The 70,048-nt window shown below is 40.3% G+C and overlaps 6 protein-coding genes and 2 long non-coding RNA genes across 11 annotated transcripts; 5 read left to right on the top strand and 3 right to left on the bottom strand.

The window, feature by feature from the left end:
* The first annotated feature begins 6,731 nt into the window (after positions 1-6,731).
* LOC135584909 (squamosa promoter-binding-like protein 12) lies at positions 6,732-11,797 on the top strand. 3 transcript variants are annotated; one of them, XM_065083856.1, is made up of 6 exons: positions 6,732-7,112; positions 7,403-8,007; positions 8,173-8,309; positions 9,240-9,503; positions 11,149-11,492; positions 11,595-11,797. In XM_065083856.1, the coding sequence occupies exons 2-5, from the start codon at positions 7,406-7,408 to the stop codon at positions 11,469-11,471; spliced, it is 1,326 nt and encodes a 441-aa protein (XP_064939928.1). In that variant the 5' UTR covers positions 6,732-7,112; positions 7,403-7,405; the 3' UTR covers positions 11,472-11,492; positions 11,595-11,797. The 3 variants fall into 3 exon arrangements, with proteins under 3 accessions (XP_064939928.1, XP_064939926.1, XP_064939927.1); XM_065083854.1 differs by lacking the exon at positions 6,732-7,112 and adding an exon at positions 7,119-7,262; XM_065083855.1 differs by lacking the exon at positions 6,732-7,112 and adding an exon at positions 7,126-7,297.
* Positions 11,798-13,095: 1,298 nt separating this feature from the next.
* Positions 13,096-18,960, bottom strand: LOC135593654 (TORTIFOLIA1-like protein 2). Its single transcript, XM_065083853.1, has 7 exons — positions 18,044-18,960; positions 17,157-17,351; positions 16,978-17,080; positions 15,773-16,440; positions 14,512-15,195; positions 14,178-14,359; positions 13,096-13,548 (listed from the first exon to the last, which is right to left on the bottom strand). Exons 1-7 carry the CDS (start codon positions 18,704-18,706, stop codon positions 13,497-13,499), a joined length of 2,547 nt encoding a protein of 848 aa, XP_064939925.1. The 5' UTR covers positions 18,707-18,960; the 3' UTR covers positions 13,096-13,496.
* Positions 18,961-19,969: 1,009 nt separating this feature from the next.
* On the top strand, positions 19,970-22,109 carry LOC135594369 (pollen receptor-like kinase 4). The gene is made up of 3 exons (XM_065084752.1): positions 19,970-20,628; positions 20,699-21,304; positions 21,394-22,109. Exons 1-3 carry the CDS (start codon positions 20,034-20,036, stop codon positions 21,966-21,968), a joined length of 1,776 nt encoding a protein of 591 aa, XP_064940824.1. The 5' UTR covers positions 19,970-20,033; the 3' UTR covers positions 21,969-22,109.
* A 1,930-nt stretch (positions 22,110-24,039) lies between these two features.
* Positions 24,040-30,252, bottom strand: LOC135593653 (uncharacterized). The gene is made up of 8 exons (XR_010479754.1): positions 30,139-30,252; positions 29,944-30,020; positions 28,775-29,859; positions 26,942-28,028; positions 26,510-26,703; positions 25,329-26,059; positions 24,860-25,071; positions 24,040-24,687 (listed from the first exon to the last, which is right to left on the bottom strand). It is a non-coding gene; the product is annotated as an uncharacterized LOC135593653 (long non-coding RNA).
* LOC135593651 (U-box domain-containing protein 35-like) lies at positions 24,084-28,882 on the top strand. 2 transcript variants are annotated; one of them, XM_065083851.1, is made up of 12 exons: positions 24,084-24,296; positions 24,386-24,545; positions 24,642-24,706; positions 25,494-25,618; positions 25,718-25,926; positions 26,013-26,085; positions 26,169-26,379; positions 26,524-26,625; positions 26,687-27,076; positions 27,243-27,998; positions 28,551-28,665; positions 28,744-28,882. In XM_065083851.1, exons 1-11 carry the CDS (start codon positions 24,099-24,101, stop codon positions 28,638-28,640), a joined length of 2,379 nt encoding a protein of 792 aa, XP_064939923.1. In that variant the 5' UTR covers positions 24,084-24,098; the 3' UTR covers positions 28,641-28,665; positions 28,744-28,882. The 2 variants fall into 2 exon arrangements, with proteins under 2 accessions (XP_064939923.1, XP_064939924.1); XM_065083852.1 differs by lacking the exon at positions 24,084-24,296 and having other exon boundaries at positions 24,305-24,545.
* Positions 30,253-31,093: 841 nt separating the features above from the next.
* On the top strand, positions 31,094-50,844 carry LOC103998737 (galacturonokinase). Its single transcript, XM_009420300.3, has 14 exons — positions 31,094-31,253; positions 31,399-31,512; positions 37,835-37,906; positions 39,139-39,182; positions 40,609-40,717; positions 43,107-43,169; positions 44,729-44,808; positions 45,439-45,538; positions 46,000-46,175; positions 47,958-47,998; positions 48,091-48,119; positions 49,331-49,400; positions 49,707-49,796; positions 50,417-50,844. Exons 1-14 carry the CDS (start codon positions 31,221-31,223, stop codon positions 50,659-50,661), a joined length of 1,266 nt encoding a protein of 421 aa, XP_009418575.2. The 5' UTR covers positions 31,094-31,220; the 3' UTR covers positions 50,662-50,844.
* A 4,594-nt stretch (positions 50,845-55,438) lies between these two features.
* Positions 55,439-59,586, top strand: LOC135593649 (disease resistance protein RGA2-like). The gene is made up of 2 exons (XM_065083850.1): positions 55,439-59,077; positions 59,183-59,586. The coding sequence occupies exons 1-2, from the start codon at positions 55,865-55,867 to the stop codon at positions 59,252-59,254; spliced, it is 3,285 nt and encodes a 1,094-aa protein (XP_064939922.1). The 5' UTR covers positions 55,439-55,864; the 3' UTR covers positions 59,255-59,586.
* Positions 59,354-69,814, bottom strand: LOC135593650 (uncharacterized). Its single transcript, XR_010479753.1, has 4 exons — positions 69,679-69,814; positions 60,859-61,026; positions 60,644-60,770; positions 59,354-59,482 (listed from the first exon to the last, which is right to left on the bottom strand). It is a non-coding gene; the product is annotated as an uncharacterized LOC135593650 (long non-coding RNA).
* Positions 69,815-70,048: the final 234 nt, after the last annotated feature.

Below are 70,048 nucleotides of genomic sequence, written 5' to 3'. Positions count from 1 at the left end.
TCATGATAATGAGACTAATTCACCTTTAAACACAAACCCTAAATAATCCTGGTCATACGTTACTCAAAAGGGATATCGAGATAACCGGACAAACTAGTATACTGTGTATACTTATCCATATGATATAGGCAACTAGCCTCATAGCTGCTCGTGTGGAGACACTATGGCTACAGTGCAAATCCTCATTAAAAAATGAGTTTACTAATTGATCCACTCATGGAATGTTGGATGGTTAATGATAATTCATTGTCAGACAACGATTCTATTATCCCCGTGGTGTACTTGGTCCTTAGACTTGAGACACCAATGATATCATATATGAGTACTCTACTCTTTGATACCAGACTTATAAGTTTGGAAGTTTCAGATCTAGCATAGTTAGTCATCGGTAGTGGTAGCCAACCTTATGAGAACTATTGAGTGTCGATAGAGGATCGTTCACTCTTGATATTATGAGAGGAATATTACATGTGTTCTTACTCAAATAAATCCCTGGTCAGGGTTATTTAGATTGAGAGAGAAAGAGTTCTCCAGGAGAATCCAATTAGAGTGAGACTCGAGTAGAAACCGTATGGGTCTGACAACACCATACCCAGTGTACAGTCTCTAGGATATTGGATAGATGTGAGATTATAGATATATAGTAACTGAGGATAAATAGGTCCAAAAAATTGGATTCCCCTTATCGTCTAGGGACTACAACGTAGTAGCCTAGTACGTCTGCAGTCGATGAGTCGAGTAAATTATTATGGAGATAATAATTCACTGAACCAGAAGGAGTTCTGACAGACATAAGTCATGACCAGCTTAATATTGGGCCTAGAGGGTTACACATATATGGTAGGCATTATGACGAGTAAAAGTTCGAATATGAGATATCCGTCGGAGCCCCTATCTTATAGGATATCCAATAAGTTCCTGAATTATTGGATCCTATGGATGAGATCTAATAAGTACCAATGAGAGATTATTGGATAGAGATCCACTAATCTAATAGGCTTGAGTAGTTGGATGGATAACCAATACCCAATAAGGCAGGATCCATTAAAGTTAAGTTGATAAGGGATCTTTATAAATAAGAGGGAACTAAACACCAATAGGCTAGAGGTTTCTTGGTTCCCACCTCCTATTCTCCTCTCCCCTTCTCCTCCTCAAATAGCAGGTGTGGAGTTTTAGGCAGTGATTGGAGGAGCGTTGTTGTAGTTCTGTTGTGTGGATTACCGTTAGAGAGGATGACACTTGACCTCCTTTATCCTCTCCTACAGATCTATAGAGATTTAAGGATGTATGATCTCCCTAGATAAAACATAATCTTTCATATATGTAGTTTTCAATTTTACGAATTTTATGTATAAATCTTCGCACGATGATGAATACATCATTAGGAAATCTAGGGATTTTTATTTTTTGTTCTTCCGCTGTGCATATGATGTCGCCCTAGACTTCCCTACAACACTTTGGGTTATTTCAGCTATGCTCTTTTCAAGGGGAGCACTTTGGATCGTTTTGATCGTTCTATCACTAAAGGGGGCATTTTGCATCATTTTGATCGTATTTTCATCGAAAGAAACACTTTATGTTGTTTGATTGCACTTCCATCGAAGGGAGCATTTTGGGCCGTATGGATTGTATTATTGTTGAATAGAGTGCTTTGGGTTGTTTCGATTATATTATCATTGAAGAGAGCACTTTTGACCATTTTTGGGCTGTATTATTATCGAAAGGAGTGTTTTGGCTTATTCATCCATGCTATCATCAAAGAACACTTTGAGCCATTTCGATCATGCTATAATCGAAAGGAGCAATTTATTATCTTTTTGAATGCACTATCATTGAATGGAGTATTTTGAGCTATTTTCAAGCATGATATCATTGAAGGGAGTACTTTGGGTTATTTCAGTCATGTTATTGTTGAAGTGATCCATTGGATCGATTTGACTGCACTATCATCGAAGGAGCGATTTAGGCCATTTTGATCGCGACGATAGTGATCCTCTGTCATCGATGAATATTTTTAGACTAAATTTAGTTGCATTATTGCATGATGCTTCTTAGTCAGATTTGATTGTATTGTCTTCATGAGACGTCTTATGGTCGAGTAGAAGGATTTATCTCTACAATTTTAACAAATTCGATCAGGGACGATTCATGGTTGGACTTAGCTGCATCATTGTTAAAAATTATCTCTTCAAGTGGTTTGGCCATTTTGGTGTTGAGAGCTATCTTTTTGAATGGTTTCAACATTGTTTGGTATTCACCTCTTAGGCAATTTGACTATGTTGGTGTTAGTAAACTCCTCTTCAAAGGGTTTAACTATGTTAATGTTGGGAGCTATCTCTTTATGTAATTGGACTATATTAGTGTTGGAGTTATATCATGAGGGGGTTTGACCATATTAATATCGGGAGCCAGAAATCATCTCTATAGGATTTGGTTTATTATTGTTACTCAATTATGTTAACTACCGCTTTATTCCATCAAAGGATAGTAAAATGCTGCTCAACCCCAAATGTAACTCACAGCTTATGACATTATTTCGTTAGGCTTGTTAGATGATGCTAGAAAGAGGTCAATTTTTGTCATTTCAGTCAGCTTTTGAATGGCACCATGTTGCACCAAATCATGAGGCACAAAAGGAAAGGATGGCCACTGGAAGCAACAGAATTGGCCTCTTTTAAGGCAATTAATTGTCAAAGGATCTCATCTTGAGAGTTGCTTCTATTAATGATTTCCACTTCACACTCATGTGTTTCATGCACAAAATAATCTAGCAGAAAGCACCCAGGTGTGTTCAAAGAATCAGATTTATATATACACTCATGGTTAAACTTCTGAATCCAGCTTGATTATTTTCAGAGGCAAAAGCAACATGGTCTTGACACCTAAAGATGCAGCTGAAGGCATCCATGTCTTGAACTGAGCCATACATTTCTTTCTTGTTTCGTCATTGATTTCTGAAGGAAGGAATGGCTGCTGCTGTCCCCTGTCCCCTGTCCCCTGTCCCCTTTAATATGAGAGTGGTGCCTGTATTTATTAAAATGTTAATATGTTACAACTCATGGGCTAACTAGCCTACCAACTTTATTTGGTCTAAATCACTGACCAAAATACTTAAGCTGAAGTTGATAGTAGTATACTCATCAGACCCTTATAAGTCAATCTTAATCTTGTCCACTTTCGACGTGGGACTAATCAGGGGTGTTACAATCACCCCTGCTCAAAGGTTTGACGTCCTCGTCAAATCCTAACATAACCTAGATCAGATCCTAGCATAGTGCATCTGAGGCGTAGCCCAGTGGTGGCTCCACGTCGTGACGAGTCCTCTGACTCCGTCTACGGGTAGCCCTTTCCTACTCGAGCCCTCTCACCGGACCCAAATGTTAGGTCGGCTCTCGTATAATCAGTCTTACTCTGTATTTTCCAGAAATATAATTGTTCCTCTGATTGCAAAACCAGAGCAAATGAATTGGCAAGGCAAATTCTATGCCTTTTTCGTTTTCTATTTTCTGAATTCTTGGGAAAATGGATCAACTTCCAACTTTTAGTACTGAGGTTGTCAATTCACTAAATAGAATATTACTTAGAGATGCAGCATGGGTTTTGTTGGAGTAAACAGTTTGATCTGTATGTAGTTATACATATATATATATATATATATATATATATATATATATATATATTTTTTTTTTTTTTTTTTTTTTTTTTTCTGATCTCCCTTGATGAATGGTGATTGCACAAGAGGAAATGATACTGTGGCAATTGGATCTCAAAAATGAAGCCTCCCTTTCAACAGTTTTCCTTTGATTTGGATCCATGCATGATGCATTGCCTAAAAGGAATGGGTGGTCAGAAGATGCAGACAAGTCTCCTCAACATTAAATCACAGTTTTCATGCTTCTGCTGCTGTCAAATTCAAGATGGATCTCCTCCCACTGCTGAGGAACACCACAACTGCTGAAGTTGAGGCCAGATCTGTGGGAACTCAGAACTATGCCCATAGTCTTTCCTTCTTAAAACCACTGCCTGTGATTTTGATGTTAAGAGTCACACATGCTGCACATCTCTCTCTCTCTCTCTCTCTCTCTCTCTCTCTCTCATTTTCAAGTTGACAGAAGATCCTGTAAGCAAGAAAGTCCATTTAGGCTTGTCACATTGTTATGAAATGTGCAGCTTGGAAATGACAAATCAGGTTACTGCTATGCACAGATAAGAAATGTTCCCTTTCATTCAGTACAGAGCTGAATCCAATAGTTTGTAGAAAGAAAAGAAATGAACCTAAAAATCCACATCAAGCTGCAACTGAGATCATTTTGAGCTAACATTATCTTTAGCCAAACCATTGTTCCTCCCTAAAACATCTACTTTGATAATAAGCTTCTATCTCCAGGGTGAAGGTATCGAATATGAACCTTCACTCTTCTTACGGCATCTGCTTTGCAATTAAGAACCTTTTCTGGGATGATGCTATCTCTTTTAGACTTGATTTTGGTGGAATTCACATGAGTTCCACATTTTAGATCTGTGAGAGGCAAACATAAGTTTCAGGGACGACCTAGTCCAGTTAAACAGTGATCTTTACCAAAGAGCAGGTCCTTTTCTTCTGCATCTAATCTACTTGCAGGATCCTGCCAAAATAATTGAACTGAGAGACTGACTGAACAAGAGAAAAGGAAGAAGCTGGGCGCCTAAAAATCTGCAATTGACACCAAAGGACAGAGTGGCTTTTATTGTTTTTGGACATTGAGATAGTGGCATTTCTACTGCCACAGAGATGTTTCCTACCTTCACCTCAAACAAGAATTGTGTAGCTCCTTACCTGGATGCTACTTTTCATTTTGCTTTTAATCTGTAAGTTTAATGCAGAATGGTCCTTGTACCAATTTAGCTCAGGACCACTTACACCTAATAACAATTCCTTTTTAATCTTTTGCAGTGATAGACACCAATATAAATGGTTAATGAAAAGACTAACATTATGACTTTGATTACACCTAACATATTAGTCTCATCATCATGATGTACTAAATCTACTTATTAGAGATTATGGTTTAAAACCTCATTTGATAATTTTTGAAGACATCAATTATTTTGATTGGTAAAAATTTTTTTACCATTATTAACAGTAGTATGATTCTGAGATTAAATTTCATCTTTATCATTTATTTTTTTGAAGGAAAAAAAAAAGGTCAGTTCAGCTACTGGTTTGCATACAAAAAAAACAGATATGATGAACATTTGCCATCATAGCAGACTGTTTACAACAAGCTGTATATTTTGGCTCCTACAATAAATAATGGGTAGCAATCATTACTGTCTCACTAATTTTGGCTGCATTTCCTCCATGATTGAGTATGATCATTGTAGTGGCAATATACAACTGCAGGTCATTTCAAGCCATGCATGGTTCAGCTGCATTAGGGTGGGGCAGGTGACCTTCGAGGAGGAACTTAATGAGAGGCAAACAAAAAGGTTAAAAGGTGCAACAAAAGGATTCACTTTCCCACAAAGTTTGCTGAGGAAAAGCACCAGAATTCCAGGGGGCTCTTGCTCAAAAGCTTCCTTTGCTTCAGTGGCTGTTCTAGTCTGTGTTGTTGTTGTTCATCATCATCATCATCAACAATATCATGACTCTATCTCTATTGCCAAAATGATTCTTCCCTCTTGAACTGTGAGTTCAGTATTAGATTTTTTTTCTCACTCATCTTTTGTACCTCCCTTTCTGAGGGAAAAAGTAAAGTCATGAAGCTCCAAGATACTACCCAGTTCAGTTCTTCACCAAGTACTAATTGAAAAGGCCATTTTGGGATTTCAAGTCAGTGCCAGCAACTTAATATTGTTACTTATATTGAGTCAAATCCAACTGAAGATGGCTGTTGTAAATATTTTACACAAATTTTCTGGTTCTCTTGTTTCTCTTATGTGTTTGAATGGATCAAAATTATTTTCTCATCATGCATTCATGATGGTTAATATTTCTTTTCAACCCTGAAGTCCAAAACACTGGGACCAACATCACATGAGTATCATTGTCATTCATCTCCATTCCAGTCACTTTATCTTTGCTAGTATTTTGTTATGTTTTTTGTGCTTATAGAATTATTGTTTACTTGGGTTGAATACAGGGGTTGGGGGCTGCTTGTACTTTCTCAGGTGGTTCATTAAGAGGGTCAGGCTTAAAAACTAAGTATATTTACATATATAAATATACATTAAAAATCAGAAACTTGGTTAAAATATAACACAGTTGGCCAAAAAAGACTCCCATGTTTTCAAGATAGTTCATACTTAGAAATTGTAATTTTTCTTTTGAACCAATTCTTTATCCATATATAGGTAATCATGATGCTCATGACTCAGCACATGCTTGTAGATATAGGTAATCATGTCATATCAACATTGTATTGAGCTCAAAATATTGTTGATATGGTATGCCTTAGCAAAAGGCAATCCTAGAGAGTGAAAGGTGAGAATTCCAAAAACTTTGGCTTGGTTTTTCTGGACAAGTGCCCTGAGATGGATGCAACAGAGCAGTCACTTCATGAAGCTTTGCCACTGTCTGTGTCAGGAATGCATGTGGTTTGGCTGCTACACCCAGGAGGGGGGGGGAGAGACACATTTTTAACCATGTACTATGCTTTGATTAGATTCAGCAAACCAATGCCACCTCCAACTCTCTCTACCCAGTCACCTTCACACTGTTTCCTGACCTGTCTACAGATCAACACAGTGTAGTAAAAGCAGTGAAAATTGTTCATGTAAGGATGAGACATGAAGGGTGACAAATGTTGGTGATTACTGTTGCACAGTGTTACAGTGCAGAGGTAACAGGGACATATAAAGCGAGGGGCAATCAATAGAGATAGCAATGGCTCACTTGTCATTGAATGGATAGCAACATCCCACTTGCTTCATGGCTGGCTCCTGCTGTGACCATGGGTTGGATGAGTAGGAGGAGGTGTGGGTGTTGAGAGGGATGGAGGTGGGATGTGCTTGAGCCTGCCACTGTCCCTGCTGCAATAGTTTACTCCCCCACCATGGATTGAAGTCCCCCCAAGCCCTCCCCTTGGCCTTTTGACCTGGGAGTTTGGCTCTGATTGGCATCAATAATACAGGTATCCTGACTGACTACCTTTCCTTCTTGTAGGTTATCATCTCTTGGTTTCTATCGCACCCGCTTTAGGTCCGTGAGATCTTGATGCTCGATAGCCCTACTGGGGAATAGTACACGAAATCTTGATTCTTGGTTTCCTGTGGGGAGGGCGGTACATGAAATCTCTTGGTTCTTGATTACTTTTGGGTGATGATAGTACATGAAAATCTGATTTTTTTTTTTTTTTTGGGTATCAGTGCATGAAAAATCTGATTTTTACCACTTGATTTTTTGATCTCCGTTGGTCAAAAGCGCATGCGATCTTTGATGATGGACTGGAACGCGAACGCTTCCTTGCTGTGGGATTGGGACAACCACGCGCCATTTGGAGGGAACTGCAAGCTGTCCGCCGGCGGCGGCGGCGGCGGCGTTTCCTCTGGCTCAGAACTGGGGAATGGTTCCTCATCCAAGAGCACCATCTCTGCTTCCTTTGATTCCTCATCCAAAGCGGGAAAGGAACCGGAGTTTGTCGCGAATCCAAGGAATCATGACAAGAACAGATTTTTACAGGAGTCTGATTGTCCCCCAGTTGCGGTGCTGGCCGCTGGATTGGAGGAATCGCAGATAGGGCTAAAGCTTGGGAAGAGGACCTACTTTGAGGATGTTTCAGCTGAGAGTAATGCGAAGAATCCTTTTTCGTCGTTGGATTCTGCATCGGCGGCGACTGCTCTGGCTAAGAAGTCGAGAGTGACTCATCAGAGTGCACAGAGTACCTTCTGCCAAGTTGAAGGTTGTAATGTTGATCTCAGTGAAGCCAAGGACTATCACCGGAAACACAGGGTCTGTGTAACCCATTCCAAATGCCCCAAGGTTATCGTCGCCGGCCAGGAGCGCAGGTTTTGCCAGCAATGTAGCAGGTTACTTGGGAGTAAACAATTTATTATGCTTTTCCAAGAAATAGAGTTATTTCTATACGTGTCATCCTTGCTAATATTACTTACATCTGAATTGTTGAATATTTAACCAATCATTATGCTGCAGTCATCCCTTATCTTGCATGGTCTGGTTTGTTCATGTTTAAGGTTCCATGAGTTGTCCGAGTTTGATCAGAAAAAGCGAAGCTGCCGTAGACGTTTGTCTGATCATAATGCACGACGTCGCAAGCCACGGCCTAACTTAATCACATTCAATTCAACAGATTTTTCATCTTCATTTTATGGTATAAATGAATTCTAACTTCACTTTTTTTTGCTTTTGATCTTTTGTTATCCATATGGAATAAGTGAAGAAGCGCAGTTCGGGCTATGCTGTTTACAGACATTGTTTTCTCACATAAAATGGGATCGTAATGTACCTGTTACCTATCTTTATCATCCTGAGTAAACTCCACTGCTATAACCTAAATGGAGCACTACATATGCTTTTATGAGATTGATTATGATATCCCTGCTACTTCATGTGTCTCCCTTAGCAAGTTAACCTTGCAAGACAATCTTGATGTTGCATTGCTGCTTTTTTTTTTTTTTTTTGTAGCAGTGGCTTACAAAACTATCCTTAATGTTCCTCTTTGCTGCTCCTGAAATGGTGATGGTCCACTATAACCGGAAAACATATATTTGAAACACAATCTTGTCCTTCGCCTTTTCCTTTTCTGAGTTGATCTTGTAGTGTTTATATGACTGTTGACAGCACTCGGTTGTACATCCTCGTCCTTAGCCCTTTTAAAAGATTAAGAAAACTTAATTATGAAAGTGATCAAAATGGAAGCATAAGTTGCAATCAAAAGGTGCCCTAAGAATATGACTATGCAGATTTCCACTGTGCCACTTTACCTCAGGTGACTAAAAGCCTAAAAGCAATACTTATATTTTTACACAGATTGTTCAATCTTTTCATTTTATGGTTCACTTCTAGCTATGATAAATGAGATACCATATCCAAAGAACTATACTCTAGCAATACTTATCTTGCTTAAACTTCATTCTGCTGTTGTTAATTTTTCGTATACTATATCCAAAGAACAATGAGATACTTGTTAAGACTTGCTGCTTTGTTGATGTTGTAATGAGATACTTGATAATTTTATGACATGATTTTTTTTTTATAATATTGCATTTCTCACTGCTGAAAGTTAACCGGCCTTTTGCAGATGATAGACATCATATGAACTTGCTATGGAATAAAACTCTGTTTGGTCACATGAGATCCATGGCAAGCACCACAATTGAAGGCTCACAAAATGACAAGCAAACACAAATGAGAGGCCCATGGGTGAAATCAACAAAAGAACTCGGCATTGATGAGCAGTTGCCTTTGCCAAACACCCAGCTATCAAATGGATTTTTCACACTTTATCATGATGTGGACAAGCTCTTACCACTCAAAGGCACTGCTGCCGAAGTACTCAATCAAGGTAAGTGATGTATTCATGCAAGCTATTAGTTCGAGAGCTCCATTTATTTGTTGCTTTTGCCCAGTGGTATATGGATGGTTCTCTATGTTTTGAATTGTTCTTCTCAAAATTGAAATCCATATCTCCCAAATGTGGCTGTTCAATACTTGTTTCCATTTTCACTATTGCCAAACTTATGGATAGATGAAAATACATAAATGCAGAAGAAACATTACATGTGTCTTTGTTCTTGAGTTTTTCTTTTTTGAAAAATCTAGACATCTTAATAGTGTCTGGGTAAGACTTTGCAGCAATGTGATGCATGATACACTGTATACTGTGTAACCCTTCTGCCTCTAACTTCTTCAAAAACCAAGTTGACATGAAATAGTATACCTCTTGTGACACTTTTAAGATTTTTCAGCTTTGGATATGTTTTGATTTAGTAGGATCTTCAGAAATATATCACCATGATTTGTTGGTTTTTTTCTGTCTTGATTTGGTCATATCAATTTGATTGTCTGTGGTGACTTGTTCTGCATGAGGTCAGCTAGTTTTCATAAACTGACCATTTTGTTAGGAGATCAAGTCTTTTCCCTTTTAAAATAAACAGAATATGGTGCATTTTAATTGCTCTCTTTTCTTATTAATGTTCCTTTTAATTGAATGTTTGTTGGATAGATAATTTTTCAAGCATCGCAAATTCATGTCATAGTGGGAGATGTTACCTAACTAAGTTTAAAAGTATGTAGTTATTCTAGTAGTCATGTCTGTTTATAAATCAACAACGAAGACCCTAACAAGCCTGTCATTGTCCTTGGCATCACCTTGGAATTGCTAGGCGACGAGCATCCGGTGTCTATATCATGGAAACAGTATTACCTCTGCTATTTGATTATTTTGGCTGCATCTATTTGAGGATCACTCCATCAAAAAAGAATCACAATTTTTTTCTTTCTTAAATTCACTAGGATAAGACGATACACTTGAATCACAACTATCTTATAAATAGAGTAGGATAATTTCGCTAGCTTTTTCTCAGTAAGTTATTGATCATCTTTTCTTGAAGACTTGAGCATTGTTCTATGAGATTTCATGACCCATGGAATGGGTGTAGTCGTGGTGTCCAGAATGAATCAAGTGCAGGAACCTTTAAAACATGTACATGGGGACAAACCTGCTCCATCTAGTTTCATTTGCATATCTGTTTGCTATGTGCTAAGCCTGTCAGATGACTGTTTCATGGTTCATTAAAGTTGACATGAAGTATGCGTAATGTTATTCTAGATTTTATGGTTTACACGAGCGTCAAAGTTCTCGATATAATGGTAACAGGACCACGATTTATTAGAAATTACGTATCAAGGAATGTCTTGAAGTTTCTGGTAATCCATGTAATTTCAAGCCTAAAAAACATTACATTTAGATGGTCCAGATAATACTGGTTCTATATCTGGCACATGTTTAGCTGTCATCGTGATCTTCCTTCAGGCAGCTGCTACCTATTTTCATTGGCCAATCACAGATGGAAAACTCATGCTTCTGGCTGCAGTTACTGAACAACAACAAAAATCATCTCTCTACAAAATAACGAACACCATTGAGAATGCAGCCATCCTTTATGTTATCAATAGTTTTGGTAACATATGTATGTTCTCTTTTCCAGGTTCAGAGGCATCTGCCGGAGCTTCGAACTTCGACGGAGCACCAGATCTTCGGCGTGCTCTCTCTCTTCTGTCAACCAACGCATGGGGTTCTCCTGACCCTGGACAACCATCGTCCATCGTCGAGTTTCTTGACACTAACCACCACAGCACAGCGGAGCCCATGATGCCTACATTGAACTCCTCAGGTCAATTTTTTCCCGGACAGTCTCTGGCTCAGCAAGCTCAACTGCTTCCATTTACCATGCATAGAGATGACAACCATCCCCAGGGGGTTCAGCTGCAAAACAGGGACACTCTTTTCGATCCCCGTCAGATCCATTGATGCTGAGAAGTCAGATGGCTGGTACATTGACTTGGATCGATTGCTTGGAGTTTCTATTCCTACTTAGGATTCTGTCAGGAGATTAAGTTTCTTCTAACAATTGAATTTACTGCTGCTTTATAGATTTTGGCTGCTGCTACTGCTACTGCTACTGCTGCTATCCCACCTATATTGGTTGGTTCTCAACTGTTGCTTGTCCACAGTAGGCACTGCCAGGTAATGGTGAATTCATGAACATGATCTGTGTTATGATTCTGAGACTGGCCTCTTTTGTGCCTTCCCAAAATGTGGTTCTGTGGAATACTGCAAGGTTCGAGTGTTTCTTATGAGTGTTTCTTATGCATCGCGGTTCATAGTCAGAGGACAACTAAAACATGCATTGCTGCCCTAAATCATCATAATCAAACTAATAATGCATTGATTTCCATTGATAACAAAGTTATGCTACAACTCACAGAACATGATCAAAATTCTCAAAATAATAAAGACAATTAAAAGAATATTTCCCTTCTTGACTGTTTTCATATTTGTATCTCTGAATTTTTGGTAAAGAAATTTACCCTTACAGAATTCAAAAACTTGCATATACTTGCATCTCGACTGATGGTTACACATAGATTAGTTTTAATACCCTTTATGTGTTCATTATGATACTAAGAATATTAACGAGTACTTTAGATAACTAATTACTGCTAGAATTGGTTGGCCAGAGCTTTTTTGAATGGATATGTATATATATATATATATATATATATATATATATATATATATATATATATATATGTATATATATGTATATATATGTATATATATGTATATATATGTATATATATGTATATGTATATGTATATATATGTATATGTATGTATATGTGTATGTATGTGTATGTATATGTATGTATGTATATGTATGTATGTGTATGTATATGTATATATGTATATATGTATTTGTATATGTATACTCTATGTAAAAGTATATATATATATATATATATATATATATATATATATATATATATATATATATATCTTCCTGTTTTATCATGGATGTTTGAACATCTTCTCTTCTTCCTCTGTCAAAACTTCTTCTGCATATATACCTTTACAGTCAAGTGTTCAAATGGGAAGCAGATTTCTTCCATGTCCTCATCAACTATGCCTACATCAACTCTATCTCCTTAGAAGGCCCTCCTCATCCATAGTCAATCACCAATCAAAACAAAAAAAGGTTGCAATCTGACATTTAAAAGATTACCATATAGCTGCACACTCTGCCTTTATGTGAAGCTGCATACATGAACAGATCAACATAGAAGTTGAAGACCATATGTTTGTGCCATTTGCTAAAGGAAACCTTTTGTATTTGTAAAATCTAATCTTTAAATATATGGGAGAATAACAATATTTAAGTCACACATGAAAGTTCTGATGGAAAATTACAACTAGTTGAACTATCCTGTTGTTCTAAGCCTTGCATATATTTTACAATGGCATTGCAGAAATCACCAATAAGATGGACATTGTGAGCTACAGGAATTTCACAACGTTGTGATTCTCAATAAATTACAACAAACTGCAGTTTGTCTTGTTTGATTGTGAGCCTCCATCCCCACTTTCAGAGTTCATAGAATATAATTTAATCCTGTGTTATTTCAGAATCTGCAGAATACACTACTCAAAACAGATGAGCCGTACAAGGTAGTATGTCACAAAGATATGTAGCTGTTGAACTTCAAGGTAATCATGCTCCTCAATAAACCATTTAGCCACGAAAAATTAGAGGTACAATTTGCCATTTTTCACCTCAGTGGGATTCCTTCCAAAATCTTCTCTTTTTATCTGAGTTCTTGCTAGCTCTCCTGCTCACGAAAATGAAAGAAATAACCATCGCATGTTTTCAGATCTGGAGACAAATTAGTGAGAACATAAGGGGATCCATTTGCAAGAGAACGTATCATGTTCCAAATGTTACAGAAGGTGATTTTCGGAAATTTAACATAAACGCAAAATAGATGTCATTCCTGAACTAGAAAGCATGTTTCTTGTTCCCTTGTGATCCTCTTGGTGGGAGAGCTTTCCTGCAACAATACAGCAATAGGAACATGGATAAGCACAATTCCCATATTATATTATGATGGTGTTGGCCATCATTGATGAATGATATCTGACCATAGTACATGTTTAGCATCCAAAATCAGAGACACATTAACATTGAAAAGTGTGAGGCTCCAGACAAGTAAATTTGCACCAGAAGACAGCAAATATGGTGTCAACCAATGAAAATCAAGTGCTTTGTTCATATTTCTCAATGAAAAAGCTGTTTGTTTGAAGGCCATTCCAGAAAGAATTGCATCTTAATACCTTCAGAAGTCCCTTGGCAGTACCGTTATCCAATGGACCATGTGCCACTTATGGTTAGCATAAATTTTTTGAGTATGCAAAAGATTGTGGGAAAAGGCACCTAAAGAAGTAGAATTATCGTTTCATCTTAGGAACAATAAAGTTCAATTATTGTTTAATAGCCTAAGAGAAGATTCAAATTATCTGGATTCATTATATAGCAAAGCAAAAGGTCAAGCAATATCTAACAAGTCAACTAGTTGTTGGTGAAAAAGTTAATTCAACCATTAGTTCTTGCATATAAAAATATGATTTAGAGTATTGAAAGCAATGAGTTTGAGAAAGTTTAGGCTGAATCTGTAGCTACCTGCATGGAGCCACATGCCATAATTGGCCTAATCTCGCTCCAAATCGTGTTATGGACATTCTCACCACTGGATCTGTAAACTCTCTTATTGCTGCTTCCTGTAATGCAAACAGGAATTCCATCTGTGCTTTTGTAGAAAGAAAAAGGTGCCTTGGTTCGTTAGCCATGCTCAAATCAACAACCTACAAAGCATTGAGAAAGAGAATGTTACTTGGACCAATTGTATTATGTGAATTACAAACAAATTAAACACAACAATCACTCAGGCTACTTCATAGACTTCATATGTATCAGCTGATAAGCAAAGTGATGCAATCGTGGATGGATAACTTGCCTGTTGCAACCATGGAATTGCGAATTCCAGAAATCTTTGATCAACAAATTTTGTGGCCATAATGGTAAGTACTTCATCAGTTGTCTCACATGACAATCTATCAAGAACAGGACCAGTTCTATCCATAAGCTGGACCAGACTAAGATCATCTCCAGAAAGGATGGCCTCCACATATGCTGACTCCACATTCCCCATGCTAAGAAACTCCTTGACTTGTTTCCAAAATCCAGTCACATCTTTGAAGTTACTAAGCCTGGCACTTGCATTTTTCGGATCTTTTTCTTGACTTCTTACACATCGAAGGCTTCTTCCTGAATTATTATTCATGCTGTCGCCTGTTGGGTTTTTTGGTACTCCAACTGTTGAATCTTTCTCTACTCCCTCTTTGACTGATGTGCTTGATCTACTAAATGAAGCCAGATTATCCCCCCAAATCTCCATGCTTTTTGAAGATAGTGTTGATTGTTGCTTGTAGTTATCACTCACCAATGGCCTAGGTGTGACTGCAGAAAGCTTAGGGGAAGAAGAACCTGGTTGTACTTTCTTTAAAATTTTCGAGCAACCCATGCTAGAATAATTTTCACATTCCACAACGGAATATGTAATTGTATCTACAGCATGCTCCAAGTCATTCACCTTTGACTGTAGTTTTGAGACATTATCCATTGAGCTTCTCATGAACACCTGAAAGATGGCAGATCCAATATGTTAGCATGTATACATAAAAATATCACATGGGCATAAAATTGAACAATTGTAATTCAACAGCACATCAAGGGCCTAGAATTGGCTATTGTCAAAATGATTATGACAAATTGGTCCATGCACACTGGATCAGAGTCTGAAAGTTTACCAACATTATGGTCTAGTTAATTCCAATTATCAGAAGTTGTGAAAAACACTATACTTACGGGAGCCTTGTGCAGTAGGCTGATTTTAACTAAACTTTTAAAATTGAATATGTAATGCAAAAGTAGAACTGAAAATGGACGTAATTAGCAATATCAAGGAAAGCTTACAAGCAACAACACTATTAAAAACAAAGTAATTGCCTATACCTGACTTATTTTCTATAGCAAATAGTTAATTTCAAGGACAAAACTATTTAATATGCTATATATTCATTCTTAATCCAAGGTTCAATCAATTCATACCTCTTAGCAATTAAAGATGAAAACTAAAAAGGTCTTAGAGAATTGTTAGAAGATATAACAAGTTTTGAAGCTCAAGTACATTATGATGCATACACAAGACAAATTACCTGTAAGAGATCCAGCAAGTTTGATTGTTTGGTTTCAATTTGTAAGAGTTGTTGTTTGATGATTGCCAGTTCATTTGCAGCATGCAGACAACATCCATGCATACTGTGTGAACACAAGTCTGTAACAGTGGAGTCCAGACTCTTCCGCTCCTGAGTCCGAAGGCATTCAGGTCCACTGTCCTCAATGACAGAATTGTTGCGTCCTGTAATATTTGTTGAATCATTATCCCTAGGACCATCATTAGATGTAGTTGCATGCTTTATCTCATAGCTGCCACTAGCTAAATCTGATACAGAGGAGTAATCTGGCTTGTGATCCGGGCTGTAACCAAAATTTATGTCTTCAACCCCAGCTGTATTTACCACCCTTCTTTCAAAAGCACTGCTTGCACAACTCGTCTCAGATTCTCTACAATCGGTAGCAATTAGTGGCATAGCACGAGACTTCGGGACTGATATCTCAATGTGCCAATCACTTGGCTTCAGGTGCTGATGAGTAGGTGCATTATTTGTACATAGTTTCCTGGCAGATAAAGGAGCTCTTTTCTGTGTAGAACAGGTGGAGCTGCCACTTGGACAAGGAACAGGGCCTATTTTCCTAACAAATGTGTCTCTCCAGCCACTATCACTAGCACTAGTGACATCATTCAAGTCTCCACCAAAATTTTCTGTTGTGTGCATATAAAACACTAGTATCAGTAGCAATGATCTGACAACGCAAATTTAGATGTTATATGTAAGTGCTCATGCATCCTAAAGAAAAAATTGCTAAGATATGAGAAAGGCACATCAGAAATGGCAATCATTAGAGCAAGAAGTTGTAGGAATCATGTTGGTTGATAAGAGATAAATGCAGACAAGCATACCCAGAAGAACTCAGGTAGCACAGTCAGTACATAAGAACTCGGAGACAGCAATCATCATGAGAAGTTTTGAACTCCTAATTCTTGATATGAAGTATTAAGAAATATCTGTCGATTTCACACAGTAAAAATCTTTAACACATTTCAATTAGTACTATTTATTCTTGTCCAGAAAGAAGTCTACAATTGAATTTTCAGTATGTGTCAACAGAAAGAGGATTTCAACCAATTAGTGCAGATGAAGAAATAGTAAACCACTAGGCTAAAGAAATCAAAAGCATCACATATCATGGCATGAAAGGGCACTTAATGAGGTTCTTAGAAGCAGTTGTGCACTAGAACCTTTTGTGGATGATCCAACTTCTGAAGGTTCAGGAGAACCAGTCCCCGGAAGAGCTCTCCAACACTGTATAGCATGCAAGATAGAGTCCCTCACAGGTTTCACCTACAAAAGAAAAGTTTGATTACATGTACACAAACCAAATATTCGGTTCATCTCAAACCAGTAAGCAGGAACCAACCTTGTCAAATCGGCAGGATTCAAGTGAACGGATGCAAGTACTTTTCAATGGTGCCATAGAAGATCCAGGGTTTACAGCAATACCAGCCAACGCCACAGATGCAGCTTTGCGTGTTGCCCAATCATTACTTTTGAGGGCTTCCAGAATGCTGTTAACAGCTGCAGACAAAGCATGCTCGGCCAGAGCACATCCTGCCTGGTAGCATAAGGTGGGAAACATTCATGTCAAACAAATGAACAGAGCAAGAAAAGTATTCTGGAAGATATACCACTAGACGGTAAAGCAAGGAACTGGAGAATAAAGAAGAATATGCCACTTCATAAAACTAACACTAGCACTGGACTAAATCTATCCCTTTTACATTGAGAATTGCACTTAATTGTAAGAATTCACAGTACTGGATGTAAAAATGGATCTTTTAGCAAGTCATTCCTATAAATCAAAATATCTCATCTCCCAGGAACAATTAGGTGATTCCCAACATCTGTTGAACTTTAGAAGTCAGTTCCAGTGCATCAAAATGATTATATTAAGAAGAACAATATCAATTACTCCTATCAACCATTAGAAGGTTATGGAAGAAAATCCTGACATCCAATGGATCTAGCTGCGCACTTTTTGATCTATGGAGGAATTCATTTCCTCCAGACTTAGATCTCTTGGTTCGCACTGATGCGAATAGGATTATTTCCTATTTGCACAAAAAAAAGTTCTTCTACTTTACCTAACACAAACTTCATCGTAACACTTGATAGAATGAAATGGCATTTTAGGAAACATCATCAAATGTAATGGAAGTACCAATTCACATTCTCTAAGCAGCCATAAGGAGAAGAACCAAAACTTGAACTGCACAAATCCCATTCACTAAGGTAAACAATTTAAACCTGTATGATGCTTCGGATCAACTCGATGATGGCCGGCTTCGCCATGAAGTGCTGATTCTTCAACAACTTGATAACACGCGCGAGCATCTGAGGCAGAATGGATTGCGGAGTGTCGCTGGCCTCGTCGATAACCCTCGCCAAGCACAACGCCGCGCCCACCTGCACATACCGGTTCTGCTCCCCCAGCGCTTCGAAAAGCGGCCTGGCCAGCGCCACGAACGTCGCCCCGCCACCGTCCCTTACGCTGCTCGCCAGAACGCCGCACGTCTCGACGCAGGCGTCCCGAACGACCGAGTCCGTGTCCTTGAGCCGCTTGACGATGGAACCGACCATCTTCCCGAGATGAATAGCCAAGAGACCGCCGTGGGACCGCGCCAAAGCGCCCATCACCCGCACGCACTCCCTGCGGACGCCGCTCTTCTGGTCGGCGTCGGTCTCGGCGACGCACGACAGGAACGGGGAGACCATGTCGGGGGCCAGGCCCTCGGCGGCCCGCTCGAGCTCCTCGACGCCGATCCGGTGCGTGTCGCGGTCAGCGAGCTTGTTCAGCGCAAGGACCACCCGCTGCTTCATCTCGAAGATGGCCTGCTGTGCCGTTGGCATCTTCCCCCCGCCGGGCCTGGTCTTGGCCTTGGGATGCGCCGCAGCGGACCTCATCGCCATGAATCCAGTTCACAGTAGACTTGGATCCCGATCCTGGCGACAAATCTCAGCACCGAGAGGCCATCGGAACAGGTAAATGGAACGAGAAGAAAGAGGGAGTAATGATGCACGAGACATCAACCATCTTTACTCAGAACTCTTCGCTGCAAAAGGCAAAAGAGAAAAGGAAGACGGGAATGCAACAAGAGGAGCGAGTTATGATCAATTCCAAGGAGGAGGAGATGCGGAATCGGAGAGAGAGAGAGAGAATTCGAATTGGCCCATCTTAAGATAAGCGTAGACATCGAGAGAAACAAAAGCTTGACGGGATGGCAGTGAGGGAGAGAGAATGAAGTGTAGGGAATATCGAGAAACATATTTACCCGGACAATTTACCTGCTTTTTCTTTAGAAAAAAGGCTATGGAATCGTGTGAAACGATCATGGGGCCACCATTTTTGCCAATAGAAAATTTGGTATAAAACTGGGTAATGATCTTAAGAGTTTAGACAGTTATTGCTCGTGAACATTTTCGCGCTTTTGGGCTGCGTCGATTCGAAATTCCAAATGCGGAAGCACGGGGGAGCAGTAGTCGGAATCGTTCGAGTACGCGTTCGCATGCGCCACATGCAAAGAGGGAGCGATTAGCCAAGTTGTCATTGGCTGAATAGGTGGCCCCACTCGAATTGTTTTGCGTGGCCGCTTTGTATTCGACGAACGTTTAGTTAAGTGATTCAGGGTGCGTTTTTACCAGACGGGGGACGCCGGAGACCGCGACAGGTACGGTCACGTGGGCGCGGCGTGGAGTGGATGCATTAGGCTTGTTATTTATGGTTACCTTCGTACGATAGACCCGCTACTTTACCTTTCTTGTTATTTGGACCTTTGACGTGGTGGCCCGGTGATGCCTCCAGTTACACACGACCGTACATGGCCTGATTGGATCGGGTTTGGGTTCGAGTTTGGATTCGGATGGTTAGCCGTGTTGCTTTCCGTCAATATTACCAGCCCAGCAAAGACACGCGTGAATCGGAGAAGCGGCAGACCTCCAGGTCAACACCCCCTTGTTTTACGCGGGGCCTATGTGCTATTAATGGGTCCCAACACGCCCTGCCAATTAGAGAGTGTTGACCGCGGGTCCAGCCACGGACATCTCTGTGAACAGCTCAAACCAGCCTCTCCTACCCACAACCATGTCCTCAAAACCCCCAGCAATCCACCCACCCCAATCCGCACCGTCTCAAGTTCGACGTCCAGATAGCCCGGGTGCCGCAGCCATGGCGGATTCATGGCCTCTGCAGCTCCTCACGTTCCTCTTGTCCTTCACGCTGTGGGGATACTCCGTGGCCATGTCGGACGACGGCCGCGTCCTACTCCAGTTCAGGGCGACGCTGTCCTCCGGCGGAGGCGACGCTGCTCTTTCCAGCTGGGCCGGCGGCAAGGGACCATGCATGGACCAGAACGTCTCCGCGTGGACCGGCGTCTACTGCGAGAATGGAAATGTGTCGACGCTGCAGCTGGAGAACATGGGCTTGTCGGGCAAGTTGGATCTCGAGATCCTCACCGGGTTGCTGGGCCTCCGCTCGCTCAGCTTCAGCAACAACAGCTTCGAGGGACCGGTACCGGACTTCACGAAGTTGCCCGCGTTGAAGTCCATATACCTGTCGATGAACCGGTTCTCCGGTGAGATACCGGACGGCATGTTCTCGGCAATGCGGGCGCTCAAGAAGGTGTGGCTGTCGCACAACAACTTATCAGGGCGGATCCCGAGCTCTTTGACGGTGCCAACCAAGCTCATGGAGGTGGGACTCGATGGCAACAAGTTCGAGGGGAAGCTGCCGGATCTCCGACAGCCGGAGCTGCGCATGGTGAACGTCTCCTACAACAATCTCGAGGGGCCGATCCCGGAGAGGCTCAGCAATATGAGTGCAAGTCTGTTCGAAGGTTAGTCTTCGATTTCTCCCCATATGCATCACAAAACAGATCCTTAGGTAACTCTGTTTCGACTAAATAGGCAACAAGAACCTTTGTGGAGCACCACTCGGGGTCTCATGCACACCATCGAAGAAGCTCGCGCCTGCTCTTCTTGTCGGCATCATACTGATAGCAGTTAAAGTCCTGACGCTACTCATCGGACTGATTGGTTTCCTCCTTCGACGCCGCGCCCCAAAAGGAAAGACTACAACGGACAAGCTTCAACCCGCTAAATCCAAAAGGATCGAGGATTTGGAGGCAGCCAGTGTGGAGAAAGGATCAGCAGATCACGATGGGGAAAAGAAGAAGGTGCCGAAGAAGGAGCAAGGGAAGTTGACGTTCGTTGCGGAGGGAAGGAGGAAGTTCGACATGCAGGATTTGCTCAAGGCTTCAGCCGAAGTCCTTGGCAGCGGAAATTTCGGGTCTTCCTACAAGGCCACCCTGGTCGACGCCCCTGCGGTGGTCGTGAAGAGGTTCAAGGAGATGAATGGTGTGGGAAGGGAAGACTTCCAAGAGCACATGAGGAGGCTGGGGAGGTTGTCGCACCCAAACCTCCTGTCTCTGGTGGCCTACTACTACAGGAAGGAGGAGAAGCTGCTGATAACCGAGTTCGTCCCCAATGGAAGCTTGGCTCACATGCTGCATGGTAAACGCCATGATCTGAATGCCATCAGAAATCCCAAGCTCTTTTCTCGCGAAGTACGATCATAAACTGCCTTGCAACTCCACGTCCAGGAAACCGCGGCTCGACGGAGTCACCGCTCGATTGGCCGACGCGCTTGAACATAGTTAAAGGCGTAGCAAGAGGCCTCGCTTACCTCTACGAGGAGCTCCCGATGCTGACCGTTCCCCATGGCCACTTGAAGTCCTCCAACGTGCTGCTCGACCAGTCACTCGCGCCCCTCCTCGCGGACTACGCCCTCGTGCCGGTGATGAACAAGGCAACCGCTTCCAAGGTCATGGTGGCCTACAAGTCCCCGGAGTGCGCCCGCCATGGCAAGCCTTCCAAGAAGAGCGACGTGTGGTGCTTCGGGATACTAATGCTCGAGATACTAACAGGTGAGTTCCCGGCCAATCATCTGACCCAGGGGAAAGCAGGCGCGGGGGACTTGGCGAGCTGGGTAAGCAGAATCGCCAGTGAAGAACGGGCAAGCCCAGTGTTCGACAAGAACATGAAGGGGACCGAGAACAACGAAGGGGAGATGTTGAAGCTGCTGCAGATAGCAATGGCCTGCTGCGAAACCGATGATGAGAGCAGGTGGGAGCTGATGACAGTGCTGGAAAAGATCGAAGAGATAAAAGGAGAGTGAATGAAGGGTTTTCATGTAAGGCAATGGCTGAGGACGAAGACTCCTCCTCCAAGCAACTGCAGAAGTCGCTGGGGGAAGGCTATATACAGGAAGTCAACGTGAATCATGCGATTTGAGACATTGGAAGGCAGGTTTTGGGGAATGGTGTTCTTGCAGATACTTCTTGAGAGTGTGGAGTGTGTAAATTCATAGAACTTGATGAAATTGAACATGTTAGCTTAGACTAATGACTGATTTCCTTCTCCTTCAGTTCTTGATTCATCCATGAAAAGATTCATTCTCTTCATAAGATATTTACTAATAAAATTTCATGAATAACTCATTTAAATTTTTTTATATATATAATAAGTATAAATCAACAAGAAAAGCAAATCTCATGTGATACACACCATTCACCTCTATAATGAATAGGTCTGTTGAAAATTTTCTTCTAATTAAAATCATAATTTAACATGTATCCCTTTTTGTCGCGGTTATGAAATAGATAAAATAAATCTTTAAATCATATTAAAACTATTTGTAATTTGATTCACTAGTTCATATGATTATCTCGATAGATATAGTAGCATGACATATATTTTTTTTGAGAAAAAAATTTTAAGCCAACATAAATAATATTATGTTCCTTCTTATCTCATAAACAACCAATTGTCCTGTGGGGGATTAAACTGATGTGTCTCAAGCCATATACACATGGAAATCTTTGATTCAATCAAAATAATAATAACAATTTAAAATTATTTCTAATAATTATGAATTAATTAGGACATAGTGGAGTAATGGACTATAGAGCTAATTTGCTAAAGTGCCTAAAGCTATTTTGGGTCAAAGGATGAAATATTTGAACTACCAACCAAATTCTCCATGTTTACAAAATGTAAATATGCAAAACATTTCATAATTTTTCATTAATGAATGCCTCAGCTACTTGTAACACACCCGATTTAATCTCATATTAAAATAGATAAAATCATTAATTTGAGTTTCAACATTTTAATTAAATGATTCAAGCTCGTTAATTTGACGGGTTACTTATCCATCATAATATCACAGATATAATAATTATATTATTCTCCTCTAATTATGATAAGCCATCATTGTAATAAATGAAACATAATGATAATAGTGGAATAGAAAGTTAAAGGGTGTGATAGTAACATATATATATATATATATATATATATATATATATAGATACAAATATCCTTTGATGAACTGAATTGCGATGCACTCAGCAAATTTGATCCAAATTTTATAATTATATTTTTAAGGATAAGATTTTGTACAATAATAAGGCTATTCCCTTCCCACATACGAGACTATGATTTGAGTCAAAAATAAAAAATAAAAATTGCTTCTCTAACTACTTAGACATAAGATTATTTATTTTAATTCTTTTCATACCTCACATTAGTAGAATATTAGATTAATTATAAATTATATCATGTAATTAGTTAACTTTAGTATTTTGATAATTATATTTTTAAAAATTATATTATGATCCATATACTTATGAAAGTGAACATTTAACTATGTTTCTTTTCACGTTATTAATTTTGCTGACGAAAATACTCCACGTGCTAAGTGGTAAACCAAAGTGAGGTAAAGTCAGCATATATTTAATGGTAAAGCCTATTGTATTTTCGTCAATAGAGTCAATTGTGTAAGGAGAAATAGAATTAAATATTTCATTTTCATTAGTATAGTGATCCCAATAAGAATAACTAAATACTAAATATAACTAATTAAAAAAATCTATAATTAATCATATATTATCATAAAAAAATAATATAAATAATATGTAAGACTACGACTCTCCCAAAATATGTCACTTTGCTGTATAATATATTACGATAATACATGTGTGATTTTATATCTACTATTTTATCTTAAAGTTAAGGTGGGATTTGATTTCAAAATATTACTAACAATAATCTATATCATTACCGATTGTATTAATTAACATTTTAAAAAATATTGTATATCTTAATTAACCCTCGGCTTTGTTTGCTGTCATTTTGTTAAGGGAAATGTCCCACGCCACGCAATCGTAACAGTCCAAAACGATGCAGAAGCCGAAACAGCACCAGCCAACTCTGCATGACAGCATGGATACATCGCAGTACGTGCATGGCTGCAACAGAAAACCGACAGCCACATCCACGCAGAGCCTCAACTGATATAAAGAAGAGGCATTCAACATATACTCATAGAGAGAGAGAGAGAGAGAGGAATTACCAAGAAAAAGAGCATACGCTATCTGCTAGAGAGAGAAAGAGAAGGAACCCAAGGACCGAAGGAACGAAGGAGAGGGGCTGCACTGTGGTGGTAAGCTCTCTCTTCTTTCTGCTGTCCATGATGCGGCTCATCATCTTGCTCCTGACATGATGGAGAATGGCCGATTCCAAGCAATGCAGAGAGTCATGTCACAGAAAGAGCAGTCGGATGGCCAAGCACGCCAACTGGTAGCAGTGGCCGTCGACAGGGACAAGAGCAGCCACGCTGCCTTCAGATGGGCTCTGGACAATGTTGTCACCAAAGGCCAAACCCTCACCCTCATCCATGTCAACACCAAGTGTAAGCGGACTTGCCCCTGGTTCTCGTTTGATCCAGCCTTGTCTTCATGAAATCTTTGTTGTAACGACTCTCCCTTCTCTTTTTGATGCATTGCAGCGGGGTATGGAGATGATGCAAGGGACGTTTTTGTCCCTTTTCGATGCTTTTGCACAAGAAAGGATGTGAGTCATCTTTGCTTTCATTTTAGAGTTTAACATAGTAAATTTCAATCTAGTGATTACTTCGACCAATCTACTGTTCAATTATTGATGTGAGTACAAGAAAATTAACAGAGGCCATTGAAAGCCATGATCATCTTAGACATAGCAGATTACCTGTTTGAATAATTGTGTCTGAGGCTTGGTGATACCTGCTCGGTGATGCATAATGACTCCCTTTTTCGAATGTGGTGACGAATCTGCTGTTCCTTTTCGAGAAGGTGATGAGTTTAGGATCGATGAAGATACCTTGCGGTTACATCCAAAAATTTCAATGTTAAGACCACTTCCATAGCCCCACAAATGATGATGAACCTGCTGGTCCTTTCCTGGCCAGCAATAGAAAAAGGATCAATTAAGATACCGTGAGGTTATATTAAAGAATTTTCAACATCAGATATGTTTAGATCATTTCCACACACCCACAAATGGTGAAGGATTGGTTGTTTCTTCCTTAGCAAACGATAAATTGAGCAATAGATATGGTTATATCTTATCTCCTGTGGCTGTAGCAATATCTTAAGATCAGACAGTGTTCCTCTACAAACTAGGATAATGCTAAGAGTCTAGTGATATACCATTATACCTCATTGAGGAAGCCCTGGTGAAGGGTAGTTGACATTGTCACCGACTCGAGAAAATCCACAGCATGGACAATTTCTTCTTCTGCTTCCTTCTTTGAACAGATTCCAGCTGATCACCCAATTCATGCACTAACTTACGGATATCAAATTTGAGTATTCCTCAACAGGTATATAACAAAGATGTCATACTTGAAGACACTGATGTTGCCAAAGCGATCATAGGGTTCGTTGCTGATGCTGCAATTGAAAAGCTAGTGGTTGGTTCATCATCATCAAGAGGTGGATTTGTCAGGTGATCTTAAATCACTTGAGCACTTCTACAACTAAAGTCGAAATCTGTTTGGGCTGAAAAATATGTCTTTCAACACCAACTCTGTCATATTTTCCTCAGATCATTCAGAAACTCAGACATCAGTACCAATATCTACAAAGGTGTGCCTGATTTCTGTACTGTCTACCTCATCCATAAGGGGAAGGTATCCTCCGTGAAGAATGCCGTCCGGCCAGCTCCAGCCTTCTCTCTTCTCCAGAAGCAAATCCAAGGCCTTTCAAGTGTTAGACCTGACTCACTGGACCATAGTCACAAGAATGACATGAAAGGTCTGTGTTGCCATCAGTATAGGTACCATTGCAGTCTCTTCTTTTCCCCTGTTAACACAAGTTTTTTGCTACTTCTGTTCCTGAAGATCGGAATTTCCTAATGCCAAGTGAAGCTGCATTTGCTCCACGGAATCTGCAAAGAGAGGATGAATCGATCAAGTAAGAATTTCCATAAATCAAGAAAAAATTGCATATGAAATTTACCCTCCAATGCTGAACATTAGGCTTAATGCCTCAATTAGGTCACCTTTTACTAGGGGAACATGTGTTTCAACCAAAAAATCTAATGGAGAGATGATGATTGATGGCGATAAATCACTTGCCAATGCCCGCTCCTATCCTCCAAGATTGTCAAACATTTCAGACACCTATGATTGCAATTCTGAATCATCATGCTCATCTGGAAATGAGGTCGCTTCCCTATCTAGTGAGAGTCTATCATCTCAGCCTAAGGTGAGTTTGACTACATGGGATAGTAAAGAAAAAGAGAAGTAAAGCAAAGCCAAGGCCAGCTTTCAAGTTTTCACAATCACTGGTATATAAGAAACCACTAACCAATGCCATAGCAGAATGTGAATATTACCTTTGAAATTTCAGGAAGATGTTGAAGCTAAGCTGAACAGGCTGAGATTAGAACTCAAGCAAACCATGGACATGTACAGCACAGCACGCAGAGAAGCACTGACAGCTAAACAGAAGGTAATTTATCCATTGCTGTCACAAAGATTGAACTTGTTTTCAGACGATGCCTTTGCTGCAGGCAATGGAGCTGCAACGCTGGAAGATGGAGGACGAGCCAAGATTAGAAGAAGCTCAACTGGTGAAAGAAGCGGCTAATGTTTTTGCACAAAGAGAGACTGCCGAAGCATCCAGAAAAATTGCAGTGTCAAAATCACAAAAGAACATCAGAGGAGAGGTGATTGCAGAGACTGAGAAGAATGATTTTGAAGCACTGTCACATACAAGTCTCAGTTATAGGAAGTACACAATAGAGGAGATAGAAGTAGCCACTGACCATTATGCACAGGACAGGAAAATTGGAGAAGGTGGTTATGGACCTGTTTACAGAGGTTATCTGGATCATACGCCCGTTGCCATTAAGGTTCTGCGTCCAGATGCTGCCCAAGGCAGAACGCAGTTTCAGCGAGAGGTATGAAACACATACAACAATGCTTCAAACTATCAGAACTCTGAAAATTTACAATTTACACATACATTCAGAGCAAGCACTATCTATGCAAAATGCAGCAATTAGCACATCGAGTCATATAGGTGTATATGTGTAACATTTTTATTGTATCATCTCCCATACACAGGTTGAAATATTATGCTGCATCCGACATCCAAATATGGTTCTACTGCTGGGCGCTTGCCCAGAACATGGCTGCCTTGTGTATGAGTACATGGCAAATGGAAGCTTGGAAGATTGCTTATTCAGGCGAGGGAATACACCACCCATTCCTTGGCAGCATAGGTTCCGGATTGCTGCAGAGATTGGCACAGGCCTCCTCTTTCTACACCAGACTAAACCAGAGCCACTGGTTCACAGAGACCTTAAGCCTGCCAACATCCTCCTTGACAGGAATTACGTCAGCAAGATCAGCGATGTTGGACTTGCCCGGTTGGTTCCACCAACTGCAGCAGACCATACCACCCAGTATTGCATGACAGCCACTGCTGGCACATTCTGCTATATCGACCCGGAGTATCAGCAAACTGGCATGCTCGGTGTAAAGTCTGATATATACTCTCTTGGAATCATATTGTTGCAAATTATCACTAGCAAATCTCCCATGGGGTTGGCACACTATATGGAGCGTGCAATTGAGAGAGGAACGTTCACAGAGATGTTGGACCAATCAGTACCAGATTGGCCAGTTGAGGAAGCATTAAGGTTAGCCAAGTTGGCACTGAAGTGTGCAGAGCTCAGACGGAAGGATCGACCAGATCTTGCAATGGTCATACTGCCAGAACTTGACAGACTTAGAGATCTTGCTGAGGAGAACATGCAGTACTTTGTGTTTGGGAGCAACCCGCACCCCTCACTCATGCACACCCCAGTTTCTACACAAGTATGGCTCTTGTCTTTCTCCAACTCTTCTCTGTTACAATGAGCAGCAATTATCAGACTCCACTAGCATACCATGTGGATATATAGGAATGTAGTAAGCTGAGGAAGTATCCATTGAATACAATACTCTAACTAGATCAAAGGATACTAAAAAATGTGGCATCGGTTACATGCCACACAACTTTATATGCATATAATGCTATCCCAACCGAAAGTATATTTCCAGTTCTTTAACAAATACATCAGCAAATAGGAAGAAATACAATAATTTTTTGGACCATGATCTAAACAAATATATAAAATGGACATGCAGAACACTTGTTCTCTTGACTCTTCTAAATTTCTCGTATACAAAAAAATTGAGCATCATGCATAATCAACTGAAGTAAGATAAGTTTAGATCTTCTGATTGTCATCGAGATTGTGTCCAATTATCAGATTATCATGATATGTAATGCAAGATGTCATGAAAAAGATTGTCTTCCACCAAAATTTCAGACCAACAAGAAATAGATGGCTCCCTATGATCCTTCTTTCCTTTCTTAATGTTCAGGATATCATTAATGGCTCTTCAACCACACCATCTGGATACGAAAGCTCAAGTGGATCATCAATGGCTGGAAGCAGATTGAGCATTTTCTGAGATGAAAAGAACAGTCCTGCTAGAGGTATAGCTTGATAAGAAAAGTTTTTTTCCATCTAAAATGTAATTGATAGACACCAAAATCTCTCATTGTTGGATGCAGGAAATTAATGTGCTCAAGAGAACTATACTACCTGTAACTGCATATGCTTGTAGAGAAGAAATGGCAAAGAAAGCTAGTTGCAGGTCCAGGCCTAGGGAGGCTGGTGATACGATGCAAAAGTCCTGTGACACGAAGAAAGCAGATATCCTATTAAGTACCAATACCGCCTCGTGACAACACCAAGAATGTAAGATATCTAGGTCAAGATAGATTTGTTTGTGTGTCCTGTTCCCTCACCTTCTTCCTATCTTTTCCTTTTTTTTCGGATCTTATGTACAATAAATATACCTAAATAGTTAAGACTAAAGATTGTGTAACTTTCTCTATTATCTGTTATCTGAGACATTTCAGGCAGGTGTGATTTTTCTGTATCTCCTTCTTGATTTCTCCTCTTTTTTGACGGAGGCTCCTCCAAATTGCCCTTCAAACCAAGAAAAGGTCAAGACTTAATAGTCGATTGTTTTAGCAGACATAATCTCTTTTGAAATGAATTTGGAGGTCTGATCACTCTCAAAATTGTTGTGTTTCTTTCAAATAAGAAGCTCAGAAAAATCAAGTGATAACTCCAATAGCTCAATACAGGAAATGAAATCATTGCATCTCATGTACAGCAATTTTTCACCGAGCCAGAGTTCCGACATGTACAAAAAAGAAATCAGACTCTGATATCCGAGGTTGATCGGAAAATTCTCCATATTCATTTTGGGTTGTTTGGTCACTGCAAGTTATACAGCTTCTACTTGTGTAATGAAACCCCCTATAAACTGCAACATTACTTGTGATCTAAAATGCTACAAGCCTGGCATGCAGGGTAGGTCACAATCCAAAAAGGAGATGCACATATCCCTCCTCCCTTTCCTTCACATGTTGCAGACATCCAACTGCTACTTACATCATTAACCATAGTCTGCAACCATTCAACATAGGCAATTCTGATTGCAGGCAAGCAGACCCCCCCCTTGATTCAACCAAAGATGGATGAAACCCTCCTATCTCCATATGCAGATGTCCCCATTTGAGATATAAAGCATTCTGATGATTATTAGATACATAAATGCATCTATTGCCTGCATCTGCAACCCTCGATTCCAACAAAGATGGATGAAACTCTCCTACCTCCATATGCAAAAATGGAACTCTTTGAGATGATACTCTAACAAAAGCATTCTCATGATGATTAGATGGAAAGCAAGAACATACCTGAAACACTGGCCAAATAACCTAAACCCAGCTGCCTTCCTCTGCAGATCTCTGATTACAACAGTAGATTTTGGCCTCTGTATTGGAGTCATTCCATCATTTTGCAGATATGTAACTTAAGGAATATTAAGGATTAAAACAAAGTTATAAATAGTAAAAAAGATTCAGTACAAATCTCTTAAATATATCCCTTACTTCTTCCTTCTGTTAATAATGGTGATTGAGAGAGAGAGAGTAGTAATGTTTGAACAGATTGGCTAACTAAACTATTAACTCAGCCACTCAACCCTTCTTTTAGTTTTCTTTCTTTGATGCCAAGACATCGTCAACTTGTGGCCGAAGAAACAATTGGAGACATGAAATGACCGGTGAAAACATACGACAAGCAATGACAAGACGAGGTCAGTGTGCGATAAATGCATGCTAACTAACGTGTGGTCGATCACCGCCCAACACGAAGGGCCCACGAATCGTGATGAAGGTACCGGCCGGATCAGGCGGTCGAGGACACGCGAGGCTCATGCTATCGTGTGGTGAATTCGCACGTACAGTAACTACGTTGCTTTTCGAGCTATAAATGTCATTTTTTAGCTTTGTACAATGGGGAAATTTATTTTGTAAACCTGAGAATTAAATGCATTCTATAGTTGAATAAATATTAATGATAGAACAAAATAAATATTTTGATTTATGGATTTAGATGTAATAAGCCGTGAAGATTGATTCAATCTTAAGTTTTGAGTTTTCATCCCTTTCTAAATGAATCAGGTCAACAAACTAATATTTTAGATTTAAAATTTAGTAAATAATATTTTAAATCATTAGGTATAATATTATTATAAAATTAATGCTTCATAAAGAAAAAAAAAGAGAAAAATCATTTAATAAGATGTTAAAATAAATGCTATAATTAGAAATTTTGAGATAATTAAATTTATTAATATAAATCATAAATAGTAATTTAAATATTTTTAATTTGGCCAAAAATAATGTCTTGCATAGATCAATGATGAGAAAAATTCCATGCAATCGATCTCAAAATATTTTTCTAATTGAATTGAATCTTAAATTATAATTAAAAATATTTTTGATCCCATCCCCTTTTCTTTAATGTCAAGGAAATAGTGGGGTAATTTAAAGGTATACAACCTTTTCGCAAACACTCGAACGACTTCCCCTCGCGTTCACTCGCTACCGGCGCGTCAATCGATCTCATCTTTCTCTATAAAAGGGGGTTCGTTTTAGATCCAGGCGGACATAGGCTTCCGCGGGCGAGGATGGTGGCTTCTTCGTGGCCGTCGCTGGATGAGGTAAACCCCCTACCTAAACCGATGACGGAGCGATCGAACTCTCATTTTGTATCTGGCATTGTTTTGTGAATTTATTCCGGTTGGTCGTGTTTTTGAGCGGTGTGGTGATATTGTTTTGTTTTCATACGTGTTGTTCGGTACTCAGCTCGATGCGGTGAGGAACAAGGTGGCCGATATGAGTGGCGCGGATGTTAGGGATGTGAGGGTTGTGGTTTCGCCATATCGGATTTGCCCTCTCGGTGCCCACATTGATCATCAGGTTTGTTTCCGTTGTTTCTCGCCTCATTTTGTTGATCGATTTGTATGTTGAAATAGATTAAGCAGCGGTAGAGCTTTAATGGATAATGGTTGTAGACAATATATTTCATAATACATGTGGAATCGGTCAACAAATATTGCCGTAGACAATCAAGTTTCTTTTCCCTGAGATGTGACCGCTCCCTGCATTTAAGGCAGGTTTCTTGGATTTGGTGTTCATGTGCTTTCTTTTTATTGTATGTGGTGGGAAGATGGCTTAGACGACGGAGTTAACATTCCGGGAGTGTCTTCTAGGTCAGGTCATGGATGCTAAATTTTGGAAAGTCAATTTTGGCGTTCAATTGCATGAGTCCAGGATTCTTTGGTTATTGATTTTGAGCCACCTGATAGGATTGTTGGACCAGTGTATCACGGACAAAGTTCTAAACAAGATGTTTGATATAATACTTATGTATGTCCGTGTCTTTCTATTTGTTCATGCTTTGCACAGCTCGTAGAAGAATGGTCGAAGGCTTAACAACCCCATTTTAGTTGGGTTTAGTGGCCTTCTTAGGCTTGTAAATAAAGGTTGTATCATGTGGACACCAGTGAGAGATACTCGGTCTGTAGTGGACCATTTTGACCCTTTGTTGTGCAACCGTTCAGAGCTTGTAAAGTCTGTTTGTAATTTGCATTGTCTGTGAAGTGCTTTCTGAAATGTTTGCTTGTGGATCCCAAGTGAGACGTTTTCTCTAACCCATTTTCTCTTTTATAGGTCCTAAGGGACCATGAGAGATTTCGAGGAGGCTAACCTTTGCGGACGGACACGCAAGGGTGCCGCACGACATAGGCAAAACCAGCTAAGTCCGTGACAGATGGTATCAGAGCGAGACAAGCACTCATAGAAACACTTGGTATGCAAATGTGAGGGACCTAGGGGGGCTGCGTTGAGGGCAGTCAACACACGCGCGATTGTTTGGGGGAAAACGGGCATGGAGATATAGGGAAAAGGAGTTGCTCAGAGGAGCGGGCATCTGAGATTGGCATTCAGAGGAATGACCAACTCTTTGCGCAAGAGGCACCACGAGAACAAGCAAGCTTGGAAGAATGCGGAGCCCACAAAGGTTGGGATGGCTGAGTTTGAGCTACGGCTCAACGTTGACAACTATACTTGATGGTGCTCAAGGCAAGTGAGACGCTTGATAAAGGATGAGACCATGCAAGGTGGAATGAGTTGCTCAGCGACTGAAAGAGTTGTGCAAAGCTCACAGAGGTGAGGGGAATTGCTAACTCGAAGAATTTGGTACTAATGCATGGGCTTGTATGTAGACGATGGAATGTTCGCGGTCATCCCAAGGCGACTGAAACTCGGCGCCATGGAGTATTGAAACTTTCTCTTCGGCATGTGAAAGATACGTCCGTAGGAGGCTGAAGTGTGCAGCAAGTTCAGCATGTTGCTAGGCCTTGAGCGGTGCAGCGGGGGCTGTATTGACGTGGAGTCACAATCTAGCAAGTGCATTTGCAGGAGGCAGAACAATGCACAGTTTGTTCAGCAAATCGGAATAGTCCAAGGAGATGGTGGTCTCCGAAACTTTCAGAGAGAAAAAAACGTAGAGAGATGTTGCTCCAACGGGACAGATATCCAGGAGGGATAGGTCCTGGTTCTCTACAGGGAGAATCATGTGCAACAGACCGCACATTTTGAGGAATACCTAAAAAACAACAACTCCACGAAGCTCAATGGACCGAGCGAGCGGCGAGGAGTCGTCGCATGATCTCGCTTAAGAGAATGCATTGGTGGATGTATTGTGAGATCAAGTGGGGGAGCGACCCAAAGCAACACAAATGAAGACACACTTGGAGTCGATATGGAGATCAGACTCAAGGGATGGCTGACCCGTGGAATAGTGGGCGCAAGGGCCACCATCAACTCAATGCAAAACGAGGAGCGGAGCAACTTGGGTGTAACTTGGCGAGGTACCCAAGCCGCATGAAGGGAGCCAACATAGAAGATGAAACATGGAGCGGAAGCACAGAGCTTTCCTTGGACGGTGGTCAAGGACATGAACTCTTGTAGAGGCAAGAGCAGGATCATGTTGTTCCATGGGTCCTTCATTCTGACGGAGCGGACTCATCTTGCATGGTGTCAAAGACGAAGGGAGCTTCTATGCACATACACCTTATCTCGGAGAAGCATTTGATGGAGAACTAAGGCGACTTAACTTGCGGAGGCGAAGTTGGGTTCAGATGGCCTTGGCACGGGGCAAAAGGACGCGGAGGCAGGTACTCTTGAAGAATACGCAATAGTGTTGCCATTCAAGTTGTCATGAAGGAAGCAGTGCGTAGCAGAGATTGTGCTGGTAGGGGCAGAGGCCCAAGATCCAGACAATGGTGCACCACTTTCAGCGAAGTCGATGGACTTCGGGAGCTACTAGGCGACGAACTGTCATAGAGCGGTGCTTCATCTAGGTGTGACCCAAGAGCGGGTGGATGAAGGTCGATTGCCAGAGGAGCGAACAAAATCGAAGGTGGAAGAGACCCTGCGATGTATGGGCAGAGGCCACACATGGAGGGATTATAATTCAAGTTCATCCCACAAGGATCAGAATGCAATAGAGATGTCACCAGGAGACGACATGGTGCAGCGGATCGTGGTGGAATAGTTTGTGGCAATGCGATACACACGACATAGTCCCGTGAGAGACTATATCATACGGAGGTATGATCAAGAGCTATTGGAAGCTCCACTTCGGTGAACAACACGACGACAAGAAAGGCTATGGATTCAAGGAGTGAAGGCCATGGTACCACAGAGGCGGGTCTTTCGTGCGTGCATCGAATCTTGCATCAGATAAAAGCCTTGGTTATCAGCATATGGGGGCTGTGTTCCACCGAGGGAAAAGTTTGAATGCAAGTACCAATGAGTCCCATGGGAGGGACTTGATCATGCAGAGGTATAATCAAAGCAACTGGAGAGTTGGACTGCTCCAAAGCCCATATTCGCTTAAGGGAGCCCGGCAAGTCAGAGGACAAGGTTGAGTAAGCGAACGTTGCTACCAAGGAAGCTAAGGAGAACAGAATCGGTGCAAACCCTACAACGTGATGGCAGAGGCCATGCATGAGAGTTGCAGTCTGTCTTTCCATCGACCAAAAGGAGCTGCTTGGAGAACACAAAGGTATTGAAGCAAGGAGTCGAAAGGGGCGAGGAAGCGACGACGAGTCCAGAGGGACTTAGCTACCCAAAATCAAGCATCAGTTAGAATGGAGGTGGACTCGGAGGAGTACCACAGAGACATATCTACTGATCGTGAAGAAAAGGGATGCAGATGCGAGGCGACGGATAGTAGGGCCATGGGCATGGCAGCGCCATGATACTGTAGAGTCGGGACTTCCGTGAAAGTCATTGATCCCTTGCTCTCATAGAGGGAGAGCGCTTAGTCGTGAAAGGGGCCGAGGAGGTGGAACATGCAGAGGCAAACTCCAAAAACCAAGACAAGGCTGAAGGGTAGAGGCCAAGGAACTTCGTAAGACCGGTGTCAACGAGCTTCTCATCAAAATAGCCGAAAGTGAAGGACTTCGGGTCATGCAAGAGTGCACGACCAAGGAACGAAGCAGGCAGTACGCGGTGCTGTACTTTTGCTACTCAGTGGAGTAGGCGGCAGGGTTGATGGAGAAGACGGTACAATCCCAGAGGCGACCAAATCTATTAGAGAATTACTCCAAGTTGGGGTAAAAACTTCTAGCATTCCAGAAGTTCGATGGCATTGAGAAGGTGAATCACAGTAGCTAACTCAATGCAAGGAGTGCAAACACTTCGAGTGCTTCAGAAGTGTGAGCAAAGAGCTGGTGAAGGTCAGTAACCAGCTCGATGTATGGAGTACAACCCTTGAGGAGGTGGGCGAAGTCAAGTAATCATTGCCTTCTCAACCCTTAAGAGAATGGGCGAAACCGAGTACCCAAATTCTCTTATCTATCCAGCAGAGGAGCTCTGCACAGGTTCAAAGGCCCTTCGAAGATATTAGAAGACAATAGTTGTCAAATCCTCACTAATGGTGATCAGTGCTACTGAGAGTAGATTATTCGCTTTATTTCCTAATAGAATGCCAATCGAAAGCGGAAGTGATGCGAATATGCTTGGAAGTGATAACTAAGTGAAAGAAGAATCGATGGGTAAATTTTGTGGAGGAAGGACCCAAAACTTAAGAAGTTTGTGAGGCGATGCTCGTTAAAGCTCCAACAAGCATCTACTTAGTTCAAGTAGCATGAGACATTTGAGAGACTGGCGCATAGTAAGGATGGTCTTTTCCTTCATCTAGAGGATCCGCAGGAACCAACAGGGATCAACACAACTCAGCCAACCCCACACTAGAGTCAAAGTTATTGGCGAGTTGAAGCAGCATGGCAGATCAAAGGTTCGACTACTCAAAAACAGCAGCGGAGAGCAGTTGAGAGCCAAGAGACGCATGGTAGCTGGAGCATAAGATTGACGATTCAGCAAAGGCTTCGACGAGGATGTCGAAGGAATAAGTGGGGGAGAATGTCACGAACAAAGTTCTCAACAGGATGTTTGATGTAATACTTATGTATGTCCGTGTCTTTCTGTTTATTCATGCTTTGCACAACATGTAGAGGAATGGTCGAAGGCTTAACAGCCTTATTTTAGTTGGGTTTAGTGGCTTTCTTAGGCCTGTAAATAAAGGTTGTGTCATGTGGACACCAGTGAGAGATACTTGGTCTGTAGTGGACCATTTTGACCCTTTGTTGTGCAACCGTTCAAAGCTTGTAAAGTCTGTTTGTAATTTGCATTGTCTATGAAGTGTTTCCTGGAATGTTTGCTTGTGGATCAAGTGAGACGCTTTCTCTAATCCGTTTTCTCTTTTGTAGGTCCTAAGGGACCATGGGAGGTTTCGGGGAGGTAGACCTTTGCGGACGGACACGCAAGGGTGCCGCACGACTTAGGCAAAACCAGCTAAGTCCGTGACAAGTGGGGATAGTTAAGTGTTGTTGTATTATGCTATCACGTGAGGCCATCGTTGAGCTTTCTGGCTTGTGTTTAAAATGGTAGTTGGTTCATGGTTGTTCTCAGTCTTCATGAAGATTGAGTTGCAGCTAATGCGTGTGCCATGGAGGATCTGGAGGTGAGTTTGGCATCTCAAGTTCAGATTCATCCTCCCAATAGTTCCCCAGGTCCAAGTTTAAATCCTACCTCATGGACTTCACCATCCTCCTCCTGGTCATGCTTCATCTAGTATTGGGGACCACTTGATTTGGAGACTGCTCCATCTAGTATTGAGGACCGCTTCATCAAGTGTTGGGGACCACTTGATTTTGGTGCCAATGATGACAGTGTGAAAGAAAGCTTGATCGCGAATATTACAGAATCGTGAATCTGACGGAAATAGCAACCTTTACAACCTGAAGCCTACTAGAACTAATACAGGTTGTCTAACCATGTGGGTTCCTGTCAAGATGATTCCCCTCCTCGTATTGTCACGGAGCAATGCAGGTGATGCATGTCCGTGACCCTTTGTTTATGTTGTTTCTCATTGTCTTTCAATGTTTTCAAGTGTTTTCTCCTATGCAACTTGTAAGGGATATGGAGTAGTTCTGTCAGCCCTATTTTGCTGTTGAGAACGTTTTTGTTTCATGGTTTTTTTATTTGTAAAACATGCAAGCATTGTAGGTAGAGCAGCATCACATGTATGTGAAAATGGTCAATATAGCCCTGATTTTGGTATGCCATTAGTTGATTTCTGGTTGACGGTCTTGCAGTGCGAAATGTCAGTTGCCGTAGGATAGGTTGATGTCGCATGAGCACTTGTTCGCTATGGCTTTGTGTATGGTGAACTACCTTTGATCCTATGTTGCACGATCATTTAGATTTTACAGTGTCTATATAGTGTTTGCTTAAATGATTACTTGTGCAATCCTTAGTTTCGTTTCCACCAACCCAACTTGTTTTTGCATGTCCCTATGATATTGCATGAGGCTATGGGTAAGGTGACCCTTTACAGGCGGATATTGCAAGAGTGCTGCATGAATTAAACAAAACCAACTAAGTCCGACCGATCACATACAAAACCTATCTCATAGCCATTAAAAGTTGGAATTAGGGTGCTGCATGACTTGAAATTTCATGTTAAAAGTCATCATGGTAATTAACAGCATGGTTATGCAGAGATGTAATTTTTTTTGTTAATAAATTAAATAATGATTTCTGTGGTTTGTTTATAAATTAAATAAGAAATGTAATCCTTATTTGTTAATCAAATAAGGATCTGTACCAAAATATAAGAGAACCGGATTCACCAACTTGTTTTTCTGTTTCTTTTAATTTCTTATAGGGAGGAACCGTTACAGCTATGACTATCAATATGGGAATACTGCTGGGCTTTGTCCCTTCACTTGATGCTCAGGTAAGAGCATAGTCTTTAAAATCCTTATGGTTTATGCAAAATAATTTCCCTCTCGCTGATCATGAAACTAAAGTACTTAATCATATTCTTTGATCGACAATACAGTGCCCATTGTATACAGATAGAATTTCACCAAAAGTTCTTATTGGTTGTAGATTTTTTTTTTTTTGTTAAACTGTAGTTTTTGTTCTTTCTGGACAGGTCAAAGCTGAACTTTAAGCAGGCGTATCATGATACATCTCCACTAAGTAGTTGTATTGTACATGGCCGTCAAAGTGGAAAGAGCACTATGATATTGTTATGCTGATTAAAGATATTGCAGCAGTTAACCAAAGTTGCACTCCTTGCCATGACTTATTGGACTTTCTTTTTTGTCTTATCGAACACTGATCTTAAGGGGTTATTATCTTTAGCTGTGCAAAAATGTTATTGAAATTGATACTCATAAGATAGACTACTAAAAACTGAGTGCAGTAACTGGTACAAATATGATGTTTACAGAAAGACAATTTTTTTTTTATTTCTATTTCTTGAATTTCATCATTATGGAAAATCAATGCAAGTGGTTTAGATGTGTTATTTTAGGAAAGTAAGCCTTATCGAGAAGTCCTGGTCATCCTTTCACATGCAAGTGGTAGAATTTTGCACCAAATAGGCCACATCATAGGGGGTTTTGACACAGTCGTTTTCCCCTTCTTTATCATTGAACTGGTTCATTACTTTAACTAATCAATATAATGGTTTGTAATGGACCGATATAATCAAATGAACTTACTAACATAGCTCTTGCGTGCTTAGGCATTCTTTTTTCCAAGTGAATTGAGTACCCATGTCTTCAAAGGAGCTTGCATAGCAACCCTCCCATTAATGTTTATATATACGGTAAAAATTCAGGATATTGGTTGTCCTTACAAAGTTCTGGATGTCAGCTGCCTAATAGATAAATTATCTTTTGGTTTAGGACCAGCACGTGATGCACACAAAAGATTGGTTGGTTTAGATTTTACAGGATGATTACAAGTGCCTTAAAACATAAGAGAATTATAAACCTAATAAAAAAGTTCCACATGCCATATCTATATATTTTGTTGAGTTTTTGTTGCCTCGGTTCAGTATATCTTTCATACATTTCTTTTCTTGTGGTTTACCTTAAATGCTCCAAGATATTATTAAAAAACTTAAAACCATTTCTGGTTGCTTCGGATGCTGTTGATCTGAATATACTCTTGTAGGTTATACTACGGTCTGGACAACTTCATGGAGAAGTAAAGTTTAGGTATGGACCTTTTCAGATTAGGCTGATACAGTGTTTGTTGTACCATTAAAGAATGAAATCAGAAGAAAATGTGCTTTTCCGTTGGATTGCAAAGATATGAAAAACTTGGTTCATCTAATTAAAATCTTACAAAAGACTCCGTCTGTTGCCAAGTTATTTTCATCTCACATCCCTAGACTGTTAGTGACTTTAAATTGCTTTTGGTATGATCAGCATATTATACAGTCGCAATGATGGCTTTGTCTATCATCTTTCAGATTATTTGTTAATATCCCTTGGCCTAGAGTAATTTGTTCAGTTTCTTCAGATGCGTTAGCAAATGCAGGACATTTATCAGTATCATTTTGATAATTGAGGCTTATTAGGGCACTTGCTGATATTTTCCGATCTTGTCTAGTATGATTGTTTAAGCATATTCTGACTTTTCCCAACCTAGCATCAATAAACCACTTTTTGAATCTGGTTTGAGATATTCATTGATAGCGTTTTGGCCATCTTAGTCAAATAAATCTCAGAAAATTGTTTTTTGTCTTATGCTGTAGAAGTAGCTAGTTTTCTTTTCTTATGTACAGTTTGTTCAGATTTTTCCCCGTTTCTTTGTAAAATTGTGACTGATGGGAACACTAGGCTGCACTATGGTCTGGGTTGGACAACTTATGTGAGTTGCATCCCACATATAGTGATACCTCTGATGGATCTTTATGAAAAATTACAAGCTTTACAGTGGCAGACTATCTTGTTCATCCATTTTAATGGAATTATTGTCTGAAAAGTATATGCTGAGATGTTAGAATTGACTAACATTAGAATTTTTGTGATGGCTAAGTGTGTATAACTATAATTGATGGAGTAGTGCCTATAAGCTGGCACTTTTATTTTGTTTCAAAGACACTGCAGACCGATTTGACACTCAGATCAATCTTATTGCAAAAACCTACTCCTATATTTGTGTTACAGAGACATGTAAAACATTCTTGATCCTTATAATTTACATTCATCCATTAGGATGACAAGCAGTAAAGCAGGTTTATTACAAATGGAGCATATTTTCGATTACATTTGATTTCAATGCTGAATCAGGTTTACTGCTTCACATATCTAATCTACGATAGTTGAAAGTTTATCTGATGAAGATATAAGGTTTTCTTCAAATGTCAGATGTTCACTCAGTAAACCAAAAATTGTGTTTTCCAAACTTCATTTCAAATGATCTCAGCAGTCTTTTTGCATTTTTCTTATGTGAAACGAATTCTAGTTTAATTTTTTGTGCAACATCTTCAATATTTTGACTCTTATAAAGGCTACTCTGTCAAAGATGCTTTCTGACATATTGATCCATGATGGCTAAGCAATTTACTTTTGTGGTATTTGTTCCTGCAATTCACATTAGAAAATGTATGATTGCAGTAGCTTATGGTTTTTGCAGAGTTGATGAAGTTCAACACCCGAAAAAAATTCCTGAAGAACCAGATTGGGCATGTTACCCCAGAGGTGCACTTTATGCATTGCAAAGTAAAGGACATCATCTCACTAAGGTTGAAAATATCACTTATACCCTGTTAATAGTTTTGAATTTATATTATTATGTCTATTCAACAACGGTTACATTCTCGGTGTATATTTTTGGTTTGAGGCTTAGACATTTTAGATCCTTTTTGTGTTCAATATATGTGTATCCTAGGTATATCAGTTGCATCTAGGTTTGTAAAGATGGAACATATTTTTTGCATTATGAGCACCAAAAGTAAAACACCTCATCATCTTATTTGACGATGAATTTGAGACATATTGCTCTCAAGATCTTAATACGAAAAAGTTTTAACACTAAAAGGTTATATGAACCTATTAGAAAGTTCAATAAATGGAAATATGAACCTATTAGAAGTGAGGAAATGAGTACAACACCACTGAGAATCTACAACTCTGAGCAGTTTTATAACTAATGCTGTGTACTTAGTGCTATCTGTTGGTCCCTTTTATATTTTCGTTAGTACATTCCAGTATGTGAAATGTCAGGAAATATGGCTTACAAGAGTAACAAAGTAGATGTTGTAGAGTCTTAATTTAGTTCTGCTAATAAGTATTCAAGAGATTTCTTTATAACAACACAAAAATTGGACCGATTTATTAGGCTTGACTTGACACCACAGTAATTTAGCTTAAGTTGATTAATATTGTTCTTATCATTCCATCATTTGCTACTTGAATCTAGCTTGATTAGTAAGAAAATTGTTTTCAAATAGATGATCACAAACTACATTGTGATACATGGACATCATTTGCTAAATAAAGCAAGTTATCTGACATTCAAATAGTTTGTTTTGAACTATTCAATGAAGACCAGTCAGCTTTTTGCGTATCAGGCTAGAAGCCTACTAGCCTAGACATAATCAAGATTAGTGCCAGTAAGCTAAATCAATTTATTCATTAGACATTTCACATGCATTACAGTTAATCCAATCTTTTCTCTTTAAAAAGTCCCTAGAATATAGTTTATTGCTCAAGAAAAGATGGCTCAAGAAAGACAGATTTTCTTACCTTAAATGGTACATTTACCTTCCAAAATTTCTGGAAAACAAACTTCTAATTTCCCCAAGGGATCCATTGAGCCCTAGGGATTGCTAAATGATGAGACTGAGAGCTTAGCCTTAGAGAGACTCTCCAAAGCAACGAGTCATTCATGTCCAAAATGGTGCAGTAATTCAAAGCAGTTGCCATTTTTGGGTACTTACTCAAGAAGATTATCCCCAAAGGAATCATTGAGCCTTGGGAACTAGCTAATTCTAGCTTCACTTCATCTACAAAGAGAAGCAACATAATAGCTTTTCTTGTGAATAAGGGCATATAACAACAAGGATATTCTTAGTTACTTTGATAGTATTTAAATTTATGTTTATTGTTTCTAGTACTTTGATATCCTTAGTTAATTTGATAGTTTTTAGCCTTACCTCTCCTCATACCGTTAAGACAATTTGTCTCACCTCTTTTTAACTACAACATCTATAGGCATACATCTAAGATAATTTCTTAGGGATTGGCCCATTTAATATATCTAGCCAAAATTTTAGTAATACTTCGTTTTCTATTCTCAGAGATAACTCCAACATTTGAGAAAATCTTTTCACATGGTAGACAAGTTATCACTCCTAACCATTTCAAAGGGCCTTTACTTTCGATAATACATGTGCCGAAGCAAATCTTTTTGAGGAATTTCAATTCCCAGCCTCCAAGTTGCTTTGGATTACGCTCCATACTCCAATTCACTTAGTGTCATCATTTCAAATATTTCTAATTTTCTCCCCAAAAGAATGCTCTGTGCAAACTTACTGATTTATTCATGCCCTGTATAGGAACATAAAAGATTGAGAAATAGTGTAGTAGATGTCCGAGAATGATTTTAATATATTGTTTTCCCTCTATCACAAACTACAACCACAGTTATGCTTGGGAGCTCTAGCTACAGTTTATAATTACTTTAAATCTTGGATATATCAGGATGTATTGATTTCTAAATATACAGTTTTGCCCTAAAGAAGGACAAAGTTTGGTAAGGGTCAAATGTAAGCAGCCTTGACCTGAGAGCAAAGGGGCAAATGGTCTGTATATGTGACTTGATACTTCACACCCAAGTCCCAATTCAGGCAACTTTACTATGCTGTCAAAACATGTCCTCCATATAGCTCTCATGCCATCAATCGATAATTGTATCTTGCATATGTATCTGCAGATTCATTAGCATTTTCTTTGGTATGCATATGTTTTCCTAGAATATGCAATTTGAAAATGACTATATGTGTGAACATTTGTTTTTTTCTTTTTTGATGTCAAAACTACTACTGATGGTTTTATTTCACTGAAAGGTTGTGTTTTCTTGTGGTCAAAATTGATGACCTAAAAGTTCCTTTTTATAAATTGGTATTGCAGGGTATCACTGGGTTCATTTGCGGTTCTGAGGAACATAGTTCAGGGCTTAGCTCCTCCGCGGCTGTATGTTTTGTTTAAACTGATTATGATACCATTCCTTGCATATCTTATACTTCTCCCTTGTGTATTGTTTGGGGCCAATGTCATATACTTTCAAAAAAAAAGCAAATAGTGCTGTTTGTTATATGTCAAACATATTTTTGATACATTAATGCATCTTATGAAATCATTTAGCAAAGATCCTTTATGGGAACATGCCAAATCATCATTCAGAATATCCATCTCTATTTTTCTGAGATGTAACTCTATACATTTGAAGAACCACTGAAAGGATATTAGGTTGAAAGAAAAAAAATCTTAGGTTGTATAACTGATAGTACTCTGATCAGGAGTTGCTGAGGTATTTATTGTGTTTAGGACAGCAAGATTCAGTTTTAACATCTTCAGATCGGCTAGACATATTGAGTGTTTCTAAGTAAAAAAATAATCCAATTATAACTTGGCTGTATCATTTGCATGGAAAAGCTTAATGTTGCGTGACTTATGCCAAAGTTTTGTAATGAGATTTATAAGAACAAAATCCTTATGGTTAGATGATTGTGTCCTCGTAGTATAGTACAGTGACTATAAAATGATGACAATGACAACCATGGTTTGCAGTACCGGTCCGTACCGCTCCGACAGGCTTCCGGTACGCGGACCGTCAGTTACCGGTTCGGTACTGTAGCAGCACTGTAGCACTGCTACAGTGCTCGGCACGCCTGAATATACCGCTCGGTACACCTGGGTGTACCGAGCGGTATACCGTACCGTACCGGTACCGAGCCCAGGTCGAAACTCCGGTACGGTACGGTATTGCGAACATTGATGACAACTATGATGAGTCAAGTTATCTGGTATATGTTGCTGTCTTCCCTGTAGTTTTAAATAATATTGTCATTAGTAACAAGATCGATTAAAATAAATACACTAGCTAAAGTTGCACATTATAAAACAAAATTATATGTGGGTGCAACAGTCAATTCATGCACTTGAATTAGTTCACATAGAGACACTGATGCTGTGGAGATAGTAGAATACAATTTAATGTGGTGGAAAGAGTTTTCATGTGTAGAATTGCTAATCAAGGTAATTTAGTCATATTACTAATTTAGCTCTAAATTGTCTTTTGAGGTAAATATTATACTTCATAAATCTGTGAGAGGCAATTAATTAACTTATAATTTGATGGCCTATTATGTCAATATTTTATATATAAGAGTAATGTTTTTTCAAAATCTGTTATAATGAGATCAATCTTGGTACTCATTTTGCTACAACAATAAAATGCATGACCAGCAATATTCAAGACATGACATCTAAATGTGGTCCCAACATGAATAGTCAATCTTGGATGTATAGCTCTGTCAGATGTACTACATGCAATTGATCCATCTAATGCACTTCAATTGTCGAGGGACTAACGTTCATCCAATTCCTCTCGAGTTAAATTAGATCTATGCTTTTGGATGACAAGCAGATACTGTTTTTGCTTTTAACATTCCACTTTTCTTTAGATATCTTTTATCTAAGTAGCAAGTTCTATGATCTAATTATTCATGGTAGATTCTTTTTACCAACAGGTTGGCATCGCTTACCTATTAGCTTTGGAAACAGCAAATTGTAAAATCATAGGTCCTGAAGATAATATTGAATTGGATCGGTAAGTTCTTCCAAAGTGTTCCATAAAATGTGTTTACAATTAGTTTAATGCAATATATTCTTGTGCTGATACATTTTTACTTCTCTATTTCTTGCATACGTTTCTACCCTCATCTTTATTTTGTTACTGCAAAGCAATGTGTTTATGTGTGACTAAATATCTTGTTACATCAGAAGTATCCTAACACAAATTATATTAATGGATTCTTTTAACTATTTTTAAACTCCTTTGAGGCAAGGGGCATGCCTGGATATGCAGGCATAATATGTGCCAACCCACATAGGTTGGCTTGGGATCTTTCTCAGCCAGCATATCTCTGTACCGAGCTTTAGCTATGCTAGCCACACTCGCATGGCACTGAACAGCATGGAGCAAAGTTCAAGTCAATGATCACAGTGCTGTTGATGGATTTGTCAACACAATTTAAAAATTGTTACGACATTCTTGGTCCAAGTGTCATCATGGAAAGATGAACAGGAAACCAATTGGAATGCCACTGATTTATATTTTTTGTAGTCAATTTCTTCAGTGTGCTTGTGTTTAAATATAATTCTTGCCATTAAAAATTGTGACTTTTTGCTCTCTGATAAAAGAAGCATCATCTGGTCCAGTTAACTTGCACATCTGCAGGCTAATTGAGAATGTGTATCTACACCTCAAAAACGGTATCCTGGATCAGTCAGCTATTTTGCTTTCGAAGTATGGGTATCTTACCTGGATGGACTGCAAGGTACGGCTAGACTATTGTTGGGTAAAAATGAACTTTTTCAGATATTTGATATTTTACTCATCCTGGTTTCACATTATTGACTGCTACTAGTTTTTCATGCTTGATTATTATTTGCTTTCTTGTTTATGATCAACCAAAGCCGCATAACTTGGTTTTCCAGTAAGAATACACTTATTTTTCTGACTAAATTCATCAGTTTCACGGTCCTGAAGTTGACAATTCGCTTTAAATGGTCAAGTTGTAAAATGGATAAACCTTCTTTTACATCTTCTCTGGTGAAGTCCTAAGGGGACTGGTTAGCCTAAGCTTGTCTATCATGAACTTCTTTGTTAATCTGATATCTAAACATTTTTTCACACTAGTTCTTAACCATTCTTCTTCCACAATTATATGAAACAAGTCTGTTGGATGTCGTTCTATAACATGTATTGCTATTCTAACCTTTAGCTTTTCTTGGGTAGACAAGAAAATACGATAATGCCAACTTCTCAGAGCTGCAGAAATGTCAGCAATCCGAAGGACAAGCAACATACAAGATTTTATTGGCATTTTCAGGCTTAAAGGAACCTCTCATGAGGAACTCTGGGTATAATACCCGAGTTTCAGAGTGCAGAGAGGCTGCAGAAACTCTTTTAGAGTAAGTTTTTTATTTTGCTTCATATAAATGTGGCATCTGACACCATGTGAATATGCATATGCATTTTATTTTTTGCGTATCATTGCACTGTTGATCCTTTACTTCTGCATGAAGCCATTGCTTCCATGAATGTTTATCTGCTTGCATTCCATTTCAGGTTCTTGTGCCATGCCTAGGGGGTGCTGTCAAAATCCCTTCACACTGAGATTAGTTTGTACTGAACGAACTAGGGCTTGTGTTGTACCTTTCTGACACATTCACGTAGATCCAAGTCCAGAATGGCAAGTTATTGGCACCTGACTATAAAATCATTGCTTTTAACCATCATAAATTTGGTGGCCAAAATTTTGCTTCCATATGAGACACCAAGAATTTTGTTCCATTAGAAATCATTATTATTTTCAATAAATAGTATGGTGCTAATCTTACCCATTCTCAAAAAAATTGCTAGAAGAAACCATGGAGTCTATTGTACCAAGTTCTAGATGCTTGCTAGACTTGATGATTGCTTATTAAGTTTGTCATTTGCCTCTTGGCTCTTTCAGGACCCTCTTGGTGTTGACTTGGGAGCTTACACCCAAACCCATTAGATTGAGTTGAACCTCATAGCAAGTATTCCTTCTAGCTTTGAGTAACATTTACTTTTTGTCATGCTCATCTCAAGAATGACCTTTGACCACCGCTAATGCATCAGATCTTATCAAGCTGATACTTGAAGCCAAGCTGGGGGTAGGAGGTTCCTACAAGGAACATCCTGAATAGAAGTTGTTCATGCCAACTTCTTCATATCCTAGTGACATTAAATATACTAATGAGGAGGATGATCTTGATATGATATGAAGCTCATATTTCATTCCTCCGAAACCAATATTTTTGGTTCCGAAACCTAAACAACCAAGTCAGTACCAAATGCAAATTCTATGATGATAACTTAAGGTCATGCTTAGGCTTCATCATCATGCCTTCCTAAGCCTCCTTATGTGACACCAGATTGCCCTTTTCTAGCTAGCTTTGAGCTCATGTAGCCTTGTAGCTGGCTTCTGGTGTTTGTCCAACCAACTTGAATTATTTTTTACTGGATTATTCCGAGACTTATTCATTGTGAAGGAAATATCTTTCGAGTGTTCTTCATAGTGAAGATGCAAATCTATGTACTGCACATGCCAGCCATGCACAGAAAGTTACCCGATGCGTCAACACAGCTGAGGAGGATGATCTTGATATGATATGTTCATATTTAATTCCTCCAAATCACGTTTTTGGCCCCCAAATATAAACAACCAAGACAGTACCAAATGCAATTTCTATGATGATAAGAGTTATAGTTAGGCTTTGTCATCATGCCTTCCTAAGCCTCCTTTTGCAATACCAGATTGCCCTTTTCTAGCTAGCTTCGGGTTTATGTAGCCTTGTAGCCAGCTTCTGGTGTTTGACCAACCAACTTTAGAACTTTTTTTTGACTGGATTTATTCCGAGTCTCATTCATGGTGAAGGGTGAAGGTGGATATCTATGTGCTACATATGCCAGCCATGCAATTTGTACTCTTACTGATGGTACATTGTTCAACATGCACAGAAAGGTCCCAGATGTATCAACACAAGTTCTTTTTGGTTACATCTTGGCAGAGATTCTTGTGCCTGAATGAGACAACTGGTTCTCATAGAATATTTTAGAACATCAAATTGAAGTACGGAAAATATGAAATATTTTACTGATGATTTGTAATATCTTCTAATTGAAATTCTTATATATGCTGCTGTGTTACTATTCCACATCTACAGTGCTTCGGGTAATGGAAGTTTGGAACCTCTTCTTTGCAATGGTAAGTGTGAAACTTAATTTTTTTTAATAATTTAAGTTACCTAGTGAGGATGAATCGAGTCTAATAACATCTATTCTACTTTGCCCTACCAGTTGATCCAGACTCCTTTGAAGCACACAAGGTACTTATTCATTCCTCCAATTTATGATTTGGTGCAGTCTACCACTAGTTCTAACAAGCTTTTAAACAATAACTGAGCTAAGTCCCATTTCTCTGGTGAGACATGAAAAGATATGGACATGCATCTATCTCTCTTGTTTGTATGTAACTCTTGACTTATGCGCAAACATGATCTCTTCAATAGAAATGCTTAATTTAGTGGGTATCAGTTCAGCCAGTGTTTTTCTTTCTCATCATGAATCTTTTTGCTTTTAACGAACATGTCCATTTCGATATTTCAACTATTATGCACCGAAGTTTTTTGTTTATAGCAAGGTATACAGTTTCGAATAATAGACAGTATATATATATATATATATATATTAAAGGCGATATATATATATATATATATATATATATATTTTATATACAAAAAATCTTTATATATATATATATATATAAACGAGGCGATGTCACCTCGACGACGTCGCCCCGCCTGGGGAGAAGAGAGAGGTAACGTCGTCGAATTATATATATATATATATATATATATATATATATATATATATATATATATATATATATATATATATATATATATATATATATATATATATATACCAAGCGGTATACCGCTCGGTATACTGTATCGTACTGTACCGAGCGAATGTCTAAACGCTGATACGGTACGATATTTCAAACCTTGGTTTATAGTCACCATCACTTCCACATCCATCATACCCTGGAATCACTTATCAAGCATGTACAGTTGTACAGTACCATGAAGAAATTAAAATTTTGGAAATGTCAAGACTCAAGACAAATCCTTTTGCTTTTTACCCATGACTGCATGTCCATGTCGTAAACTGGAATTGATATGTTCTTTGGTTTGATATCTTTCCATTGCATTTATCTCACTTTCTGTCAATTTTGTTCAATCTTTTCACAGGTTGCTTTCTATTTCTGAAGTTGATGAAATAATTCTGTTGTCTGATAACAAGTTAAAACGGAAAGAACAGATGTAGTGGTTTATGTCAGATTGGATTACCTTACGATTAAAAATTTATCAGAGCCAATTTTAGCAATTTATTTTGATTCAATTTGCTAAGGAGTTGACACTGAACCAGCCAACCGCTTAAAGTTTTCTCTGTAAAGGATTGTTGAACACTTTGGTCCATTGTCTACTGTTTTCTTTTGGTTCTCTAATTTACTTTTTCTCTTGTCCATTTGCAGAGTATTTTAAAACCGAATCTTGCAAAAAGAGCTCTCCACTACTTCTCAGAAAATAAGCGGGTTAAGGAAGGTTTTTTTCCTCATATTCAGATGAAAATATTTTTATTTCTTATGTATGAAGATCCTGTCATGAACTTCCATTTGTTGGTTATATATTCTGTGGGCAAACAGTACTACTATCCGATAACTTTCATGACATAATAAAAGATAGTTGGAATAAATGATAAGAAACCAATTTGTGTAGTCTTGAACAGTGCAACTAGTAAAGTTGTGGGGTTATTAAACATAAAATTAAATTGCATATAGTTCTTTTCTGGGCCTTTTCATCATCTGGTTCGATTGCACTAACTTTATGCTATTTTTTTTTTCATCGTAGGACTGAAGGCGTGGGCTTCTGGAAATTTGGATGATTTTGGGAAGCTAATATCTGCTTCTGGTCTCAGTTCCATAGAGAACTATGAGTGTGGTAAATAGAAATTCTTTCAGATACCATGTTATGTTAATGCCATTACTTTGCTTGATTGATCATTGTTGCTTTGTAGGCTACTTTTTCACTATTGAGAAACATTTATTGATAATTTAATCTAGAACCAACATGTAGTCCTTGAGTTCCTTATTTCTACCGGTGGTAGCACCTAGGAGCCATGAATGGGGTAGTTGTGATTCTTACTGTCCAGAAGCTATCAGTCGAGAAAAGAGGAAGTAAATTGTAATACCATAAAGAGCAAGCTTAACATATTACATTTGATTGCCTGGTTTCATATTCTAATCACTATACATAGGACGGGATGGAACTGGGATGAAAACTGAGTCAAAACCAATCCTATTTTCCTAGGCATATCAGTAGTGGTGGGACATGAAAATGAAGAGTTGAGAAATAATGCATGTTCAGATCGAGACCATCTTCAGTATGTCCAATACCTATTTTCCTAGGCATATCAGATCAAGTATGTGTTTGCATGATTTTGCTTGATGCACCTTGGAGGATAGTGACCTTTCATTCATTGCTTAAGCCTTTTCCTGATCTTACGGAGAACACATTGAGATACAACTGCACCATGATATGTCTTTTGTGCAATGATGCAGGGTGCAAGGAGATGATAGATCTCTATGAAATCCTTCTGAAGGCTCCTGGTGTTTTCGGAGCCCGCTTCAGCGGTGCTGGATTTAGAGGCTGCTGCCTTGCCCTGGTCGATGCTGATCTTACGGATAAAGCCGCTGCCTTCGTCAAGCAGGAATACCAAAAGGTTCAACCTGAGTTGGCCAGCAAGCTCCCGCAAGACAGGCTTGTGTTGATATGCGAACCAGGAGACTCTGCTCATGTCATATAGCAAGTAGAATTCAGCCACTGAAGGTACGTCGTTAACCTGCTATCGCAATTCTTATTCATTGTACAACTTGTCATTCTATTGTAATATCGCGTGCACATTCGATTTATTGTTCCATTCGACATCTTCTGTCATAAAAGTCTTTGCATTTGTTGACACTTGATATGTGAATGCTTTGTCGTTGCATCTTGTACTGGCAAAACAATTGGCTCATCTGCGGTAAAAGTCCCTCATCTTTCATTCTTGTCACAGATAAGGTAGTATATATGATCTTGTCTTGAGGGATGCCATTTCTTCTTTTTGCCTAAATGTCGAGACCATTCAGAAACTTTAAGACGATCCAACAATTTTGTTGTTGGTCATCGAGGCTTCCACTTTGATGCGTACTGATTCCATTCTAATAGCTCATAGTAATTAGCTAAGAGTTTTTTTTTTAGAAAAATCTATATTTAAAATATTATTAATTTGGTGATAAATTTACTAAAGGTTAGGGGATCTGAAGCATCATATAATAAGTTAATATCAGTTCAGCTGAAGAAAACTTAGACTATTATTGATAGGAAAATCTTGATCTCAATCTTCACAGGTTGAGTCAAGACATGTTTTAGAAAAGTGAGATACGAGTAAATTTCCTGCCGAGTCACAAGTTGAATTAACCGATGAGGATGACCGACTTGGAAGCCGTCGTCTTGTCTCTATTTGAGTGACGAGAGAGAGAGAGAGAGAGAGAGAGGATCCTAACTGTAGGGCAGGAACAACAGACGTGGTCAGGAATCCACACAGACGGAGTCGACGTTGAGAGTCGTTGGCAAGTGGGAAGTCGTCCGTTGGGCGATGCAAGGTAGCCAAATAGGTTCATGCACACGAGTAATCAATGTCATATTGCTTTAAGATACGGGATCCAAATGATAATGCTTCTTTTCGATGGTTCGACACTTTGCACCGACTTTGATCTTAGAAGCCTGTGCTCGAATTTGATCACAAAGTATTTATTATTATTTAATGATATCATGGATATGATGGAATATGCTTGTCGACTTCAATCTCCGACGAGGGAGTCAGTTTCGATATGAAGTCTATCAACACTTGAACCTTAATGGTAACCCTCGATATGTATCGGACGTTCAACTCATCTAGCTCTACCGACCACCTTAACATCTATCTCAAGACATTAATTCGCGAAAGGATATACCTGAGTGGTTGGTTGGTGATCACTTGTATGGGATGTGCTTGAAAATATGGATGGAGCTTCATCGTCACTAATACTAGTGCAAAAGTCATCCACTCGATGGGAGGATATCGCTCCTTGGTTCCACTTAGTATATGATTGACATAATATATGAGTTTTTGGACTCTTGAGTCATCCCGCACCAATATTGAGTTAACAATCTACTTAGTGGTAACGAGATAGAGGCCGAGAGCCTCACCGGAAATGGAGGAGAGATATGACAATTGGGCGAAGTGGTACTTCAGCTTCTCAAATGCCTCCTAGCGCTTCTCAATCTACAGGAAACCTTTTGGATTTTTCAAGGCCTAAAAGAAGGGCAGACACTTATCTCTAGACTAGGATAAAAACTAGCTAAGCGATTCACCACATTAACTACTGCACTTCCTTCACCGATCAAAGTAGATGTATCTCCAATATAGCATGGACCTTTTTGGGATTTGTGGCACAAAGCAGATGCTGAGGTCGTTGGTATAGCTGAGCGAGTTTGACATTTGATATATATGTTAAAGCTCACCCCCTCGCTCGAGGTTGAAGTCGACAAACACACCCTCTCGGCATGGACCCTGTTCATAAATGGTTCCACCACATCAGAAAGGGATGGTGCTGAGCTTGTCCTGAAATGTCCCAATAAGCAAGTGTATAAACAAGCTTTATAGTTCGAGTTTAAAATATCTAATAATGTGGCTAAATATGAAACGCTTATCTTAGGGCTCTGACTCACTCGAGAGCTCTTGGTGCAAGACTTGACAGTGTGTTTAACGACACATAACTAGTCTTGAGCCAAGTTGACATGAGCTATGAAGCCCGAGATGGGACCATGACGAAGTACCTTATTGAGGTGCGACTGTTAGCCCTAAGCTTCTCTTAAATCTGCATCCTGTGGGTACCTCATATAGAAAATGCCCAAGCTAACACACTAGCTAGGTTAGCCTCCACCCAAGCTCTGAGGGAAGTTTGGCTAATTGTTAAGGCATTATCGACTCAAACCATTGAAGGGCATGACATAGCCATAGTCAAGAAAGAATCGAGCTACATTGACGAGATCTTATGTTACAAAAGAGACGAGGCACTCCCTATTGATCACACGACGTCTCGAAGGGTCAAGCATCATTAAGCATGGTATTACATAATTAATGATTGTCTGTACTGTAGGTCCTTCAGCTAATCCTTCCACAGGTGTTTGACACCACAAGAAGTTGAGAAGGTGCTTATCGAGGTGTACAAAGGTATTTACAGAAAGCACCTAAATGAACGAACCATTGCATTCGAGGTGCTTTGATAAGGGTTCTACTAGCTGACATTGCGTAAGGACACAATCACCTATATCTGGAGGTGCCACTAGTGCCAAAAGTTTGCTTGGGTACTGCACCAGCTAGCGATCCCTCTGAGCTCTCTTTCTAACATCGAAATATTATGGGAAAATATTATTGACATCTTAATTAGCCTAACATGGTTCGGTCCCATATGTGTAGGGTTGTCTAAAGTGCCTTTGAAGTATAAACGTAAAAGCTCCCGAAGCACACCTTCGAGGAAGACAAATGATAGGGAATCTACTGCCGATTGACACATAGTTGCCACGTGAGATCCAAGTCACCCTCCACCCATCCGCCAATGTGGATAAAGATTTAAAGCAGATAAATACAAGCTTCCTTCTTGCCCATTATGATAAGAAAGACAATCACAAACTTTCTTGTCTTCCTTTATGATAAGAAAGTCAATCACAAACTTCCTTCTCATCCTTTAAAAACATATACAGAATAAGTGGGGAAAGCTCTCTCTCCTTTTTGAAATTACTCTAAACCCACATTTAGGGACCTTATATTACTAACTAAAGCTGACCAAGATGTCAACGATATTTTTTAATAATATTTTAGCGATAGAATGTCCACCTAATAACCCTATCAACAAACGCTCAAGCGAGGAGGCCCTTTTCCCGATCCATAGAACTTTCACTCAAGGGGGGCAATAGCTACCTGTTCCGTATGTGAATGCATTTACCTTGGTTCAAATGCCAATGCGATCTTGGCATTTGTTTAATGACTCGAGCCTCTCACCCTCGGAAGCGACGATGACGGAAAATCCATCATCCTCAGCTAGCTCTTTAAGCACATCAACGTTGCTCATAACGATGACATTACTGAAAGCAATGGCTACACCTCCCCGGACCACCACATCCTCGAGCTGAATAACTTCACGTGCTCACAACAGTGACATCACTGAAAGCGATGGCTACGACTCTTGGAGCACCACGTCCTCAAACTTGATGACTTCATCGTTGGAGGTGGCGCCAGCGACCACTTGGCCTTCCATCTCCATCCCTTTTATCCTTGTCTTCACCAATCTCTCGTACAACATGAAAAAACATCAAAAACTATCGCCACCACTTGGCCTACTCGGCTACCACAACCCCTAAGCTAACACTAACCACAACTTCAAATGTGACGACAATAAAAAGTCCATCACCCTTAACATCTCTTCAAGCGTGTTGGTGATGCTCACAGCAACAACATCATCAAAAGCGATAGCTACACCTCCTTGGAACACCACATCCTCGAGCTCAATGATTTTGCTCCTAGAGGTGGCGCCAACAACCACTTAGTCTTCTGCCTTCGTCTCTTTTATTCTCATCTTCATTGATCTCTCGTACAACATGAAGAAAGATTGGCAATTGTTGCTTTTATGCAAGAACGACCTCGCCATTGACCTCGCTGTCGACCTCAAGCCACCAGAGGTTATCTCCAAGATTGAGACACTATTAAATTCCATCTCTAGTGAGGCACCTGAAGGGGAAATCTTTGTGATGCTAGGGATGAATGACTCTAGTAAATCCACCCTAATTGACGCCCTCACGAATCACATCATACGGGGATGAGAAACTCGAGGGGCAACTCCTTTAAGTGATCTTCATTTACATCATGCAGGCCTTTTGCACCCCATGCTCACCGTGAAAGGGACCTTGATGTTCTCCACGGAGCTCTGACTACCGCGGTCGAAAAAGCCCGACCCACATGAATAGAAATTCGCAATGACGAAGGGAGGACCCAAAATCTGCCACGATGGAAGACTTGAAACTCACTACGACGAGAGAACCTAAAATTCACCACAACGGAGGGAAGCCTTGAGGCTTGCCATGGTGGGAGGACTTAGAAGATAAGGAAGTGTGTAATTGTCTTCCTTATCATAATGGACGAGAAAAAAACTTATGTTTATTTGCTTTGAACTTACTTCGTCCATATAGGCGAATGAGAGGAGGATAACTTAAATCTCATATAATAACCACATGTCGATTGACAATAGATTTTCTATTATTTGTTCCCCCGAAAGGTGTGCTTTAGAAGTTATATGTTTTCATCTCGGATCTCGGAAGTATATCAAACAATTCTGCATATACAAATCCAAACCTAAAATATGAACGATATTTTCTTTCTAACAAGCTTAACTACTCGGATACATTGAGGCTTGCAGCTACAAGTTCTAATTGTAATCTAAGTTGACCCCAAAGTCCCAACAAGTCAAACAATCAAGATTTACTAATTAAAACTTTCAATTATTAATTGGTGTAAGTGGTGAAATATCAGACAACCTGAATTCATTAATATTAATGACTAGGATAGATATATTTTATTATATCTATCGTTTTAGATACGAATATTTTAATAACTCCAAATCCCGCATACCTTAAAAATGATTTCGTCTCGGTAGATACCAGAATCTAGTGGTCCATAATAAGATGCCAATACCGTGTGCCGTTGACCAGTCCATGGCAACTGTGTCACCAGTTTAAAGGTTGACCGCTGCGCCACGCTGGCTTAACTCCGTCTTCTCGCGAGCGCCCACGCTGCGTCTGCTTCACATGTGGTCTCCTCTCGAGGTCAATGCGCAGACATGGAACGAATGATCGGCTCCTCAGCAGCCCTTTCCGATGTCGATGGTCCCTTACATTTATAGCCATCTGCTTGGAATCGACCGAAAGGAGAAATGGCCATGGTAGTAGAGGCCTTCGTCTCCAGGCTCCTCAATGCGCTGGGAGACTTGGCCATGGAAGAGGCGGACGCTTTGCTGGGTGTCCCCGGCGAGATCCAGAGGCTGCAGCGCACGCTGCGGACGATACGGCACGTGCTCCGTGACGCCGAGAGGCGGCGGATCGAGGACGAGGCCATCGACGACTGGCTCAGGGAGCTCAAGGACGCCATGTACGACGCCGACGACATCCTCGACGAGTGCCAGGTCCAGGCCGAGAAGAAACCCACGGCGCGGGCGGGAGCTCGCAAGCGCCGCCGCTTTTCCTGGTTCTCCGGCTTCGGCCGGCAAGTGGAGCTCACCCATGAGATCGGTGTCAGAATCAGGGATCTCAACCGGAGGCTGGAGGAGATCTCCGCCAGGAGGACCGCGTTCGATCTCAGGGTGTACTCCGACCGGAAGCCGACTTCTCGAGTCAGTCGCAAGACTTCCCCTGTGCTGGAGTCCGACATCGTCGGCACGGGAATGGAGGAGGACGCCAGGGATCTGGTGGAGCTGCTGACCAAGGAGGACACGAGGAGTAACGTTCTCGTGCTCGCCGTTGTGGGGATAGGCGGCATCGGCAAGACGACGCTGGCTCAGAAGGTGTTCCATGACGACAGGACCAAGGCCAGCTTCCGAAGGACCATGTGGGTCTGCGTGTCCCAGGAGTTCGTGGAAAGCGACGTCCTGAGAGACATAATCGCCGGCGCCGGCGGAAGCGACGGCGGAGCCAGGAGCAGGGCGCTGCTGGAGCCCGTGGTGGAGAGCCTCCTCCGAGGGAACAAGTTCTTGCTCGTGTTGGACGACGTCTGGAGCGAGTACATCTGGGAGGACCTGCTCCGGAATCCTCTGCAGGGCGGGGCGGCGGGGAGCAGGGTTCTTGTCACCACCAGAAACGAAGGCATCGCTAGGCGGATGAAGGCAGTCCACATCCACAGAATGAAGTTGCTGCCGCTGCACGACGGCTGGTCCCTCCTGTGCAAAAAGGTCGCTCACGGCGACGACGAGGAAAGGGACGCCCGGTCGATTGCGGACATAGGGTTGAAGATAGTGGAGAAGTGCGACGGGCTTCCCCTCGCCATCAAGACCATCGGAGGTGTACTCTGCACCAAGGGGCTCAGCAGAAGGGCATGGGAGCAGGTGCTCCGGAGCGCGGCGTGGTCGCAGACAGGGCTTCCCGAGGGCGTCAAGGGGGCGCTGTACCTGAGCTACGAGGACCTGCCGTCCCAGCTGAAGCAGTGCTTCCTCTACTGCGCCATGTTCCCGGAGGACTACATCCATCTCAGGCAATACCTCATCCAGTTCTGGATCGCAGAGGGGTTTGTGCAAGCAGCAGGAGACCTGACGCCGGAGGCAGCAGGGGAGGAGTACTACAGGGAGCTCATCCGGAGAAGCCTACTGCAACCCCACCCCATGTATCACGACCAGTTCGGGTGCACCATGCACGACCTGCTCCGCTCGCTCGCGCATTTCTTGACGAGGGACGAGAGCTTGTTCGTGAAAGACGTGCAGCAAGGGTGGAAGAGCGCCGCCTCGGCCAAGCTGCGTCGGGTCTCGGTCATAGCCCCGGGAACGCAGCGAATCCAGCCCATCCTCGACGCGATCAAGAAGCAAGAGTCGGTGAGGACGCTGTTGCTGGAGAGGACAAGCGTGAGTGAGACGGATGTGGATGATCACCTGAGGAAGTTGACGCGCTTGAGGGTGCTTCATCTTGCTGACACCAGGATTCTGGGGCTACCGCAACACATCGGAGAGCTGATACATTTGAGGTACTTGGATCTCTCCGACTGTCACATAAGGGAGCTTCCTGAGAGCATAGGGAATCTGGTAAACCTGCAGTATCTGATCCTTAATCGATCACGGATAAGCAACCTCCCCAAGAGCGTGGTCAAACTGCACAACCTGAGGAGCCTCGACCTGGAATGCGTGCCGGTGGAGGGCTTCCCGTCCGGAATCGGGAGGCTGCAACATCTCAACGTGCTTCGAGGGCTGGTGGTGAACACAGGGAGAGAATGGTGCAGCTTGGAAGAGGTAAGCAACCTTCGGAGGCTTCGATGGCTGGCGATATCCAAGCTGGAGAGGGCATGGGCTGCTGCAGAGCCGGGAGAAGCAGCAGCGAAGGGGTTGAGGAATAACCAGGACCTGGAGTGGGTGGAGATGCACTGCTCACCTTGCCGAGCTGACACCGCGCCGCCGAGCTTCGGGTATGCGGAGGAGGAGATGGAGAGAATTGAGAGGGTGTTCGACACGGCTCTTCATCCGCCATCGTCGCTCGATAAGCTCGAGATCCAGCATTTCTTCGGCCGCCGTTACCCTACCTGGTTGACGACTGCAAGCGTCGGGCTGCTCCTTGGTAATCTGAGGCGTCTGGTTCTCGTCGACTGCCGGCTCTGCCCATGGCTTCCGCCGCTGGGGAAGCTCCCCAACCTGGAGTTCCTTCGGATAAGAGGTGCATCTGCGGTTGTAGCCATTGGGTCAGAGTTCTTGGGGTGCGAAGCTGCTGGGGGGAAGCGTCGTTCTTCTTCGCCTGTGTCGTTTCCGAAGCTGACAGAGTTGTGGTTTGATGGGATGATAAACTGGGAAGAATGGCACTGGGGGGTGATCGGAGACGACGAGGTGGCGGTGGCCATGCCTCGCTTGAGCCACCTGCACCTTGTTGATTGTCCCAGGTTGAGAGATCTCCCAGAAGCCTTGAGCCGCCATGCCACAGCCTTAACCAGATTGCAGACTAAAGGTGTTGGTAGTCTGAAGTCGATCTGCGGCTTCTCTTCCATGAAAAGAATGCAAATACACGATGAATCAGGCCTGGAAAGTGTCTCTGATCTCCCTGCACTCGAGTTCTTGGAAGTATCCAACAATAAAATGAGTTATCTGCCGAAGTGGCTGGTGACAGGCCTGCAAGCACAATTCACTGCGCTTCAGAGACTCGACATCGAGGGCAGCAGCCAATTGCTTCGTAGTTGTCTTCAGAATGGCGAGGAGTGGCCCAGGCTCAGCCATGTCCCAATAGTCTACATCCAGGATGACCAACACAAGTACATCTGCTACATCAAGAGTTCATCCACCGCCTACACCAACTTAAAGGAACACAGTGATGATCGTGGCAAAATGGTCAATGAGGATCAGGAGCAGGACATGGATGATAACCATGGCAATGAAGCAGGAGAAGCAAGACTAGATTCCTTTCTGGTATATGACACCTTCTTGCCCCATCTTACTTCATTCCAGTTTCCTCTTTTCTTCTGGCCAATAAAGATTTCGGCTAAACCTTTGTTTGTTTGTGAATTTTAACAGGCACCAATTCCTCAGGATCGGAGAGCAGCAAGAAAACCTCCATGGGCAAATTTGTGCCTATGCTCTGAATGAAGCTGTAGATAACCCTTTCGACCGTACAGATACCCCCAGATCGTTCGAACTCTCCCACTAAGTGATGCATGCACTCTGATGAGAGGGCAAATCTATGCCGTCACAATCAAAAAAGAAGAGAAAAGAAAAGTTTGTATTGACAATTGGAGTAGCTTGTTAAAGAGGATAGTGCTTGTTGGTACCAAGTCCATCAGAATAACAAGTAGTTCAACATTCAAAGCCCTGTTTCTGCATGAAGATTTACAACAGATCATACAAAGGTAATTCTGTGAAGCTCTCATAATTGTAGTTCAACATTCAATTATGTCAATATTTACCTATGAAGGTGTCAATGGCAATTGGTACCATTATGGAAAAACATCAAGGATTTGCGTCGTTCTCTATTTTGCAATATAAAGACAGTAAACCCTCATAAGATGCTCAGTATGTTACTCTATCTTCCATAACACTAACAACATTTTTAAGCATGAAGAGGAGACCCCAATGATTCATCAATTGCTCATTTGTAGAATTTTATTCCATTTAAAAGAGAAAATTTGTTTCTTCCCTTGTCAAAGTGGAAGTGGTATGCCCATCCATGCAACCCAGCCCAACAACTAATCTGAATCTTATGTCAAAATTTTAATGACCAGGCCAGCCACAAGATCACTAATCCTTAGATTATTTTCTTAGCTCATGTGTAATAAAAAACATTTTACATCAATCTAGAGTTTCATTCCAATATCTTGTGGTAACTTTAAATATTTTTTCTTTTGTTTTATGTTGTTGATAACACTCAAGAGAATTTAGATGCCCACAAATGAGGTGATTGCTACACGTAACATGTTTGCAAGCGTTTGGTTGACTAGAAGTATACCACTTGAGGAGAAGATATTGCAATGCTTTAAGTAAATCATCTGAGATGCCCAATTAACTATGATATGCTGGCTGCCAAATTTGTTGGTCTCGCTCATCAAAAATTGCTTTTGATCATGTCATTGGTGTAGGAGGAGGCCCATCGGGCCCAGAATGGCCTAGAGAAATGTTCCAGATCCTATGGATACAAATCCTGCTACTCTATTAAACCCTTCTTATCTTCCCTAAAAAGGATTTAATTCGGGAGACGATCTCCTGGATAATGAAGTCATGTAATATTATTTACCCATCTTTTGAAGCGCAGGAAAGATTTCATGTCAGATGGACTAGGATTGTGAAGGATCTACGTGTATTGATAATCTACTATCTAGATAATTTTGTTTCTCTACAGATTAATCTTATAGAGATTGAAGCAACAAGAAACATTAAAGAAGAAGAAACACAAGCAAGTTGACCAAGAAAACATATGCAAAAGGCAATAAAAAAAATATATGAGAATCACAGGCAAAGAGTAGAAGTTCATAAACAGCATACCGTGGAATAATTAGGTAAGTGGACCTCAGAGGGACACATCTCAGATCAAATATTAGTGACCCCAGCTATCCTTTGACAGAATCAGATTCTTCAGTAGCTGCTCCAAATTATCCAGTGAACCCACCACCTATGGACAAAAGCCGGACGACTCAATCTCAAACAAAAGGAGATCTGTCCTATCTTTTGAAATGGAAAGCATGAATTCGAGCGACCACCTTCAGTGTCCAAAGGGTATTGGAACAGATGCGATCCCAGTGCGTCGAGTCAGATGAACCCCACCAGCCAAAATGGAGCAAGTGTGAGATTGCAGCAGCTAATCTTGACTGGGCCCATTGTAGTCATCACCCCAACTTTTTAGCACAATCCGACAAGAGAGAATGGACCTTTAAAGCAAGTTTAAAGATGACACCAAAAAAAAGAGTTAATGACAATGGATGATTAGCATTATATAAATTGCTTCGCACAACAACTTTACAGGTGCACTCTAACCAAGAATTCGCCTGTGAAAAGTCATTGCTGTTAACAGTAAAATTCCTTTTTAGGAGATCATACTATAACAGCAATCAATCATCAAATCTAAAAAGAAACTAGCAACTCATTAATACTACCAGGTCGGAAAAACACCCCTTTCAACAGAGAAATACAAACAAATCACCTTAAGTTTTCTTCAAACCATAAAGCACAATAAGCGTCTACGTAGAATACCTTGCTATATTAGTGCTGATTACCATACACAACCAGACCAATGGAAAGGAACCTCGCTAATGGAAACTGGCAAGCATCCTATAAAGTATTCAAGCATCTATACCAGACAAAGCAATCCTGTATGATAAATCATGAGAGAAGGGCTTGCAGAGAATGAGACATTAGCAATGGAACTTAGGGACAAATTTCAATAGCACCATACATCAAGATCCTCATCATAGTAAGGGATAGCCTATGAAGTTTGAGAATGCTAACAAACAATGCATGAAAAAAGGAGGAAAAAAACTGCAAAAGAAGTAGTCAAAGAACTAACAAGCTCGTGATCATGAGCCACACGAGTCCCCTCCATATCTCAGACTCGCCTACAATCAAGACCATTCCAGCAACAGCCTAACAACTTATAAAAGCAACTAACAAGTAAATCACCACCATCTCCATATCTACAGCCTTCTTTTGAGGACCACAATCCCTTTGAACTTATGATAAATGGCCAGCTTCTGTTTTGATACCTCATGAGTCATCACACCAACTGAAAAAGGAAAGATCAGAAGTAGCACTGCAAACCACAAGCACCGTGGGATTCCTCAAGGTGCACAAGAATTTTCCATATTATTCAATGGCTTCACAAAGATTACTATTTATTGACAAGCCTTGACTATATATACCAGCTCTTGTATCAGACTAGAGGATGCAGCAGAAAAATGTGAGAAGGGATGGTGCAATGAAGAGAATAGAGTTTGCTTGCCTGCCGCTGCTTGACGATGGCTTTGCCTGAAGATGAAGAGAGTGGAATGCAGCCAAGGATGACTTGCCGGCATAAGCTGGAAGAAGAGTCTCTTCACATGCAAGTTGTCGGCAAGTTTGTCCTTGGCTACACTTGGCTCTCTTCTTCTCATGCAAAGCTCTTGCTTGATTAGGGCTGCTGTCATTGGTGATCAATCATGTTGCAAATCACGGGAACCTAGGTGGCAAGTAACCAGGTTTGTATGACAATGGTAAGTACCTGAACTCAGGTAGGGAAATGATATTGCACCTTGTCTTCATTTTTAATGTAAACAACCAAGAACACAGGAATACCGGAAAGCTCAAGATTATTATGAATACTCATGCATAAGTAACAATTACAGGCTCCAGAAAAGATTTGTTGAGTATATTTATAATTATATCAACTTTCTACAGGCTACATAAGAAGGTGGAGTAGTGGGAAATAAAGCAAAAACTGTTGGTGATCACACATCCAAAGAGTCAGCACTATTTGCATGATAACAAGGAATTTTTCATACAGTAATATGTATGAAAAACTCAAGTAGAAAAAGAAAGTAAGTAGGGGTTCAAGTTCTGGAGTCATCTTGCTAATTCAGGTTTACATGCTTACAAGTTCCATATAGCAGTCCATTCTAGGCCAGTCTGGTACTTTTCAAGTTTGAACACATTAATCTCCACTTAGATCTTCAAGATCTTTTCTGGAAATATATATGGCCCCTATGATGACTAAGAAAGGGGACAATTTGTGGAACATATAAGATAATAGCATTGACAATGTCTAGCGTTATCTATCAAAAACAAATGCAGGATACAAGGAAATGATTAATTGACACACTTCAGCATCAAGTTGCAATAACCTATTAGGAATTATAAGTATCAAACTGAGAATTTGCAAGAGTAACTGATTTGGACTATCAAAATCCTATACTTTTATTGACTATTGGCTGTAAGGATGCAAAGGAACCAATCATATTAAGTTTTACTAATCATAGATTCAGATAGCAAGCATTTGTAATAACAAACTACACATTGCATGTATAACTTGTGATGCCTGATATGAACAACTGAATGTAACATCTTGAATGTTGCAACGCCTACTAGCACACTAGAATATATACATTCAGGCAGTGTCTCTACCATAAGTCCTTGCTTTGTTACCACCAACGGACTCAATTTATGATGACATCTTCAGAATTAATAACCCATCCAAAGCAATGCTAGAGAGAGCCTGACAGAATACTTTAGAAGTCAAAGCGCAATGCTAGAGAGAGCCTGACAGAATACTTTAAAGTCAAAGCACTCATTTATACCGAATGTTGACATGCTCATGAAGCACCTATGTAAATGTTAGTCATCACAATCCTCATTATCAAGTTGGGACCTTCATGAGTCATGATTCCATGAGGCACTCATGGTGTAAACTGTAAAAGTACTTATGGTAGGCAATTCATGATAAAACATAAATAAAGATGTCCTGAGAATGAGTACATATCTAACGTAGGTACATGTTATTGGGGAAACAAAAAGCAATATAGTTAAATAACAATATCAAGAAATGTTCATGGTGAATATATTCTTTATTCAAAGCAACCCATACCACTATCAGTGGCATACATGTATCCTGATATTGGTCAGGTGACCATGCTCGTCGGTAGCGCATTGCATAGTAAGCACATGCTATGACAAAAATCATGCATGGCCTGATGAATGGCCAGGCACCCCTCTATTCTGCAAACAATATACCTATGATTTGCGACAATATGATAAGAATGGAACCACAAGATGGTTGAACACACATACCTCCATATCTATGTCTGATTTCTAAGTTTTCACTAACAGATAACAATGAATCAGTGATATTAGAAGGCCACATGATCCTTCATGCAATTAAACAGTTAACTTTAATCCATTCACAAGGCTTACATTAATCCAGACAACTTATGCCGACCTAGAGTGAAAGCTAGCTCAACACTTTAAACAAGAAATGTCAACTTGTAGGCATTTCCAATTTTTGACAATCAAACACCCTGTAAATGACAATGTATCGTCAAATGATTATTGTTACAAGTAGTTTATGTTCATTCTATGAGCATTCCAAAACCGACCCGTTCTTTCGGCTTATAGTCATTCTGAATTAGGCATTTACATTTTTTGTGATTTTTGATTCAATAACCAAATCAGATTAGCCAATCCGATCTACTTGATAACTATGCTCCTAATTAAGCTTGATCTTCCAGTAAATCACATTGATAAAAAATAACCAGGACTGCGAAAACATTTCAACATCATGGTCAACCAGTCCTTGACTATACAAACTTGTTCTAACCATACAAATGGATCAATGTGGAAAGATGTGGACCAAACATGCACATGCCTTTACATCAGCAGCTCACAGCTCGATAGATGACTCATTTTCATTGTTCAAGTTTGTAACACTGAGATAAGATCTGCCTAGAATATGGAGAAGATATTGCAACAGTAAACTAAATCAATTGCCATGCCCAATTAACTGGACTCACACTGTTAAATTTGTTACACTTTCATCAAGGTGAGCTTTTGATCATGTCCTTGGTGTAGGAGGCTCAGAATGGCCTTGAGCAAATTTGACTCTTTGGATACAAATCCAAAGGAAAATCCTCCACTCTATCAAATCCTTCTTATCTTCTATCAGCACTCATGGTCTTGGGAGGGACATCTCCTTGATAATGAAGTCAAATGATTGAGTTATTTAACAGTTCATGTAGAATTATTTATCTATCTTATGTAGTGTAGGAAAGATTTTGTGTCAGTTCCATAATGAATATCTAGGTGAAGGATCTATGTTTTTGATAATTGACTCTCTTGCTAATCTTATCCCTATACATTAACTCTTAGAGATTGAAGCAACAAAAAACATGAAAACAGAAAAAAGAATTGCAAGCAAGATGGTTCACCACAAAAACATATGCCAAAAGACAAAATGAAACAATAATTAAAAAAATTTAAAGTTGTGGGTAGGGTATATAAATTTATGAACCATGGAATAATTAGGTAGGTGGACCTCATGCGGACACGAGTTAGATCTAAATTAAATGACCCCCACCATCCTTTCACAGAATCAGATTCGTCACCAGAAAAGGCACATGTACTTCAAAACAATCCAGTGAACCTACCACCTCTGGACAAAGGCTCGATCATTCAATTTCAAACAAAAGGAGAAGATATGTCGCGCATCTTTTGAAATATGAAGCACACACTCCAGTGACCCCTTCAATGTCAAAAGGGTATTGAAATTAAACCCACCAGCCAAAATGGAGCAAATTTCAGATTGCGGCAGCTAATCTTGACTGGGCCAAGTGTAGTCATTAACCCAAATTTTAAGCACAAACCGACAAAGCAAGAATGCACCATTAAAGCAAGTTCATGGATGACAAAAAGAAGTGTTAATGACAATGAATGATGAGCATCAAACAAATTGTTTTGCAAAACAACTTTAGAGATATAATCTTGCCAATAATTCACCTGATAGAAGTCAATGCTGTTAACAGTAGAACTCTTTTCTCAGTTATCATATTGTATCAGCAGGAAATCATCATATCTAAAAGAAGCAACTCAATAATCCTACTCTTCCAGCTCTGGAAGAAAACCTTTTAACAGTCCTATATACAAATCACATTAGATTTTTTTTCAACCAAAGAAAGACAAAGGGCATGAATTATGCTAAGCCTAAGTACAGTTACGATCAACAGCGGTACATTGATACCAATGCTAATTATTCTGAATAGCCAGACCTATGGAAGAGAAATCAGTAATGAAAATTGGAAAGGACAGCATTATAATATCCTAGCATCTATTTCAGACTAAGCAATTGTGAATAACAATTCCAGAGAGAATGGCTAACACAGAATGATACGTTGACAATGGAGCTTAAGAACATATCTCAATAACACCACACAGAAGAGACTTCAACATCATGACCTTATCATAATCAGAGCTAGCCTATGTGGTTTGAGAATACTAACAATACTTGAAAAAAGGAGTAGAAAAGCAAAAGAAGTAGTCAAACACTCTTTTAAATAATGAGTGTTTTCTTTTTTTAATATATTTACATGGGCAAGACGGGTCTCAATCTTTGGATCATAAACCACACGTGTCCCTCCAGATCTCGCACTTGCCTACAATCAAAAGCATTTTCTCCAACAGCCTAATAACTTAGAAAAGCAACCGAGCAGTGAATCACCACCACCTCCAAATCTACAACCTTCTTTTTAGGAACACAATCCCTTAAATTATGGTAAATGGCCCAGTTCTGTATTGATACCTCACCGTCATCATGCCGACTATAGAAGGAAAGATACAAAGTGGCATTACAAACCTTGTGGGCCATGGAATTCCTCAAGATGTAAAACAAATTTCCACCTTATTTAATGCCTTTACACAAATTACTATCTAGTGGACAGCCCTCGCCTATATATACCAGCTCTTAGAAGATGCAGAAGAAAATATGAAAGATGGGGTGGTGCAATGAAGAGAATGGAGTTGCTTACCCGCTGCTGCTTTAACATCAGGAAGAATAGTTCAGAGTTTCTTGACGAGTGCTTTGCCTGAAGATGCAGAGAGTCAAATGCAGCCAAGGATGACTTGCCGGCGCATGCTGGAAGAAGAGTGCCTTCACTGCAAGTTGTTGGCAAGTTTGTCCTTGGCTACACTTGGCTCTCTGCTTCTCATGCAAAGCTCTTGCTTGATTAGAATTACTGTTGGTGGTGATCATTCATGTTGTAAAGAATAGAGTTGCTTACCTGCTGCCGCTTTAACATCAGGAATAAAAGTTGAGTTTTTTGACAAGGGCTTTGCCTGAAGATACAGAGAGTCAAATGCAGCCAAAGATGACTTGCCGAAGAAGAGTGCCTTCACTGCAAGTTGTCGGCAAGTTTGTCCTTGGCTACACTTGGCTCTCTGCTTCTCATGCAAAGTTCTTGCTTGATTAGAATTGCTGTCGGTGGTGATCATTCATGGTACAAATGCTGGAACCAAAGGGGCAAATAACCTGGTTGATATGACACTGGTAAATACCTAAATCTTAGGCAAGCTAATCATGCTGTACATTATCTTCACTTTTAAAGGCAAATAACCAAGAACACGAATACTTGAAACATCAAGATTTTCTACAAATGCTCATGTAGCAATCATAATGTACAGGCCCCATAAAAGATTTGTTGTATACATTTATAATTATTTCAACTTTCTTCAGGCTAGAAGAAGGTGGTGTAGTGGAAAACAAAACAAAATCTGTCAGTGAATAACTTATTCGGGGACTCTGCACCAATGACTGAATAATAGTAAGGGATTTTAGATACAAAAATAAGTATGAAAAACTCCAGATAGAAAAAGAAAACAAGTTTGGATTCAAGTCCTATAGTCTTCTTGCTATTCACATGCTCACAAGTTCCATATTGCTGTCCATTTTAGGTCAGTTCGTCTCCACTTGGCTATTCAAGTCTTTTCTAGATTATATAAGGTCCCCATGATGGCTTTGATAGGAGACAATTCAGGGGAAATCAAATATGATTACATCAACAATGATAATATGTTGGTTTTATCAGTCAAAATCATATGCAAGATGCAAGGAAATAATCACGACACTGGTCAGCATCAAGTTGCAATAATATATTAGGAAATAGAAGCATCTACCTAAGAACTCTAATAAGTAGCTGATATCAACTATTAAAATCCTAACGATGTATTGACTATGACAAGAATCAAAATAAAATCTGGATGTAAAGGAACATGTTGCAACATCTGCTATCACATTATCATATATTTATTTCGACAAATTCTCTAGCATACTGCCTGAGGACTTCAGAAGTTAAAGAATCCAATAACACATATAGTGGACATGCTCATGAAGTCAATAAGCACAAAGTCAATCATCATACTCGCCAGTACAAAGTTAACACGTTGGTCCCATCCAAACATTGCTCTTCATGTAGTTGCATTAGGCTCTCATGATATAACTACTAATGGCAGGAAATTTGTGATCAAATCCAAATAAAGATGACTCTAGAAATGAATGCTTATTTAATATAGGTACATGTTACTGGAAACAGAAAGCAATTTAACGGATCAACAATATCAAGGACCATTCACATTGACCATGTCAGTGGCATACATGTATATTCAGGTGACCATGCATGTCAGTGGAGCATGGCATAGTAAGCACATGCTATGACAAGAATCATTCATCTGACCTTGTGGCTTGTGCATGAGCTGACTAGAGTAGGTTCCCATCTATACTGAAAGCAACAAACCCATGACAATTACACAATATGATTGAGAATTAAACACAAGATGGTTCAACTTCAACATATATATGTCAGTTTCATGTTGCTGGCATTAAAAAATAAACCCATTCTAGGGAGATTTTTCCTAAGGAAGAATTTCAGGATCCTTCTTGCCCCTCTACTCTTTGATGGACAGAACTATTAATCACATTATTTTCCTGTGCTCTATAGCTTCCTCCTTTAGGAACCCCTGACATGCTCTTTGGAGCTCGGTCCTTGGTTTTTGGGGGGACACTAAGGAGAAAACTTTCCTCCCAGATGAAGATGCTTATAGATTTCCTCATGATGGGCTAGCTGAAGGAAAGAATTAAGGGACTCTTCAACTGGGCTTTTGATTACCATTTGACATTGTTCATTGCACTTGCACAACATTCTGGTTCAGAGACTTCAGTTATGTGATATTTGATTTTGAAGATTTCTTGGCTCTCAGCTTTCAAGAGTTTTGTAATCTTTTCCCTTTCTTCTCTTGTTTCCTTTCCCATTTTAATACTCTTTATTTCTCTGACTTATTTCGTTGCTTAATGTGATAAAATTGTGGATTTATTGTATTTACCTTCAAAATACTATATTTGTTACAAATGTCTTTCTAATATGCAACCTTCTTGAAGATAGCTAACAATAAATGTACTTGCTGATGATCGTAACCCAAATTCACCTGTACATCCAATGTCATACACAAGGAGGAACCGCAGACACTAACAGTTGCACGACCATTTAGCATTCACAGGCCTATGGATGACATCGGGACCAGCATCAGCTTATAGAACGGAAGACATCCTTTCCAGGAAAGCACATGTCCCAATTATGAGTCCATGTTCTCTCCTTTCCTGAGGCAACTTGCTAGATTGACCCATTTTGAGGATGAAAATCTAGAAGCTTAGTTTCAATTTACTGGTCGAATCTACTTGAGTCTAAATTCGCATGCTTGGCTGTTCTAAACATAAAGGCTTGTCTTGGATCTATGGAAACATAAAGCACCAATTCTCACATACTAACTAACCTATATGCAAATATCGGTTCGAATAAAACCCTACCAGCTTCTTGGCAACACATTAATGAAGGCAAACTAAGTTCCACAGATTACTAGAATCTGCACATATTCACATCGCTAGAATTTGGATGCCGAGGAGTACAAAGCTCAGATTCAACCTTCGCATGTGTATTAAAACATTGGATCTTGAAGAAAAGCGTTGAATCTTCATTGACAAGATAACAAAATACGATGGAAGGGGCTTTTGCCGATACCCGAGTTCGGATCGAGACGAAACCCCAGCGGAGTCGTCGCATCCCTCTCCGTCTTTGGCCTCCGGACGGAGCTGAAACTGAGGGAAGCGCGCGCTTATAGAGGGAAGCGAGTGGCTCGATTCCCCCTCCGTTTAAAGGTTTTTGAAGGGGTGAGGAAGAAATTTGAGTTGGCGCTTCTCGGACGGCGGATGATGCCCGCGTAATAAATCTAACTGGTTTAATCGGGCTAATTACATGTTAGCCAACCAACGTACTTAGACCTCTTCGACGTCTTGATCTTAAACTTAAAAAGTTTATAATAAAATTTCTATGATCATAAAAGTAAAATATGTAACTTAATTATCCTAATGTCGTTGGTTTTAACGATGAA

This window comes from Musa acuminata, chromosome BXJ1-9, assembly GCF_036884655.1.
Source record: "Musa acuminata AAA Group cultivar baxijiao chromosome BXJ1-9, Cavendish_Baxijiao_AAA, whole genome shotgun sequence".
Classification (NCBI taxonomy): domain Eukaryota; kingdom Viridiplantae; phylum Streptophyta; class Magnoliopsida; order Zingiberales; family Musaceae; genus Musa; species Musa acuminata.
This window is presented reverse-complemented; position numbering and strand designations above follow the sequence as displayed.

Excerpts from the sequence above, each read along its gene's own strand:
- LOC135584909 (XM_065083856.1), top strand. The coding sequence starts at position 7,406 with ATGCGATCTTTGATGATGGACTGGAACGCGAACGCTTCCTTGCTGTGG. Across the intron at positions 8,008-8,172 it reads TTTTGCCAGCAATGTAGCAG|GTTCCATGAGTTGTCCGAGT; the intron begins GTTACTTGGGAG and ends TTCATGTTTAAG. Across the intron at positions 9,504-11,148 it reads TGCCGAAGTACTCAATCAAG|GTTCAGAGGCATCTGCCGGA; the intron begins GTAAGTGATGTA and ends TCTCTTTTCCAG.
- LOC135593654 (XM_065083853.1), bottom strand. The coding sequence starts at position 18,706 with ATGGCGATGAGGTCCGCTGCGGCGCATCCCAAGGCCAAGACCAGGCCC. Across the intron at positions 15,196-15,772 it reads ACTTGCTGGATCTCTTACAG|GTGTTCATGAGAAGCTCAAT; the intron begins GTAATTTGTCTT and ends GCCATCTTTCAG. Across the intron at positions 13,549-14,177 it reads TGGCATGTGGCTCCATGCAG|GAAAGCTCTCCCACCAAGAG; the intron begins GTAGCTACAGAT and ends GTATTGTTGCAG.
- LOC135594369 (XM_065084752.1), top strand. The coding sequence starts at position 20,034 with ATGTCGGACGACGGCCGCGTCCTACTCCAGTTCAGGGCGACGCTGTCC. Across the intron at positions 20,629-20,698 it reads GAGTGCAAGTCTGTTCGAAG|GCAACAAGAACCTTTGTGGA; the intron begins GTTAGTCTTCGA and ends TCGACTAAATAG. Across the intron at positions 21,305-21,393 it reads CTTGGCTCACATGCTGCATG|GAAACCGCGGCTCGACGGAG; the intron begins GTAAACGCCATG and ends CTCCACGTCCAG.
- LOC135593651 (XM_065083851.1), top strand. The coding sequence starts at position 24,099 with ATGGCTGCAACAGAAAACCGACAGCCACATCCACGCAGAGCCTCAACT. Across the intron at positions 24,297-24,385 it reads AGAGGGGCTGCACTGTGGTG|AGAGTCATGTCACAGAAAGA; the intron begins GTAAGCTCTCTC and ends CAAGCAATGCAG. Across the intron at positions 24,707-25,493 it reads GCTTTTGCACAAGAAAGGAT|GTATATAACAAAGATGTCAT; the intron begins GTGAGTCATCTT and ends ATTCCTCAACAG.
- LOC103998737 (XM_009420300.3), top strand. The coding sequence starts at position 31,221 with ATGGTGGCTTCTTCGTGGCCGTCGCTGGATGAG. Across the intron at positions 37,907-39,138 it reads TCCCTTCACTTGATGCTCAG|GTTATACTACGGTCTGGACA; the intron begins GTAAGAGCATAG and ends ATACTCTTGTAG. Across the intron at positions 47,999-48,090 it reads GGAACCTCTTCTTTGCAATG|TTGATCCAGACTCCTTTGAA; the intron begins GTAAGTGTGAAA and ends TTGCCCTACCAG.
- LOC135593649 (XM_065083850.1), top strand. The coding sequence starts at position 55,865 with ATGGCCATGGTAGTAGAGGCCTTCGTCTCCAGGCTCCTCAATGCGCTG. Across the intron at positions 59,078-59,182 it reads CAAGACTAGATTCCTTTCTG|GCACCAATTCCTCAGGATCG; the intron begins GTATATGACACC and ends GAATTTTAACAG.